This window comes from Gymnoscopelus braueri (genome assembly GCF_963280865.1).
Source record: "Gymnoscopelus braueri genome assembly, chromosome: 4".
Taxonomy (NCBI): domain Eukaryota; kingdom Metazoa; phylum Chordata; class Actinopteri; order Myctophiformes; family Myctophidae; genus Gymnoscopelus; species Gymnoscopelus braueri.
The window spans coordinates 14,591,150-14,663,238 of record NC_137605.1 but is presented as its reverse complement, the minus strand read 5'-3'; the positions used below and the strand labels follow the sequence as shown (position 1 = coordinate 14,663,238).

The 72,089-nt window shown below is 41.6% G+C and overlaps 3 protein-coding genes and 1 long non-coding RNA gene across 5 annotated transcripts; 3 read left to right on the top strand and 1 right to left on the bottom strand.

The window, feature by feature from the left end:
• Positions 1–4,008: 4,008 nt before the first annotated feature.
• Positions 4,009–8,146, top strand: LOC308083464 (IgGFc-binding protein-like; the record flags this gene model as incomplete). Its single annotated transcript, XM_080425778.1, has 5 exons — positions 4,009–4,069; positions 4,614–4,744; positions 6,217–6,833; positions 7,637–8,089; positions 8,137–8,146. Exons 1-5 carry the CDS (start codon positions 4,015–4,017, stop codon positions 8,144–8,146), a joined length of 1,266 nt encoding a protein of 421 aa, XP_080281904.1. The 5' UTR covers positions 4,009–4,014.
• Positions 8,147–20,070: 11,924 nt separating this feature from the next.
• On the top strand, positions 20,071–22,943 carry LOC308084182. Its single transcript, XR_013933056.1, has 3 exons — positions 20,071–20,169; positions 20,909–21,043; positions 22,780–22,943. It is a non-coding gene; the product is annotated as an uncharacterized lncRNA (long non-coding RNA).
• A 2,603-nt stretch (positions 22,944–25,546) lies between these two features.
• Positions 25,547–54,305, bottom strand: LOC308084177 (zymogen granule membrane protein 16-like). 2 transcript variants are annotated; one of them, XR_013933054.1, is made up of 5 exons: positions 28,803–28,930; positions 28,048–28,132; positions 27,397–27,523; positions 26,312–26,450; positions 25,547–25,935 (listed from the first exon to the last, which is right to left on the bottom strand). XR_013933054.1 is itself a non-coding variant. In XM_080426718.1 (5 exons), exons 2-5 carry the CDS (start codon positions 53,427–53,429, stop codon positions 25,756–25,758), a joined length of 507 nt encoding a protein of 168 aa, XP_080282844.1. In that variant the 5' UTR covers positions 53,430–53,450; positions 54,154–54,305; the 3' UTR covers positions 25,547–25,755. The 2 variants fall into 2 exon arrangements, 1 of the variants encoding a protein (XP_080282844.1); XM_080426718.1 differs by lacking the exons at positions 28,048–28,132; positions 28,803–28,930 and adding exons at positions 53,369–53,450; positions 54,154–54,305.
• On the top strand, positions 44,281–46,716 carry LOC308084477 (alpha-tectorin-like; the record flags this gene model as incomplete). The annotated part of the gene is made up of 3 exons (XM_080427142.1): positions 44,281–44,581; positions 46,052–46,188; positions 46,465–46,716. 3 exons carry the CDS (start codon positions 44,281–44,283, stop codon positions 46,714–46,716), a joined length of 690 nt encoding a protein of 229 aa, XP_080283268.1.
• Positions 54,306–72,089: the final 17,784 nt, after the last annotated feature.

The following is a 72,089-nucleotide window of genomic DNA, read 5'->3' as shown; positions in this document are numbered from 1 at the left end:
CGCCAGACGGAGACCCTGCTGGCGTAGCGGAGCGATAGCCGCGTCCGTGCATTTCACGAAGACCCGAGGGCTCAGTGACATGCCAAACGGGAGCACCGTATATTCGTATATTTTGCCTTCAAAGCCAAAACGTAGGAACTTCAGGTGCGCAGGGTGGATTGGGACGTGAAAATAGGCATCTTCCCTCTTTCAGAAGAGGGAACTGCAATGTCGCAGATGGAAATGTTTCTCTCACCGAAGGCCCCAGTTTCACATTGTGAAAACAACACTCTATAGACATTTGATTCATATCAGAAAGAGGTACTACCTGCGATTGATTCATCATAGTCATGGCACGTACAGGAGTTGTCCCTGCAGTGTTCGGAATGCCGTCCAGGGTGCAAACCCAACACTGAGGGCTCATAGCAATACTTCGAGAACAGGGCACCCCACCGGGGTGCGATCCGCCTCTAACATTAGTATGAGAATAAATGAGCATTTGTGGTTTCGGCAAAAGGTTTATTCCTTTACACACACAAGGCACATTACACACATTCGACTTAAAGGACAGCATGGCAATGAAATTGTCTTTAGCGTCTCTTATAGTCTCTGTGTTCCCGCGGAGCCGCCCGTGGCCCTGTCCGTCGGGGCAAGAAGAGAGCCAGTTCTGGTCCCCAAGTGGGGAGCTGACCCCGCATAAACCCGGCCAAGTGGCCGTGACGGGATCAGCCGTAGAATGTCATTTACCCCTCCCTTTGCGACCAGCCCGAGGTCCTTTTGGGGGGGTTTGATCGGAGAGGGGGGTTTCGGCGTCCTTGCGCTTTCTCACGTCCCCCACGTCGAGGGAGCCATAGGGACGTTCCCAGGAGCTGGTTCTGGCGGAGGACGACCTGGACGCTCCTCGTCTGCGTCCAGCGACGGCGGTGGCGAGGAGACCAGCGGTCGCCCCTCGCCTTTGCTGCTCCTCCGCCTGTGTCCTCCCGATCAGGTCCGTGCTGCTGTCGAAGAGGTTGTGGGCCTGGAGGGGAAGGGCGAGAAGTCCTGTAGAAACGTCTGCCCCGGCAGTTGCGGCCAGGTCCAACCACTGGGCCCTCTCCAAGTCTGCAGTTAGGGCCATGGCGCGACCCGTCCACATCAGGCTCTGGCAGGTGCAGAGGATGGCTATCTGCATTAGCCTGTCCAGCTCCGATGCATCCTCCACCCACACCTTGTGGATCGCCGCCGCAGACATCCTGTCTGGCAGGGGTTTGGCCACCAGCTCCTTTAGTCTGACGGCGGCCGACCCCTGCAGCAGCGATACCGTGTTGAGCGCCTCCGCAGCCAAGCCCGAGGCCTTGTAGAGAGCGTTGAGGGCAGCGGTGCGCTGTCGCCTCTCCTGCTCGGCGAAGACAGGCCGATGTCCCGGTCCGACCGTCACCGAGCCTCTCTTCGCCCTCTCGATCCTGGTCGCCAGACTGGGGTCCATGGGGGGAAGGCCCGGAGAGGAGCTTGGTCGCGAAACCAAGTCTCTCCGGTTCCCCCCTACCTCGCCGCCAGGAGTGGTGCAGGGCTGCGCGGACTCCGTCCGCCTCGGGCAGGAGCTTGGAGGCGACCTGTCGTGGGATGAGGGGTGCCAGGCCCTGAATCCTGCGACGGGGGCCCCGGCTGACGCCCTCGTCGCCTCCATTGGCTGCTCCAGGCCACACCTGGTGATAGCCCGCCGCAGCACCGCCGATACAGGCTCGAGAGGCTCCCTCACCGGGCTTGGAGCCATCACCCATGGTGCTGCTGGTTCGGGAGCCTCCTCCCAGGCGGTTGCTGCTGGCGCAGGGGCCTCCGTCCGCACTGCTGTAGGCACAGGAGGCTCCGGACTGGACCTCGGGGCCTCCCGTGCCCGACGGGGGAAGGGTTCGGCCTCCACCACGTCCTGGAAGGCGTGCTCACCCCCGAAATCCTCCCCATCAGAGCACCCCTCTGGCGTCGGGGTGTCGCCCCAGGCGAGGACGGAGAAGGAGGGGGAGGAGGGAGGGACGCAGTCCCCGCTCGGTGGCTCACCGGCCTCAGCTGGGGCTGCGTCGTCCGGTACAGGCGACGGAGGAGCCTCTCTCCGGACTTTCCTCCTGGCGCCACTGGATCGTGGCGCCTCCTGTAGCAGGCCTGGCCCGAGGCCCGTGCCTTCCACTGACGCCGTGTGGCCCATGGCGAGGCCAGCGTCGGTGGTAGCACTGCCGCTGCTGCTGGAGGCCGCCAGGCCCTTGGCCCTCTTGAGGCGACACTCCAACTGGTGGACCGTGAAGTCGTCACAGGGCTTGCACGCGTCCTCGTCGCCTGCGTGGTGCAGAGCGAGCCACACGTGGTTGGGCCCCAGGCACAGGATACACAGCCGATGGTGGTCGTCTGCTGCCACAGGTAGGCCGCAGCCCGTCAGACCGCAGACTCGTGGCGCCTCCATCTTCTTTTTTATTTCTCTCCTCCAGTCACCACGAGGCAAGCAAGCGCAGCTAGGCTAACCTAGCTTCTAGCTTGTTTAGCTGTAACACGGCCTGTAGTCCGGCTAGCAGCGTTAGCTTACTTAAAAGCTCGTGGAAAGGACTGAGAGGACAGGAAAAGTAACGCGGGAGCGTCTTAAAACTAATAACGATAAACTGGTAGATAACGAAAACGCCCGTAGAGCGACACTGGGTGCCCTCGCTTTGGGTTTTGTTGGGATTCGTCGAAGTTTATCGTCGTTGCTATTCGTGTTGTTCTTCAGGACTCGTGCGCTTTAGCTGTTAGCAGAGTGAAGGAAGAGGACGAGCCTGGTGACGCAGGGGGTTTTATAACCGACCGGTTTCCGGTTTGCGTCACACAACCCTGTCCAATCGAAGATTGTTTCCGGGAGCATATGTGTTGTGCTCTGTGCCATCGCCAGAGGGCGATGATATCCCATAAGTAAGTTTCTTACGGAAGAAACGAAAAGAACAACTTTAGTTACTAGTTACTTTGCAATTATCAATTATTATATTATAAAACATACATTAACCACTTTAGCCCTATTTTATACCTAGGCTATTTGAAAATAGCCGATCTACATGCGACACGTTGTGAGCTTGTAGATCTGCTATTTTCAAACCTTTTAGTACTTTTACTTTTGGTACTTTAAAGGATCTACACCATGAATTTAAAAAAAATATTTGATATTTAATATCATATGGTGTATGTCCCTCAAACCTTTTTCAAAAGGTTTGAGCCTAAATCATCACTCAGATATACTCATCCCAAGTCAATTGTCTCTGGCTTATACAGCACTTTCAGCTGCAATACCAAAACGTCCTTTTGGGCAGGGGGGGGCTACTGAGCAATTCTGTCTGGCCATCATCAATGCAATGGCAAGGCAAGTGATGTCACTTGCATTGCCATTCTGAAATGGCCTGTTCAGACACGCCCATTCTGAAAATCTCTGAAATGAGAATGAATGACTGAATGTTAAAAAAAAATATTTTTTGGGGTACAAGAGACACTGGGGAGCCCAAAAAATACCCCCCCCCCCAAAAAAAAAATGAAATTCATGGTGTGGCCCCTTTAAGTACATTTTGATACCGATACTTTTGTACTTTTACTCAAGTAAATTTTGAATTCCAGACTTTTACTTGTAACAGAGTATTTCTATATTGCAGTATTGATACTTTTACTTAAGTAAAATATCTGAGTACTTTTTCCAACACTGGTTGTAATCTAACTACCCGGCACACACTAATGAGTGTCCAAGATGAGGACACAACTGTATTCACCTGTTTCCTAGGCTGTGTGTTTTCCACTTCCTGTCGATTTGATCCAATGAAATCCAATGAAACTGGTCAGATGACCAATGATATCCAATGAAATCGACAGGAAGTGGAAAACACACAACCTAGGAAACAGGTGAATACAGTTGTGTCCTCATCTTAGACACTCATTAGTGTGTCAGGAAACAGGTGAATATCTGTTTCTTTAATTCTCTCTCTCTCTCTCTCTCTCTCTCTCTCTCTCTCTCTCTCTCTCTCTCTCTCTCTCTCTCTCTCTCTCTCTCTCTCAGCCATGGGCACAAGGTCCCTTCTACTGTGTGTTGCTGCCGCTGCTGCACTGTTCACAGGTACAATTTGACTTACAATTTACACTTTGATTGCCTTTTTGCTTCACTTGAATGACTTCACCTTACATCAGTGGTTTTCAACCAGTCGTCCGGGAACCACCAGTGGTCCTTGGAGGGGTACCAGGGGGTCCCCAGCTAAATTAGTTAACATAGCATCACAATCATTTTAACCACCTATAGCTTTGGCTATTCAAAAATAGCAGATATACAAGCTCATAGCGCGGCACCGAGTGCCGCACTATGAGCCTGTAGATCTGCTATTTTTGAAAAACCTTGAAAAAGTGTGCATATCTTTGAATATTTATATTTCTTAAAGCGAAAATTAACTGATATCTTTGCTTCTGGGGGTCCCTGGCACAAAACATTTTCAAATGGGGGTCTGCGGCCAAATGTATATCAATTTAGGGGTCCTTGGCATGAAAAAGGTTGAAAACCACTGCATTACATGATATTATGTGCTCAAACCAATCTCTCTTCTCTTCTCTTCTCTTCTCTTCTCTTCTCTTCTCTTCTCTTCTCTTCTCTTCTCTTCTCTTCTCTTCAATGTGTCAGAGTTGCACTGCTGGTAGAGAGTTCATCACAACATTTCTTCAAAACTACAACGGCAAAGTGAAAAATCAAAAACTCTGGCTGGTTCTAGCTGCCCAAGGTTCTGCAGCCAGAGTCAACGTACAGGTGTGCAGCAAATCAACTGCTCATAATCATGTATTTTTCATGTTTCATATGATGATTTTATATTTTTACACAAATGGAGCCCATTGGTGTATAATTTTGCTCCTTAGATGAAATAGCCTACCTGCAGTGTCAGTTAAATGACTGAAAGTTTTTATTCACACACAAAGGCATTGCAGAGTGAGAGTAAGGCATATAAAGGCATTTAAGATACAAACTAGAAAGGGGTGCTCTGCGGGGCGCAGATCTCTGCCAGCCATTGCTTTTAAAACTAGCTTGTTAACTTCTAGACTTAAATTAACTGTGTGTTCTTGCTTGATTCTGTGTGAGTGAACTTGTATTTCTTGTTGGAATGGGCAGCGTCTAGCAGGGCCTTTTCTTTCTTTTTGTACACAACGTGGCTTCCACAGCGTTTCAAAGATCGTCTATTTAAGGCAGAGGTCTTCAACAGGGGGTCCGCGACCCCTAGGGGGTCCGCGGAGGTACTGCAGGGGGTCCGCGAAATTGCTGTTTGATTAAACAATATTATTGTTTGAAAAAAAAAAAAAACTTTTTTTTTCAAAATGTCAAATTGTCTTTAAACATAACATGAATCCATAGCAAACAGATACATGGAGGCACAATGCACAATAACATGGTATGTTTATTCATATTTTGTAGAGATTTTTTTGTTTTGCACACCTACTGGGGCAGGTGCGTATAGGAGCAGGCAATATAAAACACAATTGTATACATAAATATACAATATATGTGGTAGCCCCCCCTACCCTACGAGGTAGGGGGTCCCTGCTCCATCTCCCCATCAGTTTGGGGGTCCCTGGCCTGAAAAGGTTGAAGACCCCTGATTTAAGGTAATAAACGCTGGCAAGGGGATAAAAAACAATGTTTAATATCTTGGCGGGTAATGTGTTAAATTCGAGCCCAGGAATTTTCTTACGCCCACGTCCACGTGAGATTTATCAAGCAATCCTATACAGCCAATCCTAGCGTACATTTGGTCTGAGCTTTGATAAATGTGACGGCTGAAACCGACCGTCATTTAAATATTCTTGAAATGCCCAGATTTTACGACATGAACCACCTGGAATACGACCAAACTACATATGTGAAGCCAATAAGAAAGAGTTTCCCGTAGGACCTAGAGCCTAGGTCTGAGCCAGATCTGCAATCTTATCTGAATGACTGTTAAAGCACTTGTTTAAATGGGTGAATGATTAAGCAACTAACCTATAACATTGCAAATAGGCTATGTTAGATTGTTTCCATCGTATACTCAAGTCAAAGTCATGATAGATTGATAAATGCCGATAATTGTGGTGATCTCACAAGTGTAGCATGGATTCCACCTGAGAAAAAAACAAATTGAGCAAAATTACGCATCTGCTAGTTCAGATGGCGTAGCAATGTTTCCTGCCTTTCTGATGATGATGATGCTGACGGTGATGCTGACATTGATACTTATTATAAATCTGCAGGTGGCTTCAGCAAACTTCACCAGCAGCTTTAATTTATCCCCAAATGAACACAAATGGGTTGAGCTGCCAATCGAAGCGCAGCTGCGTTTTTCTGGCAGGTTGCCCAACTCAGAAGTTCGGATCTCATCCAGCGAGGACATCACTGTGGTGTCTTTCAACTCAAATTTCAAATGGACGGGAGATGGCACAGTGGTCCAGCCTACTACGCCTACATCTAAGTTCCCCACAGCTCCGGAGGCAGCTGTGGTCAACGGCGACAGCCCCAACGAAATCACCTTCACCCCTTTTCAAACTGTCGAGCTAGCAAGCAGGGAAGTTTGGCGCAAAGGACAGAAAGTGAAGGTGAACTTGAAGCCTCACGAAACGTACCTCATAGAAAGCCGCAACGACCTAACAGGCGTGCGGGTTCAGTCCCAGAAGCCTGTAGCAGTGTTAGCGGGCCACATGTGCTTGGGCAGGGAGGGTTTTTCGCATGTGTATGAACAGCTCCCCCCGGTGTCAGAGTTGGGTAAAGAGTACATGGTTCCCAGTATGGGCCGTCCCCGTACCAAACAACTTGTCTACGTAGTGGCTGCTGAAGACGGCGTCACACAAGTGGAAGTGCTGGGAAAGACAAAGTAAGAAATAGCAGCAGATATTAAATATTGTCGCTGTCGGGCGGAAACCTTGCATCTCAATATTTCATCTCTTTTCCTTCATAAATGAATGTCCTATTTTATACTTAATATTTTATACTTAATCATATGACAGTGCCATGCAAAACTAGTGAAAATCTACAAGCTGACAATGATGAACAGAATGTTCAAAACCATTGCTTTTTTTTTATTTATTTATTTTTTTACAAATGTAGGCTGTAATGACTTGGCCAAAATAGGCCCACCAGGTTGAAAGTGGTTAAGTCTGTCTGAATTCCGTCAGTATTAACAAGAACAAGAGACTAATTCGACCCTCCAGAAAAATGCGATCGCGTAATTTACCACATAATCAGCAAAATGGCACATAATTATGCGGGGGTAATGTTTTTTAAAAAGGGCGCATCGCATCGCATAATATGCGCTTCGCATCGCATATATATCACATATTTCAATATTTCGCATATTGCCGCATATTTCACAACTTCCCGCAATTTCACCTCATAAAATTGCAAAAAAAAAACCCACATATTTCATCGCAAAATCAAGGATTTTAGCCCGCGTTTTTCTGGAGGGTCTAACTAATAGCTACTTCGGATCCAATGGAACACGGGTTCTTTTTCCCATTTCCTCAAAAGTACCTGTTTTTGACATGCGTGGTTTCCACCCGACAGCGACGATATGTGTCAAATGTGTAGGAATGGGGTATAGTCACAGTCAAATAATAAATACTACATCTAAAAAAAATATCGCATGTGGGCAACAGTAATCCTCTCCTCTGTTGGCAGGTTTCAGCTGCGTTTCGGTCAGAGCAGGAAGGTGTCGATCAGGAACAAACACCCAGTGGTCGTCAAGGCCACCCAAAAGGTGCTGATGATGTTCATTAGCAACAACGAACCGTGGTCGCACCCGTTCCTGACCACCCTGATCCCCTCGTCCGGCCTGTCGGACGACTGGGCCGTGGACACCATGGGCGGCCCGGTGAACAACTATGCCGTGCTGCTGTCGGAGAAAGAAGGCTCGGACAGCGTGCGCGTGTGCACGGGAGGGAAGTGCTCGGCGCCCAGGTGGGAGGACTTCCCGGCCGACGCCACGCGGGTGTGGTCCGAGAGGCGGCTGTATGTAACCGGGAGAAACGGGAGACGCAGGAGGTTGGAGGGCGACCACTGGACGGTGGAGGGCGACCACTGGACGGTGGAGGGCGACCACTGGACGGTGGAGGGCGACGCCGCCATGGTGGTGTACATCTACGGCGGAGGGTTTCGACGCGGATTCGGCACTGCGGGAGTGTGTTATGAGGGTATACGCACGCACGCACACACACACACACACACACGCACGCACGCACGCACGCACGCACGCACGCACGCACGCACGTACGTACGTACGTACGTACGTACGTGCGTGCGTGTGCGTGCGTGCGTGTGTTGGAATAACGTGTCAGGAGAAGGAGAAGTGTGTGAAAGGTGTGTGTGTGCACACTTCCACGGAGACGTGCCGGGCGGTCGGGGATCCCCACTACCAGACCTTTGATGGACGGGCCTACGACTTCCAGGTACCCTCAAACTAAGCTACGTTCATTTTGACGGAATGTAGTTTGGCGAGCTGTGATGGCGTCATAACTTCTGATTTATACTCAGCTGCGTGCCAAAAGTAGCCCATCTACTTTTGCCTGTGAACTTGTAGATCTGCTATTTTCGGAGAACGACACCAAGCATAACATTACTACGGGGATCTCTTCTCCACTAGTCCCACCCTAATATTTTTGTCCAGTTTCCATTTGTTGACAAAATTGCCAATATATTTAGTCATAGTTTTAATCATCATAGCTTAGTTTTTCTTTCGTTTTCCGCAGTGAAAAAAGGTAGTCGACGAATATTTTTCCTCACAGTTCTAGTCGACCAAATTAACACTGCTGGGGACGTCAGGTTGAACGTGGATCATGTCTGTTCTGCAATGTCCGGGTCCATCATTGCTACCGTTCTTTCCAGGGCACCTGCACCTATGTCATGTCAACGCTCGCGAAGAACGTCACCGGCCTCACACCCTTCACCGTGGCAACCAAGAACAATCACCGTGGTAACCGCCGAGTGTCTTTCGTGAGGACCGTCATGGTCAGCGTTTACGACCAGACAATCACCATCGACAGTCACAGAGGGAAAGTGCTGGTAATGTATACTGTACTGGCTTCCTGTTATATCTTCTCCTCTCTGTTCATTGCTTTAACCCTTTAAGACCGGGAACGCATCTGTGTCATTTTTTAGATTTATTTGGCTATTCAAAAATAGCAGATATACAAGCTCGTAGCGTGGCACCGAGTGCTGCGCTACGAGCTCGTAGCGAGAACGAGAAAAATCTTGAAAATGTGTGCAAATCTTTTAATATATATTCTACAAATGTGGAGAAAAAAATAGCAGATCTACAAGGCACCGAGTGCCGCGCTACGAGCTTCTGCTATTTTTGAAAAATTTGTGCAAATCTTTGAATATACATATTCTACAAATGTCTTATAAATCCTAACCGTTTTTTGAAAAAAAACATATGTTATCAGTGGTTCTCAAACATTTTCATGTCAAGGACCCCCAAAATGTATATGTATTTGGCCGTGGACCCCCCATCTCAAAATATTTTGTTACAGAGACCCCCCCCCCCCCAGAAGCAAAACATTTGAGTTCACAACATATATTCAAAGATTTGCACAAATTTGCACGATTCTTCAAAAATAGCAGATCTACAAGTTTGAACTTGTATATCTGCTATTTTGGAATAGCCAAAGAAATCTAAAAATGACACACAGTACAGATGCGTTCCCGGTCTTAATGGGTTAATATAGTTATATTTCTTATTTCTGGCTTTTCTTTGATCAGGTGAATGGTGAACTGGTGTATCTGCCTGTCAGTCTGTCAGGCGGTAAAGTGTTTGTGAAGCGTAGCGGTTCCTACGCCGTTCTCACCACTGACTTCAACCTCAACGTCAAATACGACTGGAACTCCAGGCTTTACATCACCGTGCCCTCCTCCTACTATCGCCACCTAGGGGGCCTCTGTGGGAACTACAATGGAGACAGGAAAGATGACCTGCCCGAACCCACTGGTGAGAGAGAGGGATGGATGGATGGATGGATATGAGAGGGAGGGAGGGATGGAGAACAGCTGAGAAGAATAACAAATAATTAGGAAACTTGCTCCTCGGAGCACAGGTCTCCGCCAGGCCAGGTGGTAGAAGTCAGTCTTAGCCAATCAGGATGAAATATAAAAAATCAGACTTGATGACATGACCATAGATATAATGTGTACCGATTTGCATGAGATAATGTGTGACAAAATCTGTAGGAGTAATATAAAAAATGTGTTGCGCAAAAAATCAGCCTCCTGGTGGCGCTATAACAGGAAAATGTGGAAAGGGTGGCATTTCTTCCTCGGCCTAGTGGGAATGTGCGTGCAAAGTTTCACGGCAATCGGATGCTGTTTTCATGATTTGAGGCATTTTGTTCAAAACAAGCTACTACTGCAAACTTTGGAAGCCAATCTTAGCCAATCAGGATGGAATATGAAAAATTGACTATGCCAATTTGCTTGATGTTTGGACAAAATCTGTAGGAGTATTAGTAAATTGGCCACCTGGTGGCGCTATAACAGGCCGATGTGAAACATTTGTGGCAGAGGTTCTGCTCTGGCATCCAGGGAATGTGTGTGCACAGTTTCACGTAGATTGGGCCAACGGTGCCGGAGATTATTAGCTATCCACAGACGGGCGAACACACACACACGCGGACGGACGGACGGACGGACGGACGGACGGACGGACGTACAGGGGGCAAAACATATAGTCTCGGCCACGCCTTCAGCCCGGCGTAGACAATTACACACATACAAAACATGAAAAGAAAAATGCATGACAGGACTTAAGCAGAATTATACACTATGGGATAAAATGATGTCTTAAAATGAGATTTGCAAGTGTCGATGGAAGGGGAAGACCTAACATACAGGACTAAACTATTCCTAAGTAGAAAATACACGATGATGCCGGGCCAGGCTAGTCTAAATATGAGGAATAATGATGGATTGAGTGTGAGATTAATTTACATCTACAGGAACCATGCTCTCCAAGACATGAATGAATGAATGAATGTTGTGTTGCTTTGTCCCTTGCAGGCTCCCATATGGCCGTTGTCCTGAAGATGATCCGGCAGTGGAAGGTGAAGGATTCGGACCGCTTCTGCAGTGATGACTGCGGGGGGCGCTGTCCTTACTGTTCACCCAAGCAGCAGACTCACTACCAGAAGCCCAGACTGTGTGGAGTCCTCACCCAGAAAGATGGACCTTTCTCAGCCTGTCACACAGCAGTGGACCCTGCAATGTACCGGGACAACTGTGTCTATGACGTCTGCATCAATAAAGGTACAGGAAGACCAATTAGAAGGTGACATTAAATGAACCGACACATAATAGGACAGTCTGACTGTTTGTCCAAGTGATTCTCAACCTGTGGGCCGGGGGCCCACTGGTGGGCCATGAGGATATTGCAAGTGGGCCCCCAATTAGGGCCCCCAAATATTTGGCAAAACGCAAATTAAATAAATAAAAAGTAATTTTATTTTTTCTTTAAAACCTTGAAATTAGAGTTTTCGTTGTGATAGCGAAGAATAATAACTTAAAGTATACTCTGTCTGTCTGTCTGTCTGTCTGTCTGTCTGTCTGTCTGTCTGTCTGTCTGCCTGCCTATAGGTGCCAGGCAGTTCCTATGTGATAACTTAAAGGGCTACAATGACGTGTGTCTGTTGGAGGGCGTGAAGGTCGATCCACAATGGAGGACGATTGCCAACTGCCGTGAGGAAACATCCCTTCTATTCTATTCTATTCTATTCTATTCTATTCTATTTTGTGTTATTTTTGCCCCTTTTCCTCCCCAATTTAGTCATTTTGCCAATTATTTCCTCCCCACACACATTTCTCTGTGTTGTCACCGCTGTCCTACTGACTGTAGTGAGGAGCCCCCACCGGTAGGATGTAGAGCCTCCGTCCTACTCCTCCCGCCCAACACTCCCTGCTGACAGGCGCCGCACCAGCCCTATTCTATTCTATTCTATTCTATTCTATACACGTCCATGGTTGCCAGATCTGCTTATTATAATTTCCCCGCAAGATTTTATTTGAAAATAGCCGATCTACAAGCTCACAACGCGTCGCATCGCGACGCGTTGTGTGCTTGTAGATCTGCTATTTTCAAATAGCTGATGTTTGTGTTAAAGTGCTCATGTGGCCCATAGTCGCTTCTTTTGGGCTGGTTTTCCTAGACCTGGTTGCTTGTTTCTCCCACAGAATCTGGCAACACTGTACACGTCATATTGTCTTAGTTGGGGTGCTTCGTTCAAACCAGCAGTAAAGTGACCACAGGCACAGGGACAGTGAGCTACTACAAAATATAACATATAAAGTATTTTGCTGTTGACTGCATGTACAGTTTAACCACTTGAAACCTAGCATTCCTATTCTGGGGGGGGGGGGGGGGGGGGGGGGGGGGGGGGGGGGCATTAGCTGAAAATATATGATCTACAAGCTCCCAAGGCGTGGATCAGCTATTTATCCACAAAGAGATTTGGTTTAGAGGGGGGGAAAGAGAGGACCAAAGTACAGAGGCAAACCCTGTCAACTAAGTATTAGTTTACTAAGTATAGAAGGATTAAGTGGGTAAAAAGGACTCTCACTAAACAACATTTTACTTCTGATCAGCCTAAATTTTTGCTTATTTATATAATTTAAATGAGTTTTATGGTTGATTTTAATTACATTTTAATTTTTTAAATGTTTAAGAACAAAACATACATTCGGTATGGACATGACAGAAAAAGGAAAAAAAAGACAATACAGTAAAGGTCAATACAGTAAAATCGAAGAAAGGGGGGGGTAGACACTATTTACTCTTATACAAATACCATTTCTCCCAACGTTTTTCAAATATCTCTGCTTTAGTCCTCAAATTATAAGTCATTTTTTCCATAAGACATATTTCTTCAATAATATCAAACCAATGCTCCTCTCAGCCATTTTCTTGTGATGGCTTTTTTAGCCACCAGTGTAAAATTTTGAACAGGTATATGTCCTCATATCCTATTATGTCCTCCGGTGTCAATCCGAGATATAAAATCCGGGGATCACAGACAATCTTGTAGCAAGTTGATTTGAATAAAAATTCTTAATCCGTTAAAGTTCAATTTGAACCTTTATTTTTTTTTTATTGTGCACTGATAATCTCGCTTTCTATGTGTGTAAAACGCACAATTTAGTTTATATGTGAACCATGACAATGGCAAATAAACCTAAACCTAAACATGACCCTTAGATTGAAAGGTGAATGAATGTGAGTCACGTCCGTCTTTCAGCCCTGTCCTGTCCCACCGGAAGTCACTATGAAGCCTGTGGTTCAGCGTGTCCGGCGTCCTGTGGCTCTCTGGACCCCGAGAAGCAGTGTAGAGCCCGCTGTACGTGGAGGGATGCCATGTGTGATAAGGGCCGGGTGCTGAGTGGAGACAAGTACGTTTCAGGAAGTGACAAATAACATCTAATAGAAACAAGGCTCAACCAGTGGTGGAAAAAGTACTCAAATGTTTTACTTAAGTATAAAAGTATCAATACTGCAATGTAGAAGTACTCCGTTACAAGTAAAAGTCCGGAATTCAAAATTTACTTGAGTGAAAGTACAAAAGTATTGATATCAAAATGTACTTAAAGTACCAAAAGTAAAAGTACTAAGATGTTTGAAAATAGCAGATCTACAAGCGCACAACGCGTCGCATCGCGACGCGTTGTGAGCTTGTAGATCGGCTATTTTCAAATAGTCTAGGTATAAAATAGGGCTGAAGTGGTTCGTGTATGTTTTATAATGTAATAATTTATATCTACAAAGTAACTAGTAACTAAAGTTTAAAATAATTGTAGTGGAGTAAAAGTACAATATTTGCCTCTGAAATGTAGTGGAGTAGAAGTAAAAGTATAGACAATTGGAAATACTCCAATAAAGTAAACGTACCTCAACATTTTAGTTAAGTACAGTACTTGAGTAAATGTACTTAGTTACTTTACGCCACTGCAATCAACCTTATTGACGTGTGTTCATTTTGGTCAAAACATAATTTAATATGAGCAAGTTGTAAGAGTGTGCGTGTGCGTGCGTGTGTGTGTGCGCGTGCGTGTGCGTGTGCGTGTGCGTGTGCGTGTGCGTGTGCGTGTGTGTGTTTTCCAGGTGTGTACCTACGTCTAGCTGTGGCTGTCAGCGCCAGGGCAGGTATTACCCACCAGCAACCACGTTCTGGGCTGATAAGAGCTGCACCACCAAATGTAGCTGTGATCATGGAAAGGTTGTGTGTGTGTGTGTGTGTGTGTGTGTGTGTGTGTGTGTGTGTGTGTGTGTGTGTGTGTGTGTGTGTGTGTGTGTGTGTGTGTGTGTGTGTGTGTGTGCGTGCGCACAGCGCTCATTCTTCTTACAGCTAACTGACCTGCACGCGACCTGAAGAGAGAGTGCACGTTGACCAGTTAATAATCACTTTTTAAAATACATACTCAGCATGAACCTTTAGTGTTTTACAATTTACTACATTTACTATGATATAACACGCACACGCACACACACACACACACACACACACACACACACACACACAGATATATATTCAAACTAAAGATTTGCACACATTTTCACGATTTTTCAAAAAAATAGCAGATCTGCAAGCTCATAGTGCCACGCTATGAGCTTGTATATCTGCTATTTTTATATAGCCAAATAAATCTTAAAATGACACACAGATGCGTTCCCGGTCTTAAAGGGTTAACTGACATTAACTGACCGGTTGTACAATTATCAAATTGTTATGGACAGTTTGATGTGGTTTGGAACAACAGTCTGGGAGCCCCCAACGTGGCCTCTGGGGGCCACAATGTTTGTGCCAGCAGCGAGTTCCGGATGTTACGTGGTCTGCGGTTTGATCGGGTTTGTTTATGGTTTTGTTTGAGTCAGAGTGACGTTGCTCTGGTGGTCCTGCCTATATATGGGCATATTGGGTTTGTTTATGGTTATGTCTGAGTCGGAGTGACGTTGCCGTGGTGGTCCTGCCTATATATGGGCGTATCGGGTTTGTTTATGGTTATGTCTGAGTCGGAGTGACGTTGCCGTGGTGGTCCTGCCTATATATGGGCGCATCGGGTTTGTTTATGGTTATGTCTGAGTCGGAGTGACGTTGCCGTGGTGGTCCTGCCTATATATGGGCGTATCGGGTTTGTTTATGGTTATGTCTGAGTCGGAGTGACGTTGGCCGTGGTCCTCCTGCCGGGCCGGACGGCCCACCCTGCCATTAGCCAATTTTAATATAGGATAAAGGAAAGGATGTATGTGGATCCTCATCCATATGCATTTGACTGATGTCAGACACAACCCTTCTGTTGTGTCTGACATCAGTTTATTTAGAAAATCTCCATGGTTCTGTTGTGTCTGACATCAGTTTATTCTGAACATCTCCATGGTTCTGTTGTGTCTGACATCAGTTTATTCTGAACATCTCCATGGTTCTGTTGTGTCCCTTTGGTGCCCATATATGGAGATCTCTGTATCTGGCAGTCCTTGTCCTGACTCCCTTTTATGCCCATATATGGAGATCCCTGCCCCCTTTTGTGCCCATATATGGAGATCTCTGTATCTGTCAGTCCTCGTCCCTTTTATGCCCATTTATGGAGATGCCTGATGTCATCAGTATATGCCCATATATGGGCATTATGGTTGGATCTGCGGTTCTGGACAACTGGCTATCCATATATGCCTATATATGGACATATTGGTCGGATCGGCGGTTCTGGACAACCGCATATCCGAACTACTCGATGGCGGGCGCCGCACTCCCTTGAGTCCTTGCCGACGCACGCACCGAGATTGAAGTCGGTCGGTCCCATATATGCACATGACCATATATGGGCATAGCGGTCAGAATGGTGGTTCTGGACAACGCCTATCTGACCGACTCACAGTAATAACCATAACGACCAGAGCAGTGTTGATTTTGACAGCAAATTTAGATTTTGTTTTAGTCGTCTTTTGAATAAAATCCAATTTGGTTTTAGTCATATTTTAGTCGGCTTAAATGTTTTATTTTTTGTCTAGTTTTAGTCGACTTAATATCATAAGATTATAGTCGACTAAATCAACAGTTGATTTAGTCGACTATAAGTCGAATGTATTTTGGCGGAGCCTTGATGGCGTCGTAATGGCTGATTTTACACTTGGTTGCATGCTGAAAATAGCCGATCTACAAGCTCACAACGCGTCGCGACATGTTGTGAGCTTGTAGATCTGCTATTTTCAGAGCGCAACACCCACGCGCAACCAAACATAAAATGACTTGTCTTTTAGTTCTACTGGATCTCTTCTCCACTAGTCCCTGTCTAATATTTTAGTCTAGTTTTCATTTGTTGACGAAATTGTCAATATATTTAGTCTTAGTTTTAGTCATCGTAGCTTAGTTTTTATTTCGTTTTTGTCAGTGAAAAAAGGTAGTCGACAAACATTTTTCGTCATAGTTTGAGTTATGATGTCATGATGACGGTTTGCTTGGGTCTGATGTCAGGCTGACCAGATATAGAGTGAAGATATAAGGTTAAGATGTCTATGGAAGTCTATTTTGTCCTAGGATGGCCTAGAGCGAGAGACACACCGTATAGAGACATACTGTATAGAGACATACTGTATAGAGACATACTGCATAGAGACATACTGTATAGAGAGCAACAGAGTCACACAGAGATAAAAGAAATCCAAAACGTGTTTGTGCCGTGTGCTCAAGGTAAATGTCTGCAATAGAGGTGGAATGGGCCCCTCTCCCCTTGTCCAAGCCGGGACCCCTCCTCCTCCTCCCTAATCTGGGACCAGGGCCAGTGAAGCCTCCGGCCTCGCTGGGGGGGGGTCCCACACGGCCGCTGGGCTCCGATATGGAGCTTCAGAAAATGCTGACCGACGAGCGGCTGCGGTGCGAGATCCTCCTGAAGAACTACAAGGACTTGCACGCCGAGTACACCAGTCTGCTGCAGAGCGAGCTGACGCAGAGGCAAGGGGAACTAAAGCAGCTGCTGCGCGACAAGCTGTCTCACCAGGAGAGCCTGGAGCTCCTGCTGCAGCTGCGAGGAGAGCTGCAGGACAAGACCACGGAGCTGGAGGAGGTGCGGCTACAGGCGATGACCCCTCAGCGGCTGGAGTTCATCAGGGCCCAGTTGCAGCAGGAGATGGAGGGGCCGGTCAGGGAGCACTTCAACAAGCTGGAAGAGAAGATAGAGAAGTACAGGTCAGAGTACAATAAGCTGTTGTATGAACACATCTTACTTTCGTGCGAGAACATCTCCCTTAAATCCCAGTTTGACGACGACAGTGAAGAAGAAAGTGAAGGAGAACCGGAAGAGACGGAGGTCCGTTTTGAGGCAGAGACAGCCCGGCCGGAGCGGCATAAGGAGGGTCCGGTGGCCCAGGACAAGCGCTCCGACCCGTCCCGCGATGGGAAACGCACGGAGGCTCCTCCGCTGAAGGAGGAGAATGTCCAGCTTCACGTGCGGCTGAAAGGTCTGGAGGCGGAGGTGGCCGAGCTCCGTGCCCAGAACACCCGGCTGGCTGGACGGCTGCACAAGGCCGAGAGAGAAGTCGACTCTCTCACCTGCCAGGTGGAGAACATGAAGCACACGCTCAAGCTGGAGGCGGCCGGTGTCCGGTCCAAAGCGGAGGCAGAGAGGGGGAGCGATACGCCGCGGACGCAAACTGACGGTCAGCAGTCTGACGCGGAGGTTCTGAAAGAGAGTGCGAAAAGGCTGCAGCGAGAGCAAGAGGTGCTGACTGAGAAAGACGTGGAGCTCATCCAGAAGGTGCAGGCCACCCGCGAGGAGGAGTTCTACAAAACGTGGTTGGAGAACCGCCTGGCAGAGATGGAACATGAGATAGTTGAACTAGAACAGCGGAACCAGAGGCTGGGTGTCCAGCTGGGGACGTTGTCCCGCTCTCAGAGTGATCTGGTGGAGACCAACAAGCATCTGAGGGAGATGTTGGACAGTGTCTGTGAGGAGCTGAGGGCAACCAGGGTAGAAGCTGAGAAGAGCCAGTACGAGGCCGCCGAGAAGCTTGTGGATGAGTGGAGTGTGGAGGAAAATCACAAACTTCAGCAGAGGGATACAGAGCTGCAGGACAAATACAGCAAAGACAAGGAGAAACCGCAGAGAAACTACGAGATCGTACGGTTGGAATTGGAGGTCAATGCGGCCCAAAAATGTCCGTCGTTCTCTGCGGAGGACCTCTGCAGACAACTGAGGGAGCTCCATCGCGCTATGTAAATCATGTCACTTCCACCCAGGGTTGCCAGATCTGCTTATTATAATTTCCCCGCAAGATTTTATTTGAAAATAGCCGATCTACGAGCTCACAACGCGTCGCATCGCGGCGCGTTGTGAGCATGTAGATCTGCTATTTTCAAATAGCTGATGTATATGTTAAAGTGCTCATGTGGCCCATAGTCGCTTCTTTTGGGCTGGTTTTCCTAGACCTGGTTGCTTGTTTCTCTAACATAATCTGGCAACACTGCTTCCACCCTCCATTGTTGCTGGGGGGTTCAGATAAAATCCTGGTTCAGATAAATACTATACTGTTGCGTTACGGTGCCTTCTACATTATAACTGAAGTGGCCTAAAGCCCAGTCTACACCAATGCAACTAGTCGCAACTTGCCACCAGTTTCAGGGAATTGCAGCAGAAGCAAAGATTTGAGTTACAAATGTTCGCTTTAAAAAACATATATTCAAAGATTTGCACATGTATTTCTCGATTTTTCAAAAATAGCAGATCTACTACAAGCTCGTACGAGCTTGTATATCTGCTATTTTAGAATAGCCAAAGTGTAAAATAATGCTTTTTTAGCTCAAATCTAAAAATGACACAGATGCGTCCCAGGTCTTAATGGGTTAAAACTGTTTTGTTGCAAGGAGTTGCGACTAGTAGCATTGGTGCGGTCTGGCTTTGGGGTGCGTTCAGGTGTCTTTTATGAAGTAAAAGCACTGCCTACGGCGTCTTTTCTGCAGAAACCGAAATAAGGTAAAAGAAAATAAGGGGGATGGACAGACTTCAATATTAACTCAATATATAAAGTACCAAATATTGACAACAAAGTTTTAAACTTAGTTGTCAATAGTTTTAAATGTGTCAAGAGTTTGTCGATGTGATACTAATGAAGATTGAGCAACTGCATGGCATATCTCTTGCCTTAAATGTATCGATCTTATATAGACTAAAGACTTATATAGACGAACACCGACTTGTCTGAGTTTGTCCTTGTTAGATGACACCTCTCTCCTGGCAGGCAGGGCTGCTGCTTTTCTCCGTATTGAGCAGTGCTCGCTGGTCAATCAGCATAAAATTAATGTGTTTGCCTTTAAGTGAATACAACTCCACGATAAATATAGCAAATACAATATATTAGGTAAATACGTTTAATAATGCTTTGTTTGTAAGGCAGAAGAGGAGAAGGGAGGGACGCTTGTGGTGGTGGTAGTCGGGTGTGGGTGCCTCCGTGGCCGATAACAGGGCATAGAGACACCATTCAGCTTGGACGAGCAGCTCTGCGTTTGCGCACAGGTGTGACTCGACGGCTGATAAAAAGTGGTCCACATCATAAGCGCATTTCTTAAAGCGTTAAACTATTTTCCACTTTTAAAAGCGCTCTACTCGGCCAGAAAAAAACGCTGGCTAGTGCCTTCGAAAAGCGGCCACTATGCGGTCGCCTTTTGGTCGTTTCTCATAGGGTTTTAACGTAACTGTTTCTTTTTTTTTAAAGGTGCCTAGTGTGAATGTACCCTAACTGAGGTCACTGTAATAATATCTAATAAGGAGTATAAAATGGCCCTGGGCTCCCTAGGCAGGTGAGGGGAGTGTAGCGCCCAGGATCACTTAGATAATTGGCACCGGGTGAAAAAATCGCAGGATAAAAAATGAAATCTGGCATGATGTTTGGTTGGAGCAAAAACCTATATACACTTGAATACATTATTTGACAACATATAAACTTTCCACCATTCTTATAAATGTATTTGTGGCCCAGACTGAATCACAATATATCGGTTAGGTCTTTTATTAAATAAAGTCAAATATGTTTATTTTGACTGAAAGCTAAGTGAACCTATAGAAATATATAGACCTTCTTCTTCTTGGCAGGGCTGTGTGGGAACTATAATAAAAATGGTAAAGATGATTTCCGGAAACCTGAAGGCTCCCAGGCCAAAAACACCAACACCTTTGGACACAGCTGGAAGGTAAGACAAGGCAGTGTTTGAGGTTGTATGGATGGCTGAATGAAATCTATACATTTGTGTGTATGTAATCTATCCATCCTTGTATGTAATATAAATGTCTACATTTCCCTGGAAATGTAGACATTTCCCAGCAGAAATGCTGATATCACACTGTAGCTCTCACGATTAATGATCACTGTGTCTTCAGTTTTGAAGAAAAGTATCATGCTTCTAAGTTCTTATTCAGCAGGTCTCTCTTGTTCCAAATCATGTTTACATCCATTTTCCCAATGATTTCAGAGGGAGGAATCTGGTCGTAGTCAGGGATGGGGTAGTGCTCGTTTAGTTTCGTTCAACGTCCTGTGCATGTGCGATTTCAAAACCGGCGATAACCTATTCCGTCCACGCAGCTTGCCAAATTGGATGCCAAATTCAACTACTCGTTGACGCATGAGGCCATCGACTGCTCAGCGCGAGCACTCGCTCACCAACGTCTCACTCAGGGACACCTCACAACGAGGCAAGGCCTCGCTGTCTGTGCATCTGCCTTGTTTTCAAATGTTGTAAAAAGTCATGCATGTTAAACCGTTCTTTATTCATTTGAGAGTGAAATAAAACGAGCGCTCCCCCTCCCTGTGGCCCATCTAATCCCCCCCACACGTTTCTCAGTCTGCTAGGAAATGTTTAAATTTTCCTGGAACTTTTCCCACAATTCCTGTTTTCCTACAGTTACCATGACATGACATGTGTATTTTGGCAGGCAGGAGGGGGTGTTGGCTCTACCAGTGAATGCGCCGGTGGAAAATGCCCCGAGTGTGAGCCTGCAATGACTATATACACTCTACCAGAAGAAGCAGTATTGTGGCATCATCTCTGACCAGGCTGGACCTTTTAAGTAAAGGTTTCATGACGTTCAGTTTTACCACACATTAAAAGTCTTTGTCATGGTCCTTCAAACGTGTATAGAAAGTTTTAACAAAAAAATCCACTCCATTGATCCATGGCAGGTGTTTTTCTCTCACATTTCTAAAGCCTTTTCAACTGCAATGAAAAAATAAATCTTTGCTGCGGGTGTCGCTGGTGAGGGATTTTGCCTGTCAATCATCGCCTCTGCTCCCCCCCCCCCCCCCCCCCCCCCAAAGGAAAGGATAGGGGAAGGGAGGGGCGAGGAGGAGAGTGGGCGGGATTAATCGACTGTGACCTCACTGTCGAAGGGCCAAGCTCAGATTACTTTTCAGCCTAATTATTCAGAAAACCCCAGACCACAGAAAATCCACTGAATGTTCAAAGTTCAGATTTTTTAGGTGTATTTGAGGTCATAAAACCCCACAAAAAACATAAAAAATCACACCCAGTGTGAAGTGGGCGGTGTGGTCACAGTGGTCATCACAGTGATGGAAGTTCACTTAAAGAGAAGTAATATTGTGGACCAACCATTGTACACCCCTAACTTTAAAAAACCCATAAATGTGTTTTTTTAAAGTGCATAGTCCTATTTATAGGGCTATGCACATGTGTCATGTTTCACTAGCCAATCACAGTCCTGAATAGACTGTGATTGGCCAATCACGGTGCAGGGTTAGGGGGGTACAATGGTGGCCAATCACAGCGCAGGGTTGTGGGGGTGCAATTGTGGATTGATGTCAATTGTGGATTGATGTCCAAACCTCACATATAGGGGCGGTTTTACCGCCCAAAAACTAGAAAATGTGCTCCTCGGAGCACAAGTCTCCGCCAGCAGACCCGTGCTATTTTAATCAAATGAAATCACTTACGTTGACTTACCAACCTTTTCCTCTAACGGGTGCAAATCCTGCAGTTCTCGGGGTATGGCATCCAGTAATAAGTTGTTAGCCCAAGCCTGTGTAGGGAGTTTCCCTAGTTTAATGGAGCGATGACATGTGTGGCAGATCCAAGTGTTGTTTTGCTTCATTGCAGTTGGGTCTTTGCAGTTGGGTCTTTGTCTCTTCTTACTGGTGTTATGTGCTTGTTGATGTTGTCTTTCATCTATTGAATACTGTGACCAGTGCCTTCTTTTCCTTTCGATGTTCTTTACAGACTCTTGTACTTTTTCTTCCAGAGATTGTAGCAATCTTTGCTGTGTCATGTTGTCAGCATTTGTGGCTCGTCTTCGTTTTTTGTCATTTAGGGATTCTTTGTCTCTGTTTAGTGTTCTTTGTCTCTGTTTCTTAGCTTTGACACACACAGCTTTGACACACACAGCGGGACAGAACGAAAACATACTCTCCACCTCTGGCGGAGACAATAAAAAAAGTGAAAATGAATGTCATAGAACCTTTAAGTAAGTAAATTTCACATAATATGACATTTTCAGAAACACACAAACAATGGATTTGCACAGGAGGATAAACCACTCCTCCTGATACGTACTGTTTTCTTGGTTTAAAATGTGTGTGCAATATGTAAGTGTGTCATGGTGCCTGGTAGTGCAGTCTACTGGCCAGATAAACACTTGCTTTAAATTAAATTCCCTGTCCCCTATATATGTCGCCATGTGACGGAGAGAGGAAATAGATTGTGTAGATTGTGGTTGTAGATAGTGTTTATTAAAAAGGATTTCCTTCTGTCTTTCTTTAAATGTCTCTCTCTTCCCCTCTCTTTATTTTCCAGACAATGTCATTCCAAGTTGGACCAAACTGGATTCCTACATGACTGTGTTTATGACATGTGTATGTACAAAGGCCACGCCTCTGCCCTGTGTGGTAGCATATCAGCTTTGAGCACCGCCTGCCAGGAGACGGGAGCTACTGTGGGGTTCTGGAGGACTAAAGATTTCTGTCGTGAGAGAAGCACACACACACACACACACACACACACACACACACACACACACACACACACACACACACACACACACACACACACACACACACACACACACACACAGATCGTATATCTCAGATATATTTCACAGGTATGTTTCATAATAAATTATGCACAAACTGGCCATGCATGAGTGTTTATCATGGGTTTAAAATGTTTATAATTTCTATCTTATTTATTCTGAAACATATGCCATAGTTATATGTCCTGTATGGGTAATTCCTCCTTGTTGTTTCCAGGTGTCCTATGATTTCTCCAGCACAGTGAGGGTGAAGGTTGCAGACAGCTATAAGGACACGCTGTGTGGTCTGTGTGGGAACTTCAATGGTCGACCTGACGATGACCTCTTCCTACCTGACGGGAAGCCGGCCTCCACCGCCACCCAGTTTGGAGTCAGTCACTGGTTGGACAACGTGCCAGGCTGCTCCCATCAATGTAAGGAAGGGCTGCTGTCTTCTCTTTTTTTTACATTTTGTTTTCCCTCCCAATTGAGTTGTTATGCCACTGACTGTTTCCTTGCTTTGTATTTTTGGTGCCTTTTTTGCTATGCCTTAAAGGAGTAGTTTGCCCCCAAAAAACCCTATCAATTACACACCCCATGAAGCCTTGAATTCATGGACATTTTTATTTTTTTGTCGTATTCCTGAGCCAATAATTTAGTTGAGTCAAATTATTGGCTCAGGAATGCGACAAAAAATTCAAGACTTCATGGGGGGTGTATTTTGGGTGAACTACTCCTTCAATGCACATACTGTAGCATTAAGGCTTGAAAATGCATTTTTTTTACCCCCTCATGTCGTTATGCCAATTGATTCCTCCCCACACACACATTTGTGTGTTGTCACCATAGACAAAAAAAACGACTAAGGAAGTGGTGACGTCACCTATTGGTTTCTACAGACCCGTTTTGAAACCACTTTTCCGGCAAATTCAAATCCACCATAATGGAATCTCCGGTCCCGAAAAACTATTGGCTGGAAGGGGCCAGCGAGGGTTAGGGTCTTCACTCAGTAGAGCAAGCAGAAGCCGTAGAATCATACCCTACTTTATCATACATTTTTTAATGAATTAGACCATAATTGCATGATACGCACAATGACAATTATCACCCTCCCTGCCCGGCATCCCTCCCCCCAACCCATTGTGTTCGTATAAACACTCGACAAAGCCGGATGCACCACGCACCACCCACAACCTCCGCGGTGAAGTTTTTAATGGTGAATATCTGTGTGTATTATTGTGTGATTGTAGGTAAAGACTGCGCCCGGCCTCTCGACCCTGGCGTCGAACCGCCAAAAAAAATAAATATATATATTAAATTCAATGTTCTATTCAAGGTACTAAAATAAACATATTGTTTAACTATAATACATTATGTGATGTGATGTACTGTTAACTGATCACTTGAATGGCATAAACCATGCAGCTTAATGAGTCATTTCAACACACACACACACACACACACGCAGTCCATACATATTTCAGCATGAATGAAATGTATTTGGAAGAGGAGGGGAGATTATTGACACTGCTTTGAATCAATTGTGCATGTGAGTTATTAATCAATACATATTAAAGACATTAAGCAACATATTCAGCTGTTGTCTCTTTGAATGAGATTAATTATCCCTGGGATTATTAACCACTTCAACCCCAGCATCCATATTCTGAGGGGAACAATGGCCAAAAATCCCATATCTACAAGCTCACAACGTTGCGCATTGTGACGCGTTGTGAGCATAGATAGACTGTATAAAGAATATGGACTAAGCCGGTATCGTGACGTCACCCATTGGTTTCTACAGACAACGGGTCTGTAGAAAACAATGGGTTTGAAGCCACTAATTCAGCGAAAAATGACCACCAGTGCAACCGCAACCAGTGTGCTATTGGTGGGTATGGGAGCAAGGGGTGGGTCTTCACTCATTATAACCCAATCACGGCCTGGCCCGAAAGCATACCCTGCTTTATCATCCATTTAAAAATTAATTAGACCATAATTTACAGAAACACATAATATGTGAAAGACGACTTGAAACTATTGATTGAAAACATAAAGTCTATGAAAACGTTTACTAAGTTACTAAAACCAAGTGTAAAGTCGTGTCAAATCCCCATTGACTTCAATGGAATGAAAATTATTTTGCATCTGGAGGGGGCCAATCAGCGGCAGCTGCTGGGCCATTAATGAGAACAGCGTTTTTATTACTTCCGCATTGGCTTCATTTCCTTCATTGGACCCTTCATGCCGCCTGGTTGTGAGCTTGTAGATCTGCTATTTTCAAATAGCCAATGTACTGTATAAAGGGTTAAACCGAGGACCACCTCAAGGACCCCTGGGGGTCCCCAAACCACACTTTGACTGCACTGTTCACTCACTACAGAGAAGCAGACAGGTACAGCATAGTTCTGCTTTCTGGCGTGCTAACTGGTTAAATCAGTGTTTCTCAGCTTGTTTGCCCCTATCCAATATCCAGGTCCCCTACCTGCATGGAGATACCCTTGTTTTTGTAAACAAGGTGAATCGAAACAGGAAGATTCACACATCAAATAGCTCTGTTTTAAAATGTTTTTTAATGAGCAAAAGTGGTAAACATAGCATAACATGGAGAACATTAGTCTGATTTTTTTAGTTTGCACACAAATTTGATGCCAGGAGACGAGAATAAAAACGAGAGAATGAAAATGGGTGATTAATCAACACCAAGGTTAAATGAGACAAGTTGATGTGGATGGTTTGATTCAGTGATTCAACATCTAGGACTACTTCTTGGAGTCAGAGCCAATCACGCCCCAGTGAGCTGCGATGGAGGTTATTGGACCACTGACGCGTCCACTGATCATCAGCAGTTCAGCGTCAGGGTGACGTGGGTAGAAGTTGAAGGAATAGCCAGTGGGCTGACCAGCTGTCAAGAAGCGGCCCCTGTTGGTCACAAATTGCACCTGCAACAGGAATCAAAGGTTCAATGACAGTTTGGTTATTACATTTTTTTTTCCTAAAATCTACTAGTCATAAAAACCAGACCAGATATGAATACTGTATGTAACTTATACTATGCAGATGTATCTTGTCTAATCTAGTCTAGTTTCACTTTGGAAGAAGTTGAACTACAGCAATCCACCCTCAAGGGAAATAGTGTGACGATAAACTAAAGCCACTTAGAAATAGTAGTTTACAGTGTTTTGTGACAAAGGAAAAGAGCTAGTTAGTGACATGAAATAGATTGGGTAGGTTTATCCATAGCAATGTGTTTGGACTGTACACTACACAGTCTGAGTGCTGTGCATTGATAGATGTAGTAACTGATGTAGTTCTGACCTGATAGAGGTAGTTGCTGGTGTGATATTTCCCAGAGATCTGAACGATGGCCTCCCCATCACGCAGCTCCATCTCTTGTATGAGGCCAGTTGTTGAGCCCGCTACCGCACTCCAGATGCCTTCAAACTGGAACTGAAACCTAGAGGTGTGTGTGTGTGTGTGTGTGTGTGTGTGTGTGTGTGTGTGTGTGTGTGTGTGTGTGTGTGTGTGTGTGTGTGTGTGTGTGTGTGTGTGTGTGTGTGTGTGTGTGTGTGTGTGTGTGTGTGTGTGTGCGTGCGCGTGCGTGCGTGCGTGCGTGCGTGCGTGCGTGCGTGCGTGCGTGCGTGCGTGGGAGAGAGAGAGAGATTAAGAGAGATTAAGAGGGAGAGAGACTGAACAAAATCCTTTTTTCCCCAAAAAATATTGTCAGATTCTCTCAGCTTTCATTTAATAAAGAGCTTAAAACATGACGACATTGAGTTGTATGTGACAACACTGAACCCTTCTACTTGTTCCTTCATTACACTTACTGCTCTGCATAAATGACTAAAATGTGATGTGTGGAAGGATTCATTTACGAGACACATATTTACTTATTACATTAGATACTAATTAGATATTAGATATTAGATACTTATAGACACTTGACATTGGCAGATTGATAGATCTTATCGCATTGTGACTTAAAACATATACATTGAATAATCTTGGTTTGCTGTAGACTTCCGTGTGAGTCACTCATCTTCATAACTTTGTGTTGTCTTTGTTCCTGATCAACATACCTCAAAACCTAATGGAACTTCAGGGCTCATTCTTATCTATATACAGTATATATAGTATATCTTCTAACTAACAACCTGTTAGTCTGGGTATTGCCTAATGTACTGGATGTCATGCAGAAAATAGCAGAACTACAGAAATGTATTGCAGTGTGTTGTGAGCTTGTGAACGGCACCGGCTACTCTCCAGCGAACACAACAAATTGTGTTCACTGGGACGCCTTGCCAAGCTGGAGGACTGTTCAGCTTTCTGTCTGCTAAATGCCTACATTGTCTCAATACAGGAAAACAATTTGTTTCTACTGTTGACAAATGAACTGTACATACCCATAGATTTGGGTGTTATAGTACTCCCAGACCCTGATGGCTGTGATGTGTCCCTCCCCCTTGGTCTGGTAGGAGCTACCTCCCCCTTTACCCACTGCTAGAGAGTAGCTGTATGTCTCGTTGGTTGCTGGAGAAACAAAGTGAGAGAGAGAGAGAGAGAGAGAGAGAGAGAGAGAGAGAGAGAGAGAGAGAGAGAGAGAGAGAGAGATTAACATCCATCCATACTTATGTGTACATGACATTTACAATAAATCTCAGTAAGAGAATTTACATTTACACAACACATACATTTCTGTATTGTGTTTTTCTTTTCTTTTCTTTCATTTCTGTTGACAGTAAGTGCACATCTATGCTATGTCAATAAAGCTAGTTTGACTTTGAATGAATAATAGATTATTATCAATATTATTTAGATTGAATGAATTGCATTCGCGCGCTCTCTCTCTCTCTCTCTCTCTCTCTCTCTCTCTCTCTCTCTCTCTCTCTCTCTCTCTCTCTCTCTCTCTCTCTCTCTCTCTCTCACTCACACACACACACACACACACACACACACACACACACACACACACACACACACACACACACACACACACACACACACACACACACACACACACACACACACACACACACACAGCGTCTGGTACTCACACATTGTGGCCCATGCTGAAGACAGCAACACAATCACAATCACATACAGTGTTCCCAAAGCCATGCTGTTGCTGAGTTAATGACACTGGAAAGACAAGATACAATTATTATAAAGTTATTAACAAGTACATTTTCACTATATATAGTGAAAATACACACAAGAGGATGTGGTATATTGTGATTATAACGGCTACGTATGTTGTTGCCTTATTAAACACCTACAGTATTCTACCATAGTGTATTGTTTCGATTATAACAATAACTAACGCAATTATTAACAAGATTCAAACTCAATTTGTACCAAAACCTCTCAAACATAGACCGTCTATGTTGACAGCATGTGGTATTTACAGTGTATATATGTGACTCTGAATATTTGGAATGGACATAGAAAACTAATTATCTAACTCATTTCTATATAGGAAAAAAATGTTTTCCTTTTTCCTTCAAATCTTTTTACAGTCACATCTATCTGATTTCACTCAAATTGTTCACAAATATTCTAATTCTTCAATAAAACTAAAATGCAATCCATTGCAGCCAAGCTGTCTTCAATTTCTCATGTTTCCTCAACAAAAAGAAAGAGATGGAACTGAGAAGAGTTCTCTTGCAAACAAACTATTAAGCACGAGCACGCACACATGTACGCTTGTGTGTGTGGGTTGTATACCTTGCTTCTTAATGTCATGTGAATAAACAGATGTGACTATTACATTTTATTCTATTGTATTCTATATTGTTCCCTCTATGCTTACCTGTCTGCAGCCAGTCTGTGAGAACTCAAAGTCAGTCCAGTGACCTCAGTCTGTGCTGTAACTGATCCTACCAGAAAGCACTTGTCTTTATATATGCTATCTTATGTGCTGACATTTCCTGGTAGGGGTTTCTTCCCATGAGGAAGAAACAGAGAACTGTTTTTTAACAGACGAGCTGCTTTCAAATGTCAAGATGCCAATGAATTACTGCTGTGGTGCATGGCGTGGTCGATAAAATATGTAAAACTGTCTCGCTGCATGAACGATTAAGGAAGTCTTCCTTTAAAGTTCATGCGTGACTCGTGAGTGAGTCTTTTTCTGCCATGCAGTTTTCCTTTAGTTTTTGAGACACATCAAAATATGTAGTCATAGCTGTAATTAAAGTGTTTTATGATGACAGAATTACATGCACAGTAAACCTGTTAATGTGTTAATTGAGGATAATACGATATTGACATGATACTGACATGATACTAACCACAGTAATGAACATGATACTTATTTTGAGGGGGCGCGGTGGCGCAGTCGGTTGCGCTGTCGCCTCACAGCTAGAAGGTCCTGGGTTCGATTTCCGCAGGGGACGCTGTGGGCGCTGGGGCGCTGGGGCGCTGTGTTCTCTCCTCCGCGTCATCAGTGCCCATACCCTAGGTGGGGTTGGCGAAAGGTCCTTTCTGTGTGGAGTTTGCATGTTCTCCCCGTGTCTCCTAGGGTAGGTACCCTCACAAAAACATGCAGTAATCCTGGTCACTATACTGCCTCCCCCTGGCCAGCCGGGGCGCCTGATGGAGGGGAAAGGAACTGGTTGGAATAACGTGTTCCTTCCACGCGCTACGTTCAACCAGGGAACCTCTCCCCTGTCAGGTGACAAGAAGGTCAGTTGGCTCTCATGCATTGAAGGAGGCATGAGCTCGGCCCTGGCCTCCCTAGGTTGGCAGAGGGAAGGTAGTGCCCAGGATTACATAGACAATTGGCACTGGGTGTAAAAAATAGGGTTACAAAATCGTGGGATAAAAATTTAAAGTAAAAAAAAAAGAAGAAAACATGATACTTGAGTGAATACTTTCAGTGGTGGACAGTAACGGAGTAAATGTACTTAAGTACAGATTCTGAGGATCTGTACTTTACCTGAGTATTAGCTTTTTTATGTACTTATTACTCTTAGTTGAGTACATTTCCAAGACAAATATTTAACTTTTATTCAAGTACATTTCTTGGAAGGCTGTACTGAGTACTTTTAGGTTGGTTGGCCACACTTCTGCTCTCACCCTAGCCGTGTTTCTGGCTTCCCCCTGCGCCCGCCTCTTTGTTACATCTTGTATGGGTGTATAGGAGTAAAAGGATTTAGTTCTGGTTCCTCAGTCATTTCTATGTTTTTATAGGTGTTTCTGCAGGCTTTGTATAACGTAGTGGTTCTACAAGCAAGCACATCAGTGCATGCAGTGCAGGTGGTTTCAGAGAGTTACTTCTCTGAAACAAGAGTTACAAGGTCCTTTAAATTCATCGAGAAAACATTACAGCAATTCATTGATAAAAAAAAAAGAATGCCCCCCTTGCCCCTAAAAAGATGAAATTCCAGGCCTGCTCCCTGGTCAAAAAGCCAAAGGAGGGGAGACAATCAAGTCTGACAAGGAGACTGGTATGTGGGGAGAGACCTCACACACAAAGAGAAAACACTATTAAACCATATATTATTATTGGTTAAATCAAATAGAAAAATGTGGAAACACATGAGATTACATTACATGTTTCTCAAGTTTAAGGTCGTTTTTTATATAGAAAAAATACAATAAAGCAAAAAACGAATTTACATAAGGCCATCAACAAATCAGGGACAGAGGTAGAGGGAAATGAGTCCAGGCCAAATTGGCTGCCGGACGTGAAGCTCTACGTCTAATTATCGAGGTCACCTCCTCTTCTGGGAACAGGCAACTTCTCTATAACGGAGAGAGGAGATAGAGTGACCAGCTTCAACAAAATGCGCTGCAACATGATATAACATATTTTTGGAACTGCAGTGTTCCCCTATACGCGTCTTAAAGGGATAGTTCACCCCCAAAATGACTTTTTTTCTATCGATTAGTCACTCCAAAGTTGACTAAAAGGTAAGCTGTTCTTTAATGCGAGTGGGTGGCAGCTGTCTGCTCTGAGGAGGCTGTTACGGTCAGTAGGCTTGGTGTATAAATCTGTGTACAGCAGGACATCGTCTTTACGGATTATCCAGGTATCCAACAAACTAACTCTACGAAAATCGAAGTTCACAATGAACTTTAAATGTTCTGTGGAAGAGTTTAGGAAATTACAGAAAGATGGTAGCTTGTAGATCTGCTATTTTTTGAAAAATCGAGAAAATGTGGGAAAATTAATATATTTATATTCTTTTAAAGCAAACATTTTTACTCAAATCTTTGCTACTGGGGGTCCCTGGAACAAAATATTTTGAGATGGGGGTCGGCGGCCAAATACATATAATTTTGGGGGTCCTTGACATGAAAAAGTTTGAGAATCACTGATGTAGAAACATGCGTTTTTCAGAAAACTGTTAGGATTTAGAAGACATTAGTAAGAATCGGCCTCAGGTCTTAATGGGTTAAATGACCAGTATCCTTCACAAAAGAGGGGAGCTCTTCAGCTATAGGTCTAATACAAATAATCTACAAAAGTAGAAATGTTAGAGGTTAGGGAACCAATGCCTGACACTATGGGGCGTCCAGGAGGATGATTCTTATGGACCTTGGGGATAGTCTAAAATAAAAGACCGGAATTCAGGGGTACTGATAGAAATTCAAACCTTTTCAGAAATTGAATTGGAGTGTAGGATCACCTGGTAGACAACTATAGAAGTTGTTGTCCTGTAACTGTCTTGTACATTCTGATATGTATTCAGCCTTTTTGAGAACAACCAAAGCCCGCCGTTGTCAGCTGACCATGATACTGCTATACTGACTGTTAGGACCAGTTTATAATATCTGTGTACAGAGATATATATTATAATGTGTGTATATAAGTTCTTTCTTTGATTTGTATTCATTTAATTGAATTCCTGCAATGTATTAATCCAATGTGTAATATGTCTGACAGTCCTTATCAGCTAGTAGAATTCCACTCCACTGTCTCCTCCTTTCTCCTGTCTTTTGATAATAAAGTGCTTGGCAGAGGGGAGGATGCGCCATTGTAAGTTGGGATCGTGTCCAGTGAGATACATGGTCGTTTACAATCCTCGTACGAGTAAAAGAGATCTCGTGTGTCACGTGTCTTTCTTTATCTGTGTGTGATCAACAGCAAGGGGGTTTAAGATAACGATCAAGAACCTATCATTTCACTGGTCCTTCGTGTCGGATTTCTACGTCGTTTTTGGAAGAGGAGAAGAGGACGCATCGCAAGTCTATCGATAGCCAGAGATCTGAGAGGGTCCTGCAAGCCCTGGGGTGTAAAGTCGCACCAGGCCGGTGTTCACCAGTCCGAAATCTTCTCTTCGACGAACGACTGCCGAAATCTGAACGTGATCACACGCCTATAAGAAACATGTAAGTGGTCCTGGTGTGGACATATTGTTGTTATTACTTAGGTGTAATATTGACAAGTGTGGTCCTTGTGTGGACATATTGTTGTTATTACTTAGGTGTAATATTGACAAGTGTGGTCCTTGTGTGGACATATTGTTGTTATTACTTAGGTGTAATATTGACAAGTGTGGTCCTTGTGTGGACATATTGTTGTTATTACTTAGGTGTAATATTGACAAGTGTGTTGTAGTTGGGCATAGATAAGCAACTACAGTTATAGTTGTGTTGTAGTGGCGAAAGCCACTGCATTTTATTAGCTGCAAGAGTATACTGGTACAAGTTGAGTGTGTGTTTGTCACGGTGGTTGAAAGCCAGTGGGTCTGACAGCCCCCTCCGGGGAAATCTAGTCGTGTAAACTGCTTTGTCTATATTTATTCTATATATCTAGTATAACCCCCATAACAATCTCAGGGGTGTACGGTGTATGGTTTGGATGTGATAAGTGAGTGATAAGTGCGTGATTCCCTGGGGCACGTCTACACGTGGTGGACGTGGTGAATTTGGGTGTGATACAGTTTTTGGCCAGTATACAGCAGTGCCTAGATAAAGTTTGAAATACTGTACACTTAGTTAGGATAAGAACAAGATCTTTACAGTGAATAAAATAATTTCTACACATTGAACAGAACATTATAATAACCACACATATTTAAGTTCACCCACATAATAGTAATTGACTGCTAATATGGAGAAGGAAAAAGAAGATCCTGGGAAACAAGTGATTGTAGTCGATGTTACCAACGAAGGAGATAAGCCAAAGCAGGGCAAGAAGAGAGGCCAGCCAAGGGCCCCCAACTCATGTTTTAGGTGTGGTCGTATGGGCCACTTTGTGGCTGATTGTAGATCAAGCACAACAGTACATGGATGGGATGATACGAGGAAAGAGAAAGGCCAAACAAGGGCCCCCAACTCATGTTGTATATGTGGTCGTAAGGGCCATCTTCTCTTCGGACTGGCTCTTTGCGAGTCATGCAATATGTATGGCTGGGATGATTAGAGAAGAGAGAAAGAGAAGAAGGTAGGAGGCTGTGCGCATTAGAGCGACAGCGAGAGAGAGAGAGTTGTGTAGTAAGAAGAACATGTTTTGTTTTGTCTAAAAGATGTGTAAATGAGAGAGTGGATTGTGCATTTTTCGTGATCTGTATGAATTGCCCCACATAGATGCAGTAATCATTTAAACATTTCAAAATTCCATGTCGTGGTGCACAACGACATGGAAGGAGTGATGTTTAAATGAGAGTAAGAGTGTATGTATGTGTGTGGATGAATGTATTTTTTTTAGTAACAACATGAGAATCACAGTACATGGCAGTACAGTCCACCTAGAAGTTATTTTTCTGCATGAAAGGAGGAAGAGAGAGAGTGTGCATGTGTGTTCAGGTGTTAGTGTACATGAATTGTAAGTGAATGTGGTGTTTGGGTGTAATACATATGTACTATATGTAAAGTGTGAAGGGTAGCAACAGTAGTGTGAACAAATGGGTTATGACGTGCGTGTGTGCTTGTATACGTGCATGTGTGTAGTTTCATGTACCGAAAAGACTGTGTGTGTTTGAAGCATGTGGAATGACGTCACTTACGTTGGAGAGTGTCAGGTACTGTGTGTGTGAGAGGAGTGAGTGTGTCTGTCTGACTGTCTGCATGTGTGTGTGTGTTCACATGTGTGCGTGTGCGTGTGAAGTCCAGCCAAGAAAGAACAGGAGAAGCCCAAATAATTTTCAGTTTAGAGTATTTTTACTCAGTTTGGGAACTTTAAAGTATCTGTACAAATTTTTAAGTATTTCTACTCATTTGAGTATTCCACAAGGGCTTGTTAAGTCCAGCCAATTTCTCAAGGGAAATAGCAAATTTTGAGGCCACGTTTCTCAGTTGTCTCACGTAATCTCTTGTGTTGATTTATTTTGGGAGAATCTCCCACACACGTGAGGTATGTGTGGAAAACCACAAGTAAGCTCTTAAAGCACTTGAAGGTCACGGGCAATAAAGCATCTAGCTTCCTAGGCCACTCACTCAGCCTGACCATACTAATCCCTTTGTCCAAACTGAAAGATGTTAAGGCCTCTAGGTTTTTACTCCAAATGTCTCTTAACTAACCCATTAAGACCTGGAACCTGTGTAAATTTTTGATATGTACTGAACCTCATCTCACTAAAGTTCGTTGCCAAGATGCATTTTCTACTTTGTTTATTTTTTTTGCTGCACAGTAGACTAGCAGAGGCACTTTTACGCCTGGGAAGCGCTTATGTAGATAAGATAGCAAAGGAACCTAGTCGCGCTTCACATTGGGAGTTTTTTATTTGTTATGTCTGCCACCAGTGACACAGACCATTTCACACTTAGGATCTGAAGTTGAGTCATGACCATAGGTCATATCTCAAACAGGAGGGATGGTACACATATAATATATAATTAAGCAGCATTTTCACACTTATAATTTTCAAAATTATGCTAAACAGTTTTGTACATGTTTTTAGACAATGAAAAGGTAACGAAAGGCCATATGTAAGACTATTATTTCCACTTCTTGAAAAGTGATGATACTGTAAAACTAGATTGAAGTACAGATGTGTCAAAGCGGCCATAGCCATAATGCATCACATTAGTGGAGCCATACATGAAAATAGTCCATACTGGAAACTGGAAGTTTACTTTATTTAAAAGCGAATAAAGTCCAAAGTGCAAATTATCTGTCTAGTCTTTTCTCTCTCCCTACAGGGACTGAAGCACTGGTGATCTGCATGCCGTGATAAAGATCATCAAGCGAAAGGACCAGGACCAACTCTGCGCTGAGAGGGTCCGTTCCGAGTCCTGGTCACCAACACAATTGCTGTGAAACGTGTTATTTGGATCCACAAAAGGCCACTGTAAATTGGTGCGAACATTATCAGATATTTAAGTAATAGGAGTGAAAAAGCCAGCAGCGGGTGGGGCCGAGCTGATAGCGCTAAGGTCAGACCCAAACCTGGAGAAGACTCCCATTAGAATATTCCCCATCCCCATTCCTATTACACTTAGAATTGCACCCCTGGTATTTTTGTGAGTTTTATAATTTCTATGAGTGTATTATATATTTGTATTATTAAAGTTACTCGTAAATCGAGGAGTGTTGACGAAAATGTTTCTCACCGTCTAAATCTAAATGCTGGGTATATTTTTACGCTAATCAAATCGCTAAGACTAAAATGTGAATGTTTATGTTTGCACACATATAAATATATCTGTTTCACACAACTGGTCATGAGAAGTGACATGCCTCGAAATCCAATATCGCTGGTGAGCCTTGGGAGAAAATGACTTTGAACTAACAGCAGCTATTTGCCGTGTAAACCGTACCATCAGTTGAAATACGCCCTAAATAGCACTGTTAAGCCTGTATGTCACTCGGAAGCCTAACCTTTGTTATGTCCACGCTGGCTCTGTGAAGAAGGGTCAGATCAACGAACACAATTGTCAACAGACATTAATGCTGACTCCCCCGTGTTTGTTTAGATCAACTAAGAATTGGAGGTTGTAAGAAAAATACAATCTCACTGGTAATCCCGTGCCAATAAGGTTGGTTTGTCTCTCTTTCCCCATCTTGGAGTGGGAAAGCTTATGTTACGTGTAGAGACAATTAACTATAGATGTAGCCTGTTCCTCAATACTACAATGACAATTGAAGAGGCCCAAAACCGTGAGTTTGAGTCAGCGTCGTTAATGGCAGTCCAGAATAGATGGACTCTTGACCTTTTGACTGCTGCGAGTGGAGGGGTCTGCGTTTCTGATAAAAAGGACATGTGGTGTTTTTTTTATTTCAGATGACATTAATTCCAAGAATGTTAGTGACGCAAAGCAAGACCATTAGTTATTCCTTTCAAGCCCTATTTGAGAGTGACATAGAAAGTTAGTCCCAAGGCCACTGGAAGCGAAGAGGCAAATGTTTGAGTTGTTGGGTTGATTAATAAAAATCCTGTTATGATGTTCATTTTGAAATGTGAAGGCAAGAAAAATGTGATTGATGTTCAGAAGTATTAATTAAATGAACAACAGGAGGGAATGTTAGGACCAGTTTATAATATCTGTGTACAGAGATATATATTATAATGTGTGTATATAAGTTCTTTCTTTGATTTGTATTCATTTAATTGAATTCCTGCAATGTATTAATCCAATGTGTAATATGTCTGACAGTCCTTATCAGCTAGTAGAATTCCACTCCACTGTCTCCTCCTTTCTCCTGTCTTTTGATAATAAAGTGCTTGGCAGAGGGGAGGATGCGCCATTGTAAGTTGGGATCGTGTCCAGTGAGATACATGGTCGTTTACAATCCTCGTACGAGTAAAAGAGATCTCGTGTGTCACGTGTCTTTCTTTATCTGTGTGTGATCAACAGCAAGGGGGTTTAAGATAACGATCAAGAACCTATCACTGACCATGATACTGACCATGATACTGACCATGATACTGCTATACTGACCATGATACTGAACACGATACTGAACACGATACTGACCATGATACTGACCATGATACTGACCATGATACTGACCATGATACTGCTATACTGACCATGATACTGACCATGATACTGACCATGATACTGAACACGATACTGACCATGACACTGACCATGATACTGACCATGATACTGACCATGATACTGAACATGATACTGCTATACTGACCATGATACTGACCATGATACTGAACATGATACTGCTATACTGACCATGATACTGACCATGATACTGACCATGATACTGAACACGATACTGACCATGATACTGACCATGATACTGCTATACTGACCATGATACTGACCATGATACTGACCATCATACTGAACATGATACTGCTATACTGACCATGATACTGACCATCATACTGAACATGATACTGACCATGATACTGACCATGATACTGACCATCATACTGAACATGATACTGCTATACTGACCATGACACTGACATTGATACTGAACATGATACTGCTATACTGACCATGATACCATGATACTGACCATGATACTGCTATACGGACCATGATAGTGACCATGATACTGCTATACTGACCATGATACTGACCATGATACTGCTATACTGACCATGATACTGACCATGATACTGACCATGATACCATGATACTGACCATGATACTGCTATACTGACCATGATACTGACCATGATACTGCTATACTGACCATGATACTGACCATGATACCATGATACTGACCATGATACTGGCCACAATGCTGACATGATACTCACATGATACAACATCTAGCACCAGGGTGCTTTGGGCAGAAGTTGAAGGAATAGCCACTGGGCTGGCCTACTGATAAGAAGCGGCCCCCGTTGATCACAAATTGCAACTGCAAAAGAAACACAAATTAACCGATTGACTGCCAGAATTATTTCAGATTTTTAGCTGTTGCCTGCCAGAGATTTTTCATTGAAAAAAAAAAAGTACTCCGGAGCCGAGATACAGAATTTTTAAGTTTTAAGTTAACAAGGAAGTGGATAGGAGTCTAGATCTTCAAAAAATCATATCTCCTTGGTCTTTGGGTCAAATTTATTTATTAAAAAAAAAAAACGCATATATGCGTTATTGGCAGGCAGGGTTAACTCAGTATATTGAACTGGTGTAGGCTCCAGTGCTGTGAACCAGTATATTCATTTTATTTTAACATCATTTTTATTGAAGAATTGTCACCGCTTTACAGAAAAGGATAAACGGTGATAAAGAAACTCTTCAAATTTTCTGAAAAAACAAACAAACAAATAAAAGCACAAGACAAACACAAACCCTCCCACCCAACCCTCTCGTGAACCAGTATATTCATGAAGTTAATATGACTTTGGCTTTGCTTTTAAATTCCCCTGTAAACCACCGGTAAAGCTATTACAGTATGTCAAGCAGTACATTTCCAAGAAGGAAGAAACAGAGGACAGGATTTCGAAAGACAATGTGTGCTGCTTTCTTTGGAATGTATTACTTGGAATGGACAGACTGGATAGGCTGGTTAACTAGAACAGACTATAGAGCATCGCAGTTCCCGCCCCTTCCGGGTTCCACCGCAAAATACTCAATGCATTTTTCCCATTGACATTTCCAAAAATATTTATATCAATTAATTTAAGCCTAGAATCAAGCCATCCAGGGTCCTGGTGAATCATGACCATAAAACGTTTGATTCTGTGAAAAAACTTTTTTGAAAACGGCAAAACAGAGGGTATTTATTAAATATAGTATATCATATCATTAAATATAAAATAAAATAAAATCACAGAAAAAAACGTTTTATGGTCATGATTCACCAGGACACTGGATGGCTTGATTCTAGGCTGAAATTAATTGATATAAATATTTTTGGAAATGTCAATGGGAAAAATGCATTGAGTTTTTCCTTCCGGCACCAGGAAAAACCAGGAAGTGGGCGGGAACTGCGATGCTCTATAGCCATTGATTTGCAATGGTTTGCACTCTTGACCCAAAGATTGAGCCAGGTGTGAGAGGCCAGCATAATAGTCCAGCAAAAACAACGTTTGTATTCACTTGCATAAAATATAGAGGCTTTTGGATGAAAAAAGTTAAATAAGAGTGGACCTTTCGGTCCTCAGACCATCAAAACTGTCCATGTTTACCATGTTGGCTTTCACTTGAACCCTAGCGTCCCTATTCTATACCAGATCTACTGCGTATTACTGGAATGCAACTAGATTGGCTATTTTATTTATTTTATTGGATATTTGAGGGGAAAATGAGGGGGCCCAATATAGACACCTGGGGGACTCCGATCAATGAAGTATATAGAGTTTAAGTGGTTAAATAGACAACCAGACAACCAATAGTCAATAAATAGACAAGATTTAAATTACTCCAATATAAATGGTTAAGGAGAATGTACATAATTCCTGTCAAACGCCATCATATGTCTGTATAATATCCCAGATGTTTGTATAAATGTTTGATTGAGAAAGGTACTTTGTCATTTTCTGTGGGAATGCCAAAACTACTGTTCCTCTAAGTGCTAAACTCTGTGTGCTTGCAATATACACAAATAACTTTATACAGACAGCAAACCAGACTAAAATCTTGGACTTTGGACTTCTTCAAGCCAGGAGAGTTGTCACACTGTGTTGAAAAACACGGATGCTCCAACATTAAAGATGAGGCAAAGGGAACTCATGAAAAGCCTGGAAAGCTCAAAGTTTAAAGTGTCTTTTTTTTTTTTTTTTACAAACAAGAAGATGTCCAAAACACAAAACAAAACAAAACAAAAGGACACAAAAAAACAAGAAAAGAACAAAAAAACAAACATGAAAAGACAAGCTCAGGCAGTGAGTCAGTTTCTCGATTACGTATATTTCCTGTACCAACTCTTCCCATTGTTCCTGGTTGGTGGCTCTACCTTACCCCATTTCCTTGTGATGTTTTTCTTACCTGCCGCCAATACAAATTTTACCAAATGCCTTTGTATATTTTCTTCCAATAAATTACACATAGTATACATTCCATTGGAACATCATATCTCAGTATCTTTTGCATTTTATTGTGTGTCATTTTCCGAAGGCCTCTATTTTATGACATTTACAAAACACGTGTGAATGATCCACATTTAACTCTCCACACTCTCTCCAACATGGTACCTGTTTGTGTAAATGTAAACTCTTAATCTTTGGCGTTATAAAGATTGTGATCACATTTTTCCCAGAGAACTCCCTCCATATCCACGATTTTGTGGATGATTGATGCATTTTCCACATGTTCGTCCAATCATTTCCTGAAATGTTTATGTTGAGCTCTGATTCCCATTCTTCTATTACACTCAGTTGAGTGTTTGTTACGCAGCAGTTTTTGGTACATTGCAGATGGAAAAATGATAATTGTATATTAATTATCATTTGAATGAGGGATTCCCTTTGATTTCCTTGATATAAGAATCCCTTAGTTGCAAGTAGCTATAGAATTCATGCTTACTTAAATCGTATTTATCACTTATATCCTTAAAACATTCCAACTGCCCATCTTTCACCAAAGTATTGAATTTGCTTCGAATGCTACCCATTTTAATACCGTACCACCAACCATCCTCCTTTATTGTCTCCGCCAGGCCGAAAGGCATGGCGAGAGAGTATGTTTTACCCCCTGTCCGTCCGTCCGTGTGTCCCTCCGTCCGTGTGTCCGTCCGTCCGTGTGTCCATCTGTCTGTGAGCGGCTAATCTCCGCAAAATCCATTTTTTTATATTACTCCTACAGATTTTATCCAAGCATCATGCAAATCATTACACAGTATCTCTATAGTCATGTGATCAACACGGATCTGTCTGATTTTCCATATTCCATCCTGATTGGCTAAAGTTGTCTTCCAAAGTTTGCAGGATTGGTCCATTTTGAACTAAATGCCTCAAATCCTGAACGCAGCTTGTGATTTCCGTGAAATTTCACACACACATTCCCACTAGGCCGAGGAAGAAATGCCACTTGAAAATTTCTCAAATCAGCCTCATGGTGGCGCTATAAAAGGCCAAATTGCGTTTTTAACTGTAACTGCACCGATCTGCGTGAAACTTTGCCCGCATACTCCCTAGAGGCCAAGGAAAAACATCTGCCCTGCATTTTTCACATTAGCCTTTTATAGCGCCACCAGCAGGCCGACTTATGTAAAATACATATTTTGAGATTAAGCCTTCAGATTTTAACCAAATGTCACGCAAATCGGTACACATGATCTCTATAGTCATGTGATCAAGATGGATCTGTTTGATTTTTCATATTCCATCCTGATTGGCTAACATTGACATCTAAAGTTTGCAGGAGTGGCCCGTTTTGAACAAAATGCCGCAAATCATGAACGCAGCGTCCGATTTCGGTGGAACTTTGCACGTACATTCGCACTACGTTGAAGAACAAACACCACCCTTTTAACATTGCCCTATTATAGCGCCACCAGGAGGCCGATTTTTCTTTTTCATATTACTCCTACTTATTTTGTCCAAACATCATGAAAAACAGTACACATTATCATATAGTCAAGTGATCAAGATGGTTCTGTATGATTTTTTATATTCCATCCTGACTGGCAAATTCTGAACATTACTGGCCCACAATAACCTACCTGACCTGGCGGAGACCTGTGCTCCGAGGAGCACTTTTTCTAGTCCTATAATTGTCTCCGCCAGGCCGAAAGGCATGGCGAGAGAGTATGTTTTACCCCCTGTCCGTCCGTCCGTCCGTTTTTTTTCACATGGGCCTGTTATAGCGCCACCAGGAGGCCGATTTGTGCAAAACCAATTTCTTTATATTACTCCTACAGATTTTATCCAAACGTCATGCAAATCGGTATACAGTATCTCTATAGCCATGTGATGAACACGGATCTGTCCAATTTCCCATATTCCATCCTCATTAAGGCTGGCTTCCAAAGTTTGCAGGATTGGTCCGTTTTGAACGAAATGCCTCAAATTATGCACTCAGCTTGCGATTTCCGTGAAATTTTACACGCAGATTCCCACTAGGCTGAGGAAGAAATGCCACCCTTTTAACATTGGCCTGTTATAGCGCCACCAGCAGGTCTAATCTAGCAAAACAAATTTTTGGAACAAAATGCCTCAAATCATGAGTGTCCGATTGTCATGAAAGGCCTAAGAAGAAACGGGCACCCTTTTCACAATGGCCTATTATAGCGCCACCAGGAGGCCACAATAACCTACCTGACCGATCCGATGAGCACTTTTTCTAGTTTAACTTCAAATGCACATTCTTTCCAAACACATTCTGGATTACAGTGCAATTACATTTTCCTAGTCTTTAATACAATTTGATTTAGATTGATTTATGTGTATTGTGTATTTAGGTGGGAAATGTATTATTTCTGAGCTTATAATGCAGAAATATACCCACCCGGACAGACTTTTAGAACTCACCTTTTGAATTGATTGATTGATTGATGTACTTTATTTAGTAAGACATGAGCACAGTACATGACAGTACATAACAGTACATGGAAGTACAAATTCACAATACAAGGTCTACTAAACTGGAAATCTCATTAAGCACTGAGCTTGTTTAAGATGATAACCCCATGCACACAAATCATGATGACATATAAGAGACAGACAGATATACACACTACTATACAGAATGTCATACAATCAGTTTACAGGTTACTGGTATGAAGAGTGAAAAATATGTTCAAAAGAAGAAAGAGAGAGGGGGGGGGGGGGGGTAGGGGGGTAGGTTAGGTTAGGACATGGGGTAGTTTAGGACTTGGACAGGGGCCATTTTTGAATTGCAGCCTCCTGAAGGTGTATCTTTAGGGCAGTTCTGAAAGTGAGTAGGGTTTTACACTCCTTTACTCCTTTTGGTAGAGCATTCCACATTTTTGATGAATAGCATGAGAATGAGTTCATTCCCTTTGTTGAGCCAAATCTGGGTTGAACATGATTTGTGGAGCTGCCTCTGGTGTTATGATCATGGACTTCATTAACATTTTGGAAGTATTTTGACAAATACAGGGGGATCCCAATGTTGTGGTGTATCTTGAAGACCAGACCCATAGCAAGTTGCTGTACTCTGTCCTCAACCCTAAACCATCCAATCCTAGCAAAATGAGCAGGGGTTAGATGGGTTTTGTGATTGAGGCCAAGAAGTAGCTTTACAAGTTTGTTTTGGGATGTTTGGAGCCTTGTTTTTAAGGCCTTGGAGGTGTTGTGATACCATGAAGTGCATGCATAATCATAATGACCTTGTAAGAGGGCCCCTGCAAGAATCTTCAGAGTATTCTTACTGACTAGACGATCAATCCTCCACAAATAGCGTGTTGTTTGGTTGACTGTTTTGATCACTCTTTCGGCGTTTTTGTTACCGGAGAGGTTTGCCTCCAAGATGGAACCCAGGTAGGTAATTTCCTCCTTTCTTGTGATAACATCATCACCCACTTTGATCGTGAAACTCTCAGCCTTGCTAAGGTTAGGACTGGACCCAAAGAGGATGGATTCAGTTTTACCCAGGTGTAATGAAAGTTTGTTGTCAGAGAGCCAGATGCAGATCTTGTTGAGTTCAGTGCTGAGAGTTTTCTCAACCTGCAGCCTGTCCCTGTCCGAGACCAGCAAATGATTCTTTCTTCTCTCTGCAATCACTGGCCCCGTATTATCGCAGCTTGCAGCTATATTTTTACATTTTGTTTTTCCTCCCAATTGAGTTGTTATGCCACTGTTTCCTTGCTTTGTATTTTTGTTGCCTTTTTTGCAATGCCTTAAAGGAGTAGTTTGCCCCCCAAAAATCTTATTTTCTATCAATTACACACCCCATGAAGCCTTGAATTCATGGACATTTTTTTTGTCGTATTCCTGAGCCAATAATTTAGTTGAGTCAAATTATTGGCTCAGGAATGCGACAAAAAATTCAAGACTTCATGGGGGGTGTAATTGATAGAAAATATTTTTTTTTGGGTGAACTACTCCTTCAATGCACATAGCATTAAGGCTTAAAAATGCATTTTTTTTTACCCCCTCATGTTGTTATGCCAATTGATTCCTCCCCACACACACATTTGTGTGTTGTCACCATAGACAAAAAAAACGACTAAGGGAGCGGTGACGTCACCTATTGGTTTCTACAGACCCGTTTTGAAACCACTTTTTCGGCAAATTCAAATCCATCATAATGGAATCTCCGGTCCCGAAAAACTATTGGCTGGAAGGGGCCAGCGAGGGTTAGGGTCTTCACTCAGTAGAGCAAGCAGAAGCCGTAGAATCATACCCTACTTTATCATACATTTTTTAATGAATTAGACCATAATTGCATGATACGCACAATGACAATTATCACCCTCCCCGCCCGGCATCCCTCCCCCAACCCATTGTGTTCGTATAAACACTCGACAAAGCCGGATGCACCACGCACCACCCACAACCTCCGCGGTGAAGTTTTTAATGGTGAATATCTGTGTGTATTATTGTGTGATTGTGGGTAAACACTGCGTCCGGCCTCTCGACCCTGGCGTCGAACCGCCCAGCTTCACGGAGGCCTGTGACGTCATCGTGTCCAAGGACGGCCCCCTGCGAGACTGCGCGAGCCGCGTCGACTCCGAGCAATTCCACAGCGACTGCGTCTACGACATGATGCAGACCAAAGGGAAGGCGGCCTCCGCCTGTGTCATCATCGCCGACTATGTGCAGGAGTGTCAGGAGGTGGGGGGGAAGGTAGACAACTGGAGGTCCAAGGACTTCTGCTGTAGGCACATACATACATACGCGTAAGCAGTGTTGCCAGATTCTGCGATAGAAATAAGCAACCAGGTCTATGAAAACAAGCCCAAGAGAAGCAACTAGGCTACATGAGCCCTTGCTAATTGAAAATAGCCGATCTACAAGCTCACAACCCGTCGCGATGCGACGGGTTGTGAGCTTGTAGATCTGCTATTTTCAAAACATTCTTGAAGAAAATGTGAAAAATGTGGAATATTTTTTAAACATTTTAACAACACAAAACTTGAATGGGCGGTCCCTGGCACAAATACATATTCATTTGGGGGTCCTTGACATGAAAATGTTTGAGAACCACTGGTTTAAACAACATTAGGAAACAAGCCCAAATAAGCAAATATAACCAAAAAAAAACGCAACCCGCAACTAGCAATATTTACAAGTGACGTTTACAGAAAAACAAGCCCAAGGTCGCTTATAATAAGCGGACATGGCAACACTGCACATAAGTACTGATATTTATATACACACTGTTGTACAATAAGTACTAACACATTAACACACTGATTGATTGATTGATTGATTGATTGATTGATTGATTGATTGATTGATTGATTGATTGATTGATTGATTGAATTCCTTATGAACAGTTTGCAAAAAGTAGAGGTACAGTTATACAATCATGCTAAAAGGATAACACAAAAATCCCTGAAGGCTTGTGTCCATTGTGGTCCCAACCCTACTAGGTACTTACTGTAGTGGGGGCAATACAAATCTGTTTGAAATGGAGCCCAACTGTGTAGGAGAGTTTTTGTTTTGTTTTCTGTGAGTACTGTTCTTCGCCCAGCACCTACTCGATTTTGGGGATTTGTATTCATGAAACTAGCAGTGGAAAGTACATTTACGGTACTAAAGTACTGTACTTAAGTAAAATGTTGAGGTACTTTTACTTTACTGTAAAAGTATTTCCAATTTTCTATACTTTTACTTCTACTTCACTACATCTCAGAGACAAATATTATACTTTCACTCCGCTACAATCATTTGAAAACTTTAGTTACTGGTTACTTTGTAGATTTAGAAACTTTGGCTATTTGAAAATAGCCGATCTACCAGGTTGTAGATCTGCTATTTTCAATAGATGTTTTATACATTTGAGACACAATGATAACTTGTGAAACGGGACATTCTGCATAATGAGTACTTTACCTTTTGGTACTTTAAGTATATTTTGATGACAATACTTTTGTTCCTTAATTAAGTAAAAAAAAAAATCACTTGTAACAGAATGTTTCTACATAGAAAGTATAAACAGTTTTAGTACTTCTTCTACCACAGCATGAAACTGTGTGTGTGTGTGTGTGTGTGTGTGTGTGTGTGTGTGTGTGTGTGTGTGTGTGTGTGTGTGTGTGTGTGTGTGTGTGTGTGTGTGTGTGTGTGTGTGTGTGTGTGTGTGTGTGTGTGTGTGTGTGTGTGTGTGTGTGTGTGTATATTTCAGCGATGAACTGTCCAGCCAGTGAGTTCAGCTTGTCAGCGTCAGCCTGTCCTGCTACATGTACCGATCAAACTCCTACTAGCTGCAAGGATGCAGCCTCTGAGGGCTGTGAATGTAACCATGGTTACCTACTGAGCCAGGTAAACAACCCACAATACAACATAGAAAACATAGGGGACAAACAAGTATAGTTTAGGCCATGTTATTTGCCCTTTTTGACCGATCTTTTTTAATGACAAAGACCGGAAAATATGAAATCCCACAGCAATTTATTATTATCACCGCAAATCACGACACTACTCTCTCTCTCTCTCTCTCTCTCTCTCTCTCTCTCTCTCTCTCTCTCTCTTAAATAAGGCTTAAGTAGCTACAGTATGGTGATGGAAATGTAATGAGAACTCACGTTCACCTTTCAGGATCGCTGTGTGCGGGTGTCGCAGTGTGGCTGTCAGTTCGAGGGGCACTATGTTCCAGACGGTGAGAGGTTCTACCCCGACTGCAACCGCTACTGTGTTTGCAGCGGGGGTGTGGTGTCCTGCATTAACACACCCTGTACAGGGAAGTGTGGCGTAAAGAAGGGCAAGAGAGGCTGCTATGAAACCAGCCAACCAATTCCCTTGCATGAGCATTTGGCAAATGTTATTAATGGGTTGGGTTGGAAGTTTTAAACTACTTTGGGTCAATTTAAACCTACATTTTGGTTACAAATGTAACCACATGGACCCGTAACGATAACGTAACACTGAGTGGATAATGGTACATTTACAATATATATATATATATATATATATTAAATTCAATGTTCTATTCAAGGTACTAAAATAAACATATTATTTAACTATAATACATTATGTGATGTGATGTACTGTTAACTGATCACTTGAATGGCATAAACCATGCAGCTAAATTAGTCATTTCAACACACGCACACTCGCACACACGCACGCACGCACACAGACACACACACACACACACACACACACACACACACACACACACACACACACACACACACACACACACACACACACACACAAACAAACAAACAAACAAACACGTACGCATACACAAACTACAGACTATCACTTGAATAATGAATTGCCTGCCATTATATGAAGAAATACTTTAATTACAATCTGTTATAACATGTTTACAATCAAAAAAATATGATCACATATTTTACTTTACTTTCCACTAATGCATAGTAATCTATGTATAATCAATGATGTAAATCAGTCCATACATATTTCAGCATGAATGAAATGTATTTGGAAGAGGGGAGATTATTGACACTGCTTTGAATCAATTGTGCATGTGAGTTATTAATCAATACATATTAAAGACATTAAGCAACATATTCAGCTGTTGTCTCTTTGAATGAGATTAATTATCCCTGGGATTATTAACCACTTCAACCCCAGCATCCATATTCTGAGGGGAACAATGGACAAAAATCGCAGATCTACAAGCTCACAACGTTGCGCATTGTGACGCGGTGTGAGCATAGATAGACTGTATAAAAAATATGGACTAAGCCGGTATCCTGACGTCACCCATTGGTTTCTACAGACAACGGGTCTCAGGGATTGACACTAACACCTGCCCGCCTGCCCGGGGCAGGTAAATAAAATGGTAGGGCAGGTGAAGTTTGCTATCTGGTTGCCCCACGGGCAGGTGCACATGTTGTCTCTCCAGCTCTTTTTATTAAACAGAAAATGCCTTTTCGAGTCAGGATACCAATTTTATCGAATCAGGACAGAGAACTCAGACAGGATACAGATTAAACAAGTGAAATTGGAAGTGATGACACAAAGAAATGAGCATGTAAAATTGGAACTGGAACATTATAAAAATGAAGCTGATAAATGGGTACTCTCTCCTGATTGGCTGAAATGGTGTCACCTAACTGGAAATTTATTTTCTGTCTATCAAAGAGCGACAGAGAGACAGAGAGACCCCTGTTACTGAACAAACACTCTATAGCAATGAGTACTATCAGAATATAGAGCTTTAACCCATAACAAAACCCTTTTTGTTTTAACCAAAAAATATCACTTACCCTACCTTCAACCCATAGTCATATTCATAGCTATTTAGATATTTGGCATACATATTGAGGTATGACATTTTTTATCGTGCAGCCCCATAATTCGCAAGTAGAAAGTAAACAAATATGTGTTTAATTGAATGGTAATTCAAATGTATCATCATTTTATAAAGGACTATTTACTTTTCGGGCAAGTGGGCAAGACCTGTGGGCAAGTAGAAAATGACCTGTAGGCCTACTTGCCCGACGGGCAAGTGCCTCTGAGACCTTAGTGTCGACCCCTGGGTCTGTAGAAACCAATGGGTTTGAAGCCACTAATTCAGCGAAAAATGACCACCAGTGCAACCGCAACCAGTGTGCTATTGGTGGGTAGGGGAGCAAGGGGTGGGTCTTAACTCATTATAACCCAATCACGGCCTGGCCCGAAAGCATACCCTGCTTTATCATCCATTTAAAAATTAATTAGACCATAATTTACAAAATAATAATAATTTTACGTGTCAAATCCCCATTGACTTCAATGGAATGAAAGATATTTTGCATCTGGAGGGGGGCAATCAGCTGCAGGGGCCATTAATGAGAACTGCAGCGTTTTTATTACTTCCGCATTGTCTTCATTTCCAAGACCGAAGCCTTCATGCCACCTGGCAAGAGAGGCTGCTATGAAACCAACAAGATTCCCTTGCATGAGCATTTGGTAAATGTTATTAATGGGTTGGGTTGGAAGTAGACGTACTGTATATAGAGTATATATGTATACACAACTGCTTTGGGTCAATTTAAACCTACATTTTGGTTACTGGTTGTGAGCTTGTCTGCTATTTTCAAATAGCCAATTTACTGTACAGTATAAAGGGTTAAACTGAGGACCACCTCAAGGACCCCTGGGGGTCCCCAAACCCCACTTTGACTGCACTGTTCACTCGCTACAGATAAGCAGTTAGCACACCAGAAAGCGGCATAGTTCTGCTTTCTGGTGTGCTAACTGGTTAAATCAGTGTTTCTCTGCTTGGCTCCCTATTCAATATCCAGGTCCCTTACTTGGATATACCCTTGTTTTTGGAAACAAGGTGAATCGAAAACAAGAAGATTCACACATCAAATAGCTCCCTTTTAAAATGATTTTTAATTAGCAAAAGTGGTAAACATACATAACAAGAGAATATTAGAGTCTGATTTTTTTTTGTTTGCACTATGAGAAATTTGATGCCAGGAGACTGAAAATGAGAGAATGAAAATGGGTGATTAATCAACACCAAGGTTAAATGAGACGAGTTGATGTGGATGGTTTGATTCAGTGATTCAACACGCCCCAGTGAGCTCCGATGGCGGTTATTGTTGAACCACTGTTGCGTCCACTGATCATCAGCAGTTCAGCGTCAGGGTGATGTGGGTAGAAGTTGAAGGAATAGCCAGTGGGCTGACCAGCTGTCAAGAAGCGGCCCCTGTTGGTCACAAATTGCACCTGCAACAGGAATCAAAGGTTCAATGACAATTTGGTTATTACATTGTTATTTCTAAAATCTAATAGTCATAAAAAGCAGAACATATATGAATATATAACTTATACTATGCAGATGTATCTAGTGTTGGGGAAGCTGTTTTGATAACATCAATTATTTCACTTTGGAAGACGTTGAAATACAGCAATCCACCCTCAAGGGAAATAGTGTGACGATAAACTAAAGCCACTTAGAAATAGCAGTTTATAATAGTATTTTGTGAAAGGAAAAGAGCTAGTTAGTGTCATGAAATAGATTGGGTAGGTTTATCCATAGCAATGTGTTTGGACTGTACACTAGGGTTTAACACCGGGATTCCCGGGATGCGGGAATCCTGGGAATCCCGAGGTTATTTACTGCCCCGGGAACTGACTTCGGTTCCCGAGATCCCGTTTTTTTTTTTCTTGTTAGAAATGAATACTAATTAGTAGAAAGGCCTATCTACAGCGCGGAGTAATTACTATTATAATTAGCCAAGTTACTTGCCGCGTTGCCGACCAGGGCAGGGTCCCATCGTCCCGTTGTGAAATATGGGACGCACTGAATGTAACAGTAATGAACAAAATAAAACACAAGTGGCCGTGATGACCCCTGCCTGCCCTGCCCACGCTGATTTCACCGTTTCCTCTGCTGTCAATACGGTAGACACCAGTGACCAGTTGACTAGTTGAGATTCAACCTCAAGTGAAACGCTGCATAAACAGTGGGTAGGTTTGATTTCGAGCCTATATTCCAGCTTAAAATGCGTGCAAGCCAAGCAATGCTTTTGATAGAGAGAGAGGTGAGACTGGAGAGCTGGAGAGAGAGAGAGAGCAAGAGAGAGCGCGTGCGAGAGAGAGAGAGAGAGAAAGTATTAGACCGATGTGGTCCGATTTCTTTTATCATCATTAATGTAGCCTTATGCCTACCCTACCTTCACTTGCATTTTAGAACGTTCAAACTACCATTTTACTAGAACTACCCAGTAGAACAAGTGAACTGCACAACAGCTGTCTGTCTCATTGATTGTCAGTGGCAGCGCATTCATGTGCACATCAAAATCACACTACAAAACCCGACATTTGATCAATACATTTGACAACATACAGCCAACATCCCAAAATTGAGTCTTAATATCCAGCAAGTAGCCTAATATAAATTAATAACTGCAAACAAATTACAAGTTTAGGCTATCAATATCCTACAAAAGAAGAGATAAACTGTGACCTCACCGGCGCTCTGATGGACATTAAATAAATAATCCTTTTACAAACAACATCCATGTTCTGTTCTCTTGTCAATAATGATACAAATGGAACATTTATTTCAGCAGCTAGAATGTGATAGTTTGACATTGTTTGAGTGCGTTTTGGGTGCACAGCCCAGCTCCTCGTTTAAAGGGATACTTCACTTTCACATAAAATAAACATTAAAAATAAATATTTTTAAAAAATGAAAGAAGTTATGGCAAAATAAAGGCCCCCTCACACATTAGTAGGACACTCTAATGCGTGAGGGGGCCGTGATTTTTCCATTACTTTTTTCATTTATTTTTAATATATTTTTTAAATGTTTATTTTATGTGAAAGTGAAGTATCCCTTTAAGTTAATTGTCTTCACCTGCTGCTGTGCTGCTGCGCAACAGGGCAGATCTCCGCCATCTACAAGCTATAATTATTCATAATTAAGAAATACTATATTTATTTATTTAAAAAATCTACTTAAGTCATTATTAGTGCAAGTTCATAGGTGGACACAATAGGGACATTTGGGCACCTTGGCTATTTAAGTATCTACATATAAAAAAAAGGTCTGAAAATTCCCGGGAATAAAAATTAGCTATTTCCCGGAAAATGTTAAACCCTACTGTACACTACACAGTGTGAGTGGCATTGATAGATGTAGTAACTGATGTTGTTCTGACCTGATAGATGTAGTTGCTGGTGTGATATTTCCCAGAGATCTGAACGATGGCCTCCCCATCACGCAGCTCCATCTCTAGTATGGGGCCAGATTTTCCGCCGATTACCGCACTCCATTTGCCTTCAAACTGAAACTGAAACCTAGAGGTGTGTGCGTGTGTGTGTGTGTGTGTGTGTGTGTGTGTGTGTGCGTGTGCGTGTGCGTGTGCGTGTGTGTGTGTGTGTGTGTGCGTGTGCGTGTGTGTGTGTGTGTGTGTGGGAGAGAGGGAGATTAAGAGAGATTAAGAGGGAGAGAGACTGAACGAAATAATTTCCCCCCCAAAATATTGTCAGATTCTCTCAGCTTTCATTTAATAAAGAGCTTAAAACATGACGACATTGAGTTGTATTTGACAACACTCAACCCTTCTACTTGTTCATTCATTACACTTACTGCTCTGCATAAATGACTAAAATGTGATGTGTGGAAGGATTCATTTACGAGACACATATTTACTTATTACATTAGATACTAATTAGATATTAGATGGGTACTAGATATTAGATACTTATAGACACTTGACATTGGCAGATTGATAGATCTTATTGCATTGTGACTTAAAACACATACATTGAATATTCTTGGTTTGCTGTAGGCTACACGTTTTACAACTTGTCTAGACTCTACTTCCGTGTGAGTCACTCATCTTCATAACTTTGTGTTGTCTTTGTTCCTGATCAACATACCACGAAACCTAATGGAACTTCAGGGCTCGTTCTTATCTATATACAGTATATATAATATATCTTCTAACTAACACCCTGTTAGTCTGGGTATTGCCTAATTTACTGGATGTCATGCAGAAAATAGCAGAACTACAGAAATGTATTGCAGTGTGTTGTGAGCTTGTGAACGGCACCGGCTACTCTCCAGCGAACACAACCAATTGTGTTCATTGGGACGCCTTGCCAAGCTGGAGGACTGTTCAGCTTTCTGTCTGCTAAATGCCTACATTGTCTCAATACAGGAAAATAATTTGTTTCTACTGTTGACAAATGAACTGTACATACCCATGGATGTAGGCGTTATGGGCCTCCCAGACCCTGATGGCTGTGATGTGTCCCTCCCCCTTGGTCTGGTAGGAGGTACCTGTCCCTTTACCCACTGCAAGAGAGTAGCTGTATGTCCCGTTGGTTGCTAGAGAGAGAGAGAGAGAGAGAGAGAGAGAGAGAGAGAGATATTAACATCCACCAGTCACCAAAATATGACATACTTTACTTATGTGTAAGAGCCATTTGTTTTCTATTTGATGACGTCACCGCAGGGCGCAGTCAAGGCCAAGGTTGCCAAGGTATTTAACCAGGTCTGAAATCAAGGGCAGGTGTTGCTGATGGGAGGAAAACAGTTTTTTGACTTAATTGCAGTGTCTAAAGTCCTGTACTTCTGGCACTACTGGTTACCGACGGCTAGGGTTGTTTCGACGTGTGCTAACTGCCAAAGTCCAAACCGTCCATAAAGTTCATAAATAAACGCTTTATTCTTAGTAGCTTTCGTGCCAATCACTCCAGCATACAAATAATAAATACAATTAAACAAACAGTTAAACGTATGGTGGCTAAATCAACAGCCCTCCTAAACACAGTCAAAAAACTGTTTGCCTCCCATCAGCAACACCTGCCCTTGATTTCAGACCTGGTTAAATACCGTGGCAACCTTGGCCTTGACCGCGCCCTGCGGTGACGATATGCGTACATTACATTTACACACATACATTTCTGTATTGTGTTTACACACACACACACACACACACACACACACACACACACACACACACACACACACACACACACACACACACACACACACACACAGTATCTAGTTACTACTCACGTTTGGCCCATGCTGAAGACAGCAACACAATCACAATCACAAACAATGAACCGACGGCCATGCTGTTGCTGAGTTAATGACACTGGAAAGAGAAGATACAATTATCCAGTTATTATCAAGTACATTTTCACTATATATAGTGCATTAACACACAAGAGGATGTGGTATATTGTGATTATATCGCAGCTACGTATGTTGTTGCCTTATTAAACACCTACAGTATTCTACCACAGCCTTTTGTGTATAACAAGGTTGCACGCAATTAACAACATTTAACCGAAAATGTTACCAAAAGCTCTCAAGCGTAGACTGTCTGTGTTGACAGTCATGTAGTATTTACAGTGTATATATGTGACTCTGAATATTTGGAATGGACATAGAAAACTAAGAATCACATTTTTCCTATATAGTACATGTACCTTAAAATCAGTTTACAGTTAAATCTGTCTGATTTCACTCAAATGTGTCACAAATATTCTAAAATGTACACTATACAATACAGTCAGTCAATGTACAAAGAGTATGTATCAACTGAGATGTCAGTAAAACATGTCACATCAATGTATTTCAGTGTTTGTCCACTGTAAGAGCACAATGCAGATATGAAACATGAATGCAAATGTAGAGATGGAACTGAGAAGAGCTCTCTTGCAAACAAACTAATAAGCGCGAGCACACATACATCCGTTTGTGTGGGTTGTATACCTTGCTTCTTAATGTGAATAAACAGCTGTGACTATTACATTTTATTCTTTTGTATTCTATATTGTTCCCTGTATGCTTACCTGTCTGCAGCCAGTCTGTGAGAACTCAAAGTCAGTCCAGTGACCTCCGTCTGTGCTGTAACTGATCCTACCAGAAATCACTTGTCTTTATATATGCTATCTTATGTGCTGACATTTCCTGGTAGGCGTTTAAAAGACAAGGGGTCTTTCCCATGAGGAAGAAACAGGACTGTTTTTTTAACAGACCTGTTTTTAACTGTCAATTAAAATGTCAAGATGGCAATGAATTACTGCTGTGGTGCATAGCTTGGTCGATAAAATATGTAAGACTGGCAGAAAAAGACTCGCTCGCTGCATAAACTATTAAGGAAGTCTTCCTTTAAAGTTTATGCGTGAGTGAGTCATTTTCTGCCATGCGGTTTTCCTTTATGTTTTTGAGACACATCAAAATATGTAGTCATAGCTGTAATTAAAGTGTTTTATGATGACAGCATTACATGCCCAGTAAAACCCTGTTAATGTGTTAATTGAGGATGATGCGCTGCAACAGGATATAACATATTTTTGGATCCCCTACATGAGTCTTAAAGGGCTAGTTCACCCCAAAATGACTTTTTATCTATTGATTAGTCACCCCAAAGCTGACTAAAAGGTGAGCTGTTCTTTAATAGGAGTGGGTGGCAGCTGTCTGCTCTGAGGAGGCTGTTACGGTCAGTAGGCTTGGTGTATAAATCTGTGTACAGCAGGACGCCGTCTTTACGGATTATCCAGGTATCCAACAAACTAACTCTATGAAAATGGAAGTTCACAATTAACTTTAAATGTTCTGAGGAAGAGTTTAGGAAATTACAAAAAGATTGTAAAAGGTCAACAGAGCCTCTTGAAGAGGCAAAAAATATCGTCCACACACCTCCTATAAATCAACAGGTTGGAAAAGACAGGATTGACAACACTGTTAAGGATTTTAGTTTTTTCCAGGTAATCCACAAATAGACTGGCAAAGTTGCATGACACGTTAGAGCCCATAGCCACACCTTTTCTCTGTAGGAAAAACTTGTCCTGAAACATAAAAAAGCATAAAAAGTAAAGATACTATATATATCTACGAGCTTGTAGATCTGCTATTTTTTGAAAAATCGAGAAAATGTGTGCAAATTAATATATTTGTATTCTTTTAAAGCAAACATTTTAACTCAAATCTTTGCTACTGGGGGTCCCTGGAACAAAATATTTTGAGATGGGGGTCGGCGGCCAAATACATATAATTTTGGGGGTCCTTGACATGAAAAAGTTTGAGAATCACTGATGTAGAAACATGCGTTTTTCAGAAAACTGTTAGGATTTAGAAGACATTAGTAAGAATCGGCCTCAGGTCTTAATGGGTTAAATGATCAGTATCCTTCACAAAAGAGGGGAGCTCTTCAGCTATAGGTTTAATACAAATAATCTACAAAAGTAGAAATGTTAGAGGTTAGGGAACCAATGCCTGACACTATGGGGCGTCCAGGAGGATGATTCTTATGGACCTTGGGGATAGTCTAAAATAAAAGACCGGAATTCAGGGGTACTGATAGAAATTCAAACCTTTTCAGAAATTGAATTGGAGTGTAGGATCACCTGGTAGACAACTATAGAAGTTGTTGTCCTGTAACTGTCTTGTACATTCTGATATGTAGTCAGCCTTTTTGAGAACAACCAAAGCCCGCCGTTGTCAGCTGACCATGATACTGACCATGATACTGACCATGATACTGACCATGATACTGAACATGATACTGACCATGATACTGACCACGATACTGACCATGATACTGACATGATACTGCTATACTGACCATGATACTGACCATCATACTGCTATACTGACCATGATACTGACCATCATACTGAACATGATACTGACCATCATACTGTTCATGATACTGCTATACTGACCATGATACTGACATTGATACTGAACATGATACTGCTATACTGACCTTGATACTGACATTGATACTGAACATGATACTGCTATACTGACCATGATACCATGATACTGACCATGATACTGCTATACGGACCATGATACTGACCATGATACTGCTATACTGACCATGATACTGACCATGATACTGCTATACTGACCATGATATTGACCATGATACTGACCATGATACCATGATACTGACCATGATACCATGATACTGACCATGATACCATGATACTGACCATGATACTGACCATGATACTGCTATACTGACCATGATACTGACCATGATACCTTAATACTGACCATGATACTGGCCACAATGCTGACACGATACTGACATGATACTCACATGATACAACATCTAGAACTTCTTCTTGGAGTCAGAGCCGTTCACGCCCCAGTGAGCTCCGATGGAGGTTATTCTGCTGCCGTTGTGGCGTCCGCTGATGACCATCAGTTTAGCGTCAGGGTGCTTTGGGCAGAAGTTGAAGGAATAGCCACTGGGCTGGCCTAGTGATAAGAAGCGGCCCCCATTGATCACAAATTGCAACTGCAAAAGAAACACAAATTAAAGGGTTAACTCAGTATATTGAACTGGTGTAGGCTCCAGTGAACCAGTATATTCATTTTATTTTAACATCATTGTTATTGAAGAATTGTCACAGCTTTACAGAAAAGGATAAACAGTGATAAAGAAACTCTTCAAATTTTCTGAAAAAACAAACAAACAAACAAAAGCACAAGACAAACACAAACCCTCCCACCCAACCCTCTCGTGAACCAGTATATTCATGAAGTTAATATGACTTTGGCTTTGCTTTTAAATTCCCCTGTAAACCACCGGTAAAGCTATTACAGTATGTCAAGCAGTACATTTCCAAGAAGGAAGAAACAGAGGACAGGATTTCGAAAGACAATGTGTGCTGCTTTCTTTGGATTGTATTACTTGGAATGGACAGACTGGATAGGCTGGTTAACTAGAACAGACAATAGCCATTGTTTTGCAATGGTTTGCACTCTTGACCCAAAGATTGAGCCAGGTGTGAGAGGCCAGCATAATAGTCCAGCAAAAACAACGTTTGTATTCACTTGCATAAAATATAGAGGCTTTTGGATGAAAAAAGTGAAATAAGAGTGGACCTTTCGGTCCTCAGACCATCAAAACTGTCCATGTTTACCATGTTGGCTTTCACTTGAACCCTAGCGTCCCTTTTCTATACCAGATCTACTGCGTATTACTGGAATGCAACTAGATTGGCTATTTTATTTATTTTATTGGATATTTGAGGGGAAAAGGAGGGGGCCCAATATAGACACCTGGGGGACTCCGATCAATGAAGTATATAGAGCTTAAGTGGTTAAATAGACAACCAGACAACCAATAGTCAATAAATAGACAAGATTTAAATTACTCCAAAATAAATGGTTACATAATTCCTGTCAAACGCCATCATATGTCTGCTAATATCCCAGATGTTTGTATAAGGGACCAGTCGACATTTCCAGAAGGGGGTCCCTGGAGGAAAATAGGGGAGGGTCATGCCTTTCTAATTTTAGTCCAAGGGAGGGTCAGCTAATTTTACTTTGAATCCAAGGGAGGGTCATGCAATTTTGAATTGATAAAATAGTCAGTTTTTTATATACCTTTTTAGTACAGCAGAAAAGTGGTCAATGACCCCTCTCTATTTCAAAGGATACAAAGGATTCAAATCAAGTACACCTTGGTCTGTTTAGAATCAATGACGGTCGTTAACAAGCCATCAATGCACAGCCAGTGTGAACGACCCAGTCAAATCTATCAGCGTCTTAACGATGGTGGTTGAACAATTAAGCAAAACTTCAACAGGCGTTAGGCATATTGGAGAGATGCATTATCCCATTTTCCAACACAGAGATATCCTCTTTTAAGTGTGTTTTTGTTGCTCATAGAATTACATACACCAGGTAGGTTACAACGACCAATTTATAACTGGATATTCATAATCATATGGACAGTTGTGTATAGATGCCAGCCTAGCTCCACAAATAAAACCAGAATAATCTGGCCATAATTGATAGCCTAATTTGTTTTATGTTAGGCAACAGTGCAGTCACTGTAGTTAATAATTAAAAGGGCAGAGTGACAAAAAGTTGTAAACTACTGGTTACCAAATACTCAACTTTCTTCAATCTGACCAGGATTCAATGGGTTTACCACATGTAAGTTGAGAACACTATCCATTCTGCCACCACTACTACAGACACTACACTGCGCACAAGACTGGCTACTGTAATGTTCTAATCAATGTGGAACAGGGCCGTGCAGAGACTGCTGAAGGGGCAGTTGCTCAAAATGTCCACGAAAGGGCAGATATGCGCACGCCGATTTTTGGGGTGGTGTTTTTGTGGGTGTCCCTCGTGCCATTTCACACCAGAAATGTAGTATGTTGGATGTCTAATGCTAATGGAGCAAGATGTTCCACAATAACATGGCCCATGTCATTACTACCAGTACCCTCTCCTCTGCCTCATTGAGGGTAATGGCAGTAATGGCATGGGCCATGTTATTTTGACCAACATTTTAAAAGTTTATATATTTGAAAGTAATGTAAAGTATACATGATGTGAACATGCATGGTACATCATTATCAGATTATCCTTCAACTTCTTGTTTATGCCCCAAAATGACTGGATCTGTTTTCTAGCAATTTGTAGCAATTGTAGAAATGTTAGACCTTAATTGCCGAATGTTTAAGCTTATTCTAATCATGTACACTTTACTTTAAAACATTTTCCAAATATTTTATTTGTTTAACATGTTGGACAGAATTGCCAATTTTACATCGAGGTGCCCAGATGTCCTATCCCGTTATCCCTGCATCATACCACAAACAGCCTAACACGTTAACTTTAAGATGAGGGCAAAGTAACTACAATTTCATTTGACAGCTTCAGTCCATGTGGGACTTTCATCAGTGCAAATTTCAGTAAAATAAGCATTACGTTCTCATTACCATGTACAAATTTAAATAATTAACATTTCTCTGTGTAGCCTATTGGCCATCATTCCCATTTTCATTCTTCAATACTAATGATCAAATAAAACGGATAAGGCAGGTGAAGATCAAAATGGACTAAAATATGTACCTGCAAAACATTTGAGGTGAGAAACTAATGCAGCATGCAGTAACATGCATGCTTCAGCAGTAGCAGACCAGGGAGAAATAATTCTCTAGCTACAGCCAGGAGCCAGTTTACTTAATTATCACATAGATTGGAAATAGGGAGAAACAATGAACCTGACTCTGTACAAACTAAGCTAACAAAAGCTAGCTAATCTGCACAGAACGTGAAGTGTAAAACTTAAAGCAACAATTTATTGATGGGGGAGTGAACTTAACATGCTTGCTGCCTGTATCAAATCAAGTTGTTTGCAGCTGCAAGGATAACGAGGTGGGAGCAGGGGTCATCACCATGGCAGCTTGTGATGGACATGTTCATTAATATTTCATTTTTGCCACGGACATGCAAAATAATCATTGTACCAAAAACACAGTGGCCTAGCCCTAAATGTATACTAATGGACTCCTAATGTGTCATAGGGTCTATTCCAATGTGCTGCACATTTTAAAACGATAGTACAGTATGTCTGCTTTAACTACTGAGCGACCAACAAATTAAATCCTAATTATTTTGGATTATAATAGTTGAGTCTCATCAGTACAGACAATGCTTCAACCTCAAAAGGGCCACTTAGCTGCAAATGTGAGTGGGTGCGTATTATACATCATATGGCTAATATAGAGATTGCTGGCTTTTCAAAAGACAGTGTTACTTGAGGACAGAAAGAGATCAAGTTCTACCAGCTAAACCATTTGGTTTGGCAAGGTACGGTAGTGCATTCCATTAAGGTGATCAGGTATTCTCTGTTGATGAGAAAGTCCAAGGCATGCACATGTAAGACACACCCTACAAGCTACACTTGATTTGTTTTGATTTATTAGACATAATAATTACATGGTAAATGCTTCTCACGGAAACGTCAAGGATAAAATGCCAATGGAACACTGCAACAAGGAAACTTGAGACAAAAAAAATATGCACATGATGAGTGATTAATGAAGGGCATGACAGGATTCTAATTAAATGCAGTGTCACAATAGTTTAATGTGGAGGCACCTGACTTTGATCTGAGGTGAGCTAACTTTTAGGTTGGAGGAGGTCCTAGGCTGTGGATGGAGGGTTACCATGGATTAGGATTGTGGAGTGTTATTATAGTTATTATAGTTGTTATAATTGTTATTATTGGACACTTTGAAACACTGTCTCTCAACTAACGACAACCAGCTTTACTTGTCCAGTTCTGCCCTCCTTTGCCTTGGTAGCAAATAGCTCCTTCAGGGGTCATCAACATGTCCGTACATGGACAAACATGTCCGTGGCAAGACTTGTCTATGTCCGGCCTACTGATAGAGTTATTTGATCTCTTATCTTAATTGTCATAATGTGTCTAGGGTCCATTAACCTGGTTAAAATGTCCTATTAATTATGGTCTCATATGGGCCTGTAATAGTCATGTTAAATGTACTCTCTACTAGCAGTCTCTCTGTCTGCCAGCCAAGGTCAAACTCATGCTGCAGGCTTTCTCTGTGGTTATCTATGTTTTGGGAGCACGGTATCTGGATGTTCTCTTTTCTACAGCTGTCTTCCTTAGTGTCACCAAATCTCCACTGACCAGTGACAGGTCAGAGCAAATGTCAAATGTGTTGACCCAGACATGGGGACGCTGTTGTCCAGAGATAAACTGTCACACCATCATTACCATCTTCATCATCTACCATCATCATCCTCATCAGACGACGACGTAACCATCGCTCTCATCCAATCCGAGAAGTCCACCTTCGCCCGGAACCTCATCTATGTCACATCCTATGATGTCGTATGTTTATGTTACTGGACACTGTTAAAGCCTGGTGCTTTCTCTGTTACACTACAGAGAGACGCCGACCGATGATGCGGACCTATACCTGTGATACTGTAACCTTCTATTTCTCTCTGATCTGAATACAAAGATGTTTCTTTACACCCATGGCTGCCTGTTTGAGTCTGGTTTCTTCCTTATGCCTCGTTATACAAGTATCTGTACTTTGTGTGGGTCATAAGGTTAAAACAACTCCATTAATTGGTCCATCGAGCCAGGATATGGTTGAAATGTGGTGGACGGGGGGAACTGAGAACTGTACAATCAGACTCTCTTCCCCCGGCAGACCATGTTTTAATACGTATCAAACGAACCAGCCTTGGGTGTAACGACTTATCACTTCTATTCAGATGAAGGTTAACTTTGAACAGTATCACAATTTCTTTTGTTTTGGACCCGGACGCGATCGCTGGACCTTTGGACTTGCCCTTGGACCCTCGACATGTCTCAAATTCCACATGGTCCAGCCATCGGGTCGGGATCCCTGAATCATCTGATTTGATGAGTATATATATTTTTATTTTTATTGTACCATGGTCCAGTGATTGGGACCTCCATGTAACTTCTCCCTGTGAACCTTGATCTGATGAGTATACGTTTTTCTTTATTGTATTTTATTGTCTTTACCGAACCATTTGTCTCATAATTATCAGCCTGTTTGTAAACTACTGTTTAACACAACTCCGCTAGGGAGTGAGTCAAGTAAAAATGTTTTATCACCTTATATTCCTGGGAGAACATTCCTGAATGTCTCATAAATTCTCTTATCTACTTTGGTCATTATATAGTTTGTCTTTGTCCGTTCTGTATGTTTGTGAGACCACCAGACGCTTCCTCAAAGTTTTTTTTACACTGATGTTTGACTATCAGCTGTTCCTTACAGTTATTTGTCTTTATTTATATATATATTTATGTCAAGGCATCTAGAATAACCCACGATTCAACTTGGGTGTTCGAGCAATGCATGGCTATATATATAAATATCTGGATTTATTTTTTTGTACCTCGAAATACCACGTTTTCACTTCATTGGTTTTCGGTACGTGGAGATTTATCTAATATTAGTTTTACACTAGGTACGGGGGGGTTTGTCTGTGTGCCTGCATGAATATATATTATTTCTCCGTCAAAGTTTTATGTTCTAGTTCTAGTTCCTTACAATTGTCATAATGTACTAATTTTCCTTCTATACTGATATTTGACCTAAGATTAACCCCAGCCCTCCTTTTCTAACACTGCCTATCGGCTGTATGTGGGTTAATGTTACGAATCGGGTCTCATATCAGCTCACATGATGAGTATTCCAGTGTTGCTTTATCTATCCCCTGGCTACATGTAGGTCTTAGCCCTGCTGCAGATATGCAGCTGTATTTCAATGTTAGTACCACCCTTGCTCTTCCCATCAGCATCGGTGACACATTTGTGCCGGTACAAAACAGACAGCTGCATAACGGACATTGCTATGTTTGAATGTCCAAGGCAATTGCCAGGTTGTCTCCCTTTTAATTCAGAAACTTCTGCCCTTCCAATCAGCATCGGCCCGTGTCCGTTTGAAGTTTGTGTTTTACTTACTTGTCAGTACATTTTTTTGTTTTGTCTTATATGTTTGTTTTATTTTGACCACTGTAGTTAAATCATCCATCCATTTAATTTTAAATACTTTAACAATACGTTTTAAATCCCTTATCCAATACAGCCTCTCACTTCTCCCGTTTCTTATCTGTTTACATTCTCTTGTTCAGAGCGGCTCTCATAACAAAGTAGGCTATGACTCACAGAAGAATACATTCACACTATAATGTTATACTATGAAGGCTTGTTTTAAAAGTTAAAAAAATATATATATTTTTATCATTTTAACTCTGTTCTAAATTCATTGAACCATCAATATATTTTTGCATTAAAAAAAAAAAAAGTTTTTATTTCTTTTAAAATATTTTGAATATAATTTAAAATAATAAGTAAACCAATCAGGTTAAAATCTTTTTCATTCCAAAATTAGTTTGTTGCTGAAAGATATCTATGTTCGGTATGTTTGTATGTCTGTATGTATTAATGAACGAATGTTTTATTTCTCTCTCTCTCTCTCTCTCTCTCTCTCTCTCTATGGGTCCGCCAGTGTGTGTGTGTCCGAGCGGGCGAGCGAGGGAGCTAAGGAGTGAAAGTCTCTATCTGTTTATCTTTTTCTCCCTTCTTATATCTATGTATGAGTGATTCAGCAGGCATGCGTGAATGTGTTTGAATGCATGTGTCTGTCTCGCTAGTTCTATAACCATTTTAGTCCAAATTTAATTCATTCTCCAGTCAGTTAGAACAAAGTAAAATTTCCAAGGATCTGTCAGTGACAAATCATTAATTTAGCGTCATTCGCCCATCCAAAATGGAGGCTCTGGTCTCTTAAAACTCAATTTCCCATAATTCCTTCTGGGCTACTTAAACTCCATTACCCATAATTCCTTCAGCAGGAAGTGTTAGCTTTGTGGTACGTTAGACACGTTTCCATGGCAACGTCATCCTACCAGCTACAGTCTCAAGTGAATTCCATTTAAAACATAGATCAGTTAAATTAACCCTAATAAGATTCAATATGTTCTATATCAATATTGGGAAACATTAACTATAATATTAAGTTTATTATAAAGTCATTTTGATTTATTTTAAAAGTTTTGAAAATATTTTATCATTTTAACTTAAGATTTTTTGTGAGCTTGTAGATTTGCTATTTTTCTGTACTTATCTCATTTCAATATACTCTTCAGAACAAATATGTTTATTCCTTATTTTTCATTGTTATATTTTAATTTTAAAAGTTTTAATTATAACTTTTTAATAAAAATAAAAAAAATGATTTTTTTTGTTCCCCTTTCTCATCTGACACACACTATATTATATATGGGTGTCAAATAGAGGGGAGTTTGATGAATATTTGATTTAAATATGATTTAAATGTTTAATTGCTGTGTTTTGTGTTTCATTTTCATTTTGTGTTTCATTTTAGAACGAGAATGTAAGCCACCCCATTAATCCAATTCCTGGACAACAATAAGGTCACAATACCTGCTAATTGTACATACAATTGTACATACAGGGCTAAACTGTAATTTCATATTTGGTTACAAACTGTTTTAAACTCTGCCAAACAGTAAATTTGATTTCCACTCATCCTACAGATTTCAACTTGTGTCTTGGATAGACAGATGTTTGATGCCCACATGCCTACATGCAATCAGGAAGTATTTCTTGAGTTTTAAGACGATATCACGTAAGTTTTTTCCCAAAGTAAAGTGTAAAGTGATGTACAAATTTACATAGGGTTCAGAAGTGTCCCGTTCCATTTTAAATACTTATATTTGATAAAGCACAGGATCGCAGCTCAACGAGGAAGGTAACTTTTCTATTTCTGAACGTGTACAGAATCAACTTTGACCGGAGACGTAGGTTTCTTGTCAGATTTCAATATGAAAACTTGCAGACTGGTGAGTTTCCTCTCGCTCTATCTCTCGGCTGCCATGGGTCATTGACTGTGCTAAAATTGGTTAAACAAAACATGTTGAAAAGGTTTGCTTGGGACGGTGACATTAGCTGAGATTTTTTTTTATTATAATAAAGTTATTTGCAAAGATGCAAAGGGAAAACTTTGTTGTGTGGAGTGTCTTGGAATTTTATGAAATATAATCCTGTTTTGCTTCCTATCTGAATAAATTAATAAATTATACAGTCCTTTTGAAGAAGTAATAAATGTGTATGTTATCTAACTAACCATTTATTTTTGCCCTTAAGTCATTTAAATCTTTGCCTGTCTGTGTCTTGGTTTGAATAATGTCACAAGGTACAATCAGCTTGACCTTTGACCCTATCCAAATCATGATAAGATGTAGGCTTGATAGAGTTATTTGATCTCTTATCTTAATTATCATAATGTGTCTAGGGTCCATTAACCTGGTTAAAATGTCCTATTAATTATGGTCTCATATGGGCCTGTAATAGTCATGTTAAATGTACTCTCTACTAGCAGTCTCTCTGTCTGACAGCCAAGGTCAAACTCATGCTGCAAGCTTTCTCTGTGGTTATCTATGTTTTGGGAGCACGGTATCTGGATGTTCTCTTTTCTACAGCTGTCTTCCTTAGTGTCACCAAATCTCCACTGACCAGTGACAGGTCAGAGTAAATGTCAAATGTGTTGACCCAGACATGGACGCTGTTGTCCAGAGATAAACTGTCACACCATCATTACCATCTTCATCATCTACCATCATCATCCTCATCAGACGACGACGTAACCATCGCTCTCATCCAATCCGAGAAGTCCACCTTCGCCCGGAACCTCATCTATGTCACATCCTATGATGTCATATGTTTATGTTACTGGACACTGTTAAAGCCTGGTGCTTTCTCTGTTACACTACAGAGAGACGCGACCGATGATGCGGACCTATACCTGTGATACTGTAACCTTCTATTTTCTCTCTGATCTGAATACAAGATGTTTCATTATATCCATGGCTGCCTGTTCTGAGTCTGGTTTCTTCCTTATTGCCTCGTTATACAAGTATCTGTACTTTGTGTGGGTCATAGGGAGAAAACAACTCCACCTTATGACCCACACAAAGTACATATACTGTATAACGAGGCAATAAGGAAGAAACCAGACTCAAAACAGGCAGCCATGGGTACAACGAAAGATCTTTGTATTCAGATCAGAGAGAAATAGAAGGTTACAGTATCACAGGTATAGGTCCGCAACATCGGTCGTCCATCTCTCTGTAGTGTAACAGAGAAAGCACCAGGTTTTAACAGTGTCCAGTAACATAAACATATGACATCATAGGATGTGACATAGATGAGGTTCCGGGCGAAGGTGGACTTCTCGGATTGGATGAGAGTGATGATTACGTCGTCGTCAGATGAGGATGATGATGGTAGAAGATGAAGATGATAATGATGGTGTGACAGTTTATCTCTGGACAACAGCGTCCCCATGTCTGGGTCAACATTTTTTTTTTTGACCCCAGCCTGTCATTTCTCCCTCATATAAAAAACATCACTAAAATAGCCTTTTTTCACCTCCGGAACATTGCCCGTCTCCGTCCCTCCCTGACATCTTCCGCTGCCGAAACCCTCATTCATGCCTTCATTTCATCCCGGATAGACTACTGCAACAGCATCCTCCACGGTATCACCGCCAAAACCCTCAATAAACTTCAATATGTACAGAACTCAGCCGCCCGCCTGCTCACTCACACCCGCTCCAGAGACCACATCACACCAGTCCTCCGTGACCTCCACTGGCTCCCGGTCAAACACAGGATAAGCTTCAAAATCCTCATCATCACCTACAAAGCCCTCAACCACCAGGCACCCCAATACATCTCCGACCTCCTTCACAACCACGTCCCCACCCGTTCCCTCAGATCCAGCGATGCCAACCTCCTCAAATTCCCCACCAAAAAAACCAAGCACACCTGGGGTGATAGGGCATTTTCCGTTGCAGCACCCACCCTCTGGAACCCACTCCCACCTCACATCAAAACCGCCCCCACCCTTGCCGTGTTCAAAACCTCCCTCAAAACCCACCTCTTCAGAACTGCTTTTCCCACCTAGCCTGATCTCCTACCACCTTTTCAACTGCCATCCAACTTTTGTTTTATTCCCTGGCCCTCTGCAGCCTTTTTAACTTTTTAACTTTTATTCTCTAGATTCTCTTATTAAAGTTGTTTTGTTTTGTTTTGTTTTTATTTTGCTCTTCTTAGTTCTATGTAAAGCGTCTTTGAGTATTCAGAAAAGCGCATATAAATCCCAGGTATTATTATTATTATTAACACATTTGACATCTGCTCTGACCTGTCACTGGTCAGAGATGGCTTGGTGACACTAAAAGAAGACAGCTGTAGAAAAGAGAACATCCAGATACCGTGTTCCCAAAACATATAGATAGCCACAGAGAAAGCCTGCATGGGTTTGACCTTGGCTGGCAGACAGAGAGACTGCTAGTAGAGAGTACATTTAACATGACTGTATTACAGGCCCATATGGAACCATTATTAATAGGACATTTTAACCAGGTTAATGGACCATAGACACATTATGATAATTAAGATAAGAGAATAACTCTATCAAGCCTACATCTTATCATGATTTGGATAGGGTCAAAGGGCAAGCTGATTGTACCTTGTGACATTATTCAAACCAAGACACAGACAGGCAAAGATTTAAATGACTTAAGGGCAAAAATAAATGGTTAGTTAGATAACATACACATTTATACTTCTTCAAAAGGACTGTATAATTTATTAATTTATTCAAATAGGAAGCAAAACAGGGTTATAGTTCATGAAATTCCAAGACACTCCACACAACAAAGTTTTTCCTTTGCATCTTTGCAAATAACTTTATTATAATTCAAATTTGGAACCAAATATAAAATTAAAGTTTAGCCCTGTATGTACAATTGTATGTACAATTAGCAGGTATTGTGACCTTATTGTTGTCCAGGAATTGGATTAATGGGGTGGCTTACATTCTCATTCTAAAATGAAACAAACACAAAACAAAGCAATTAAACATTTAAATCATATTTAAATCAAATATTCATCAAACTCCCCTCTATTTGACACCCATATATCTATAATATAATGTGTGTCAGATGAGATTTTCTTTTTTTTTTAATTAAAAAGTTATAATTAAAACTTTTAAAATTAAAATATAACAATGAAAAATAAGGAATAAACATCTTTGTTCTGAAGAGTATATTGAAATGAGATAAGTACAGAATTGAAAATTAGCAAATCTACAAGCTCACAAAAAATCTTAAGTTAAAATGATAAAATATTTTCAAAACTTTTTAAAAGAAATCAAAATGACTTTATAATAAACTTAATATTATAGTTAATGTTTCCCAATATTTATATAGAACAAATTGAATCTTATTAGGGTTAATTTAACGGATCTATGTTTTAAATGGAATTCACTTGAGACTGTAGCTGGTAGGATGACGTTGCCATGGAAACGTGTCTAACGTACCACAAAGCTAACACTTCCTGCTGAAGGAATTATGGGAAATGGAGTCTCAGACCAGAAGGAATTATGGGAAATTGAGTTTTAAGAGACCAGAGCGGCCATTTGGATGGGCGAATGACGCTAAATTAATGATTTGTCACTGACAGATCCTTAGAAATTTTACTTTGTTCTAACTGACTGGAGAATGACTTAAATTTGGACTATAATTGTTATAGAACGAGCGAGACAGACACACGCATTCAAACACATTCACGCATGCCTGCTGAATCACTCATACATAGATAGAAGGGAGAAAAAGATAAACAGATAGAGACTCATCCTGCATACGCTCCCCCACTCCCTTGCACTCACACCGCAGAAGACAGCACACTGGCGGACCCATAGAGAGAGAGAGAGAGAGAGAGAGAGAGAGAGAGAGAGAGAGAGAGAGAGAGAGAGAGAGAGAGAGAAATCGTTCATTAATACACACAGACATACAAACATACCGAACATAGATATCTTTCAGCAACAAACTAATTTTGGAATTAAAAAGATTTTATACTGACTGGGTTCAGTATTTCTTACTAGTTTAAATTATATTAAACATATTAGGCAAAAATATATTGATGGTTCAATGAATTTAGAACAGAGTTAAAATTATAAATATATATATATTTTTTAAACTTTTAAAACAAGCCTTCATAGTGTAATATTATAGTGTGAATGTATTCTTCTGTGAGCCATAGCCTACTTTGTTATGAGAACAGCTCTGAACAAGAGAATGTAAACAGATAAGAAACGGGAGAAGTGAGAGGCTGTATTGGATAAGGGATTTAAAACTTATTGTTAAAGTTCAATATATTAAATGGATGGATGATTTAACTACAGTGGTCAAAATAAAACAAACCATATAAGACAAAACAAAAAAATGTACTGACGAACTCACGGATGAGAAGGGCAGAAGTTTCTAAATTAAAAGGGAGACAACCTAGCAATTGCCTTATGTGTTGGACCCTAGACACATTATGATAATTAAGATAAGAGAATAACTCTATCAAGCCTACATCTTATCATGATTTGGATAGGGTCAAAGGGCAAGCTGATTGTACCTTGTGACATTATTCAAACCAAGACACAGACAGGCAAAGATTTCAGTACTATCAGTCCGTGGCACTCTTTTTTTCCTTTTTGTTTTTAAAGAAAAATATATTTAGCCGACATATTTTTCATTATAATGTAAAAACATATTCTAAAATACACAATTGAATCTTAAAATAATGTGTTTGAATAATTTTGGTGACTCATAAAGTGTCAGGATGACATTCTCATTAATATATATGCAGGAGATTTGTGGTATTGTATGTTTTACCTGTACATGATTGATCATATGAGGACAACAAGACAACAAGATTACCTGAAAATGTCAAAACTTCCGTTCAATCCTTTGTGGGATACTAGTATTTTTTATTTTTTAAGACAATGGATTAATGGAGTGTATGAGGGGTGTCAGACAATGAAACAATTAAAGTCAACGGTAATGTGAGTGACCACAGTGAAACATGGTGCGGGAAAAGAGCAAAAAGAGAAGGCATGTCATCTGTTGAGAAGGAGCACCGAGGCAAACTGGAGTAAAGTAAAGTTGATTTATGTCAGTTGAGAGAAAGCGTTTCAAAGTGTCCAATAATGCTAATAATAACCATAGTAACACTCAATCATAATCCATGGAAACCCTTGATCCACAGCCTCACCATCAGACCTCCCACTCACCTCTGATCAAAGTTAGGCACCTTTGCATCAAACTATTGTGACACTGCATTCCTTTCAATCCTGCCATGCCCTTCATGAATCACTCATCGTGTACTGTACATAATTATCTGTTCGGCATACCTTAGACTTTCTCATCAACATAGCTAGTACCTGTTCACCTTAATGGAAACCACAACTCTTAAAGTTGACACACATAAAACTAGTTTAGCTGGTAGAACTTAATCTCTTCCTGTCCTCTCAAGTATGGCCCTTTTGCTCCTGCAATGTAAGATGAAAGCACTGTCTGTACTGATAAGACCCAATTATTGAAATCCCAAACATGGAATATACTTGGACCATGATGCCACATTTAATGCCTGTCTCAGGAATGCCACCTGCCAGTATACAGTGGATAACTTCCCAGTGTCCAGGTTTTCGAAAGTATAGCTACCACTTTAACCCTGACATCCCAATTTTGGGCATGTCATTAAATAGGCTAAAAAGTTACTGATCTACAAGCTCACAACATGCTGTGATGTGTTGTGAGCTTGTAGATCGGCTTTCTCCCCCAAATAATATTGTATTTATTTATTTGATAAGTGGCTTGTTTAAAAATGTGTAGCGCCCTGGAATAGAGTAGACAAAATGGCACAGGAGTCCATTATTATATATTTAGGGCTAGGCCTATGTGATTTTGGTCAAGTTATTCAAACGCATTTTTATATGGTTCTACATTATAATGAAGAAAATATATAGAATATATCTAGAATTTATTTTCAAAATAAAAAATGTGCCTCGGACAAAGACATGTCTTGCCAGTGCCAATGTTTGTCCGTGGCAAGACATGTTGATGACCCCTGGGAGGGCATTTGACATCACTGCATCAGGTGAGACTAAAACTGACTGATGGCAGCCAGCTCATTAAACATTTTATTATAAATAATAATTATGATTGTTGAAATCATAATTATTTGTCAAATGTTTGTCTTGATAAGGGCCACAGATGTTTGGCAGGCCACATTTCAAATGGGTCTTTTGGGAAAAGGGCAATTTGAGGCAAAAGGGCAGGTGAGCCCCCCCCCCCCCCCCCCCCCTCTGCACGTGCCTGATGTGGAAAGCAAAACATCGGACATATCAGTTTTAAATGTCGTGTTGTATTTGATGGGGAGGGTTAGGGGTGTCAAGATTTCACGATACGATACATTATGTTGGGCATATAATATCGATATGCTACATTATTAATGTTCTTTTCTAATGTATCATCAACATTGGTAACATCTTTATTTTAAAATAACTTAAAAGCACTAAAAAACTATTACAAAGTGCTTTGTACACACAAATAAATACATTTGTGCAAGCTTAAAAGTTCTCACTACCAATAAACCCATTGTTTCAGAGGACAGATAGACACTAATATAACAAATATAATATAATATAACACTGCATAACTATAAGTTCCACAAACCTCATATTTTTGTCATCTGGACTTTACCAACCAAGTGCAGCCTAGTTATTTCCAACAGCTAAAATTCTATAATACCAGATACAGTATAATACCATGTAAACAATCTTAGGCCTATTTGAGAGTGCAGAGGAATAATTGCTGTGATGCATGTCACATTAACGAGCGTCAACGAGCATCAGCTGACACACAACACCTCCCCTCTGCAGTGCTTTAAACTGAAAGTGACTGGAGTCTGTTTCATTTCTCTCCAAAATACCTTGAATACGATGGAAGACATGATTAATAATTACTGTGATTATGATAAGATTTACATTCCATATCATACACCATACAGTAAGAACTCCTATAACTTTCAGCGGCAAAAAAATGAGTTTTTTTTTTTATTCAAAAAATTATAAAAACATATTACGATACAGTATGACATCATGACAATACCTATCGTCACATTTTAATACCACAATAGGCTATATCGTGGGACAATATGTCGTGACACTCACTCCTAGGCGGGGAGGGTTAAAAGTAAACATTTTTTTTAATCACTTGGGGAGGGTCATTGATATATTTTTTTAGTCTAAGGGAGGGTCATGGCATTTTAGATCAAGGTACATACATTTTCTCCAGGGGTATCCTTCTTTAAAAATCGACCTGTCCCTTACTATTTTCTTTCGATTTTTGTTTTGTTATTTTGAATATCTCTGGTGTATTTTTACTGCAGGTGGGAAATGGTATTATTTCTGAACTAGTACATAATGTTTTGTTATAGTTGTTGTCCTGTAGCGGCATAAAATAAAATAATTTATTTTATAAAACACAATTGTAACTGGTTATACAACTGGTGTAAACGAGAAGGAAACTGG

Bases quoted from the DNA above. Each gene is read 5' to 3' on its own strand.
- LOC308084177 (XM_080426718.1), bottom strand. From the start codon at position 53,429: ATGGCCGTCGGTTCATTGTTTGTGATTGTGATTGTGTTGCTGTCTTCA. The intron at 27,524-53,368 runs GTGAGTAGTAAC...TTGTTTCTCCAG, and splicing joins GTCTTCAGCATGGGCCAAAC to CAACCAACGAGACATACAGC. The intron at 25,936-26,311 runs GTCAGAACTACA...TTCCTGTTGCAG, and splicing joins CCAGCAACTACCTCTATCAG to GTGCAATTTGTGACCAACAG.